Genomic DNA, 71,403 nt, shown 5'->3' with positions numbered 1-71,403 from the left:
ATCATCAAACAAATTTAAATATTAAATATTAAAGATAACACAATAAACACCAAACTTCAGTTTCGTAATAAAGGTGTTTATTAATAAGGGGAAAAAATCCAAACACTCATGGTACCATAGCAGTTCGCCATTAAAATAAATAAATAAATAAAATATTTAAAAAGAAATCTGTATAGAATATCTTTTGTATAATGTTTTATAGGGTTTTTTGTAACTCTAATTTGTAATACTATTTTTTGTAAATTTATTTTCATTCTTATCCTTTTATATGGTTTGCATGGTACGGGTGGCATTATCTTTGAGATGACGGAGGTCAAACATTTTGTTTTTCCGGCGTTTTACTGAAAAAGAAAAGACTTCGAGCCCCACAATGCTTTGCGTTTCCAACATGGCGCCTCCCATATCTGCTTGACTTATGTCAACAAGACCGAAACGCCGCTGAAGGTAAACGGGGGCTATATAAGGACACTAACTAATAATACATCGACAGGGACGATGAAAGTGTTGTTGGCTGTGTTAAAGCAAATCCACAAGCCAGCTCTTTGCACCGGTAACCCGCGCTGTCTGAGCTCCGGGGCCACCAGTGGCCTGTTACCTCTCGGGGATGAAGCTCCAATGGTGGGCTCCAGCCCGGAGCTGGTGCAGAAGCTGCGCTCGCAGGTGGAGGTGAGGACGGACTTCATCACTGAGGCAGAAGAGGCTGCTTTTCTGCGGGAGCTGGACCCAGGCCTGAAGAAGAAACGCTACGAATTTGATCACTGGGACGATGTAAGTCAGGTTCATTGTTGACTGAAACTTTAGGAAAGTTGAATGTATTGAATATTTAAAAAGGTGTAGGTGAAGGTGGTTTACTGCACTGTGATTAGAAGTGATTCTGATAGTTTGTCTAACCCAACAACGTTTATGAGGCAGGATAAAATATTAGACACACTTCTGACAGTAATGCAGTCCAACACCCCCCCTATGACCTCAGTGATAAACAACATAAAGTACAGTAGTTCGTTTTTAACTGCATCACAGAGCTATAGCTGTATTCACACCTAACACTGTCACTGATCAGTGTAGTTGAACTGTTTTCTCTTCAGAGTAACACAGGCTGTGAGACCGACTTTGTTTTTCCTGCACATTTAGGCAATCCACGGGTACAGAGAGACTGAGCGTCTGAGGTGGGGCGCGGCATGTGAGGAGATCTTGAATCGGGTCCGATCTACAGCATTTCCTGAATGTAGCCAGCTCCTCGGCCCTGTGCACGTTATAGATTTGGACAAGACTGGCTACATCAAGCCCCACATCGACAGTGTCAAGGTGGGTTTGCCAGGATTTTTGCACAGTGGCTTTCTAAAAAAAAAAAGTTGCACACATGGTGATCTTACTCTCTAACTTTTTCCAGTTCTGTGGAAGCACCATTGCAGGGTTGAGTCTGTTGTCTGACAGTATTATGCGCTTAGTGAAGGAGGACACACCCAGTGAATGGCTGGATCTGCTGCTTTCCCGACGCTCCCTCTACATACTGAGGTGCTGCATTTGCCTCATATCTGTCTTAATGTTTCCTAAATATGACGTGTTTGAGATTTTGATTAATACACAAGGCTGAATGGTTATAGTAAAGAAGCAGCTGTGGCAGTTTGCAATTAACAAAGGTTCACCCTGTCCTTTTTACACCTGTGCAGGGACCAGGCCAGATATAAGTTCACTCATGAGATCCTGAAAAATGAGGAGTCTGTGTTCAACGGGCAGAGAGTGCCTCGACAGCGACGCATTTCTGTCATCTGTCGTAACCTTCCAGGATAAGCTCCAGCTCTAATAACAGCAGCAGATCATCAAGTCCAACTTTGAGGTTTCTGCCAGTGATACTCATGGAGATATCAAGGCTAAGATCTTTCAAGTTTATTAGCGACTATAAATGTGTGTGTTTAGAATGTTTATTGGACGTGACGCTCTTCTGGTCATGCTGTTGAAAAAGACTATAAATTGATTCAATTTAAATGGCATTCTTCTAAATTTGCACTGGATCTTACCGAAGACGTCGGATTTAAACGTATCTGAATGTTGTTTTCGGTTCACCTTTAAAATGTTGTTTCAGATTTGTGTATTTATACAATAATTTCATCACTTTGTTGCGCTTTTCTAATTCTGTATAATACAGTCTCTTTGTGAAACATTTCCAATGTACCTTAGCAAATAAAATTATGATCTTGAATGTTTAAAAACTTTTAACTGAACACTGTGTGAGAACTCAAAAAATGGTTTATTAATGAATATAATTAGGAACAAATTACACAAATACGCAGCTGGACAACACTTGGAGTGAAGTGCTGTGAAACAACAGCACTTTACTCCAATTCTTTAAGTACTGACATCACTACACTAACATCTAATGTTCTAATTGAAAACAGTGTGTCCTTCTGCTCAATGGTTTGCCTAAAAATGCACTTTAATGTTTATATTGTTTATAATTTCCCCTAGGGATCAATAAAGTATTCTGATTCTGATCAACTGATCAACATGTGCTGCTGCCATCTAGTGGCAGCAGCACATCTTCTCTGATAAGGCAAATTCATTGCAGGAGGAACCGCACTCTATTCGTTGATCCTAAATGAAAGGGATCAAGACATAAAGTACTTAAACATGACTTCCTGGGCAACCCTAGTTTAGACAAATACTCCTTATGTACTTCTTTAGTCTTTTAACACAGGTAAAGAAGACTGTACTAAATTATTTATTTTATTGTAATGACTGCATATGAGTTGGGTTTCAACACACTGATGACACCACAGTCGGGGAGTCAATATAATAGTATATTGCAGAGAGGAATGGGGATTAGGTCTCATTCAAAGACATGGTGGTTACAGAACTTCTGGGCCTGGGATTAAAAGGTAAAATGCGTCTTTAAAGACGATGTCTGTGATGTGCTAATTATCATGTTTATATTTTTCAAACAGGGGCTCTAGACGCAGGCTGTGGAGGAGCTTCCCGGGATGCCCTGACCACTTCTTCCATACCCATGTGATTTTTTTTTTTGAATGCTCTGTTGCATGTTGTATCTTTTATCTATACCATCCTTCAGGTTTTATTTTGTCTTTTGTTGTTCATGGTCTTTCTTCTCTTTCCCAGCTGGCCAAGGCAGATGTTTGTTCTTCTCTGAGTGTGATTCTGTCTCACATATAAACCTAATGAAAGGGAGTTCCTTCTCTCGACTGTTGCCAAGTGCCGGTTCATAGGGTGCTTTGTGATTTTGGGGGTTCTTGCTCTGATATTGTAGAGTCTATCCTGGTTTGAGCTGGTGCAATGCAAATATATTTCAATTAAATTGTATTTATATTGTGCCAATTCACAACAACAGTCACCTCAAGGCACTTAATTTTGCAAGATACAGTATTAGAATGAAACCCTAACAATCACACAACCCTCTATGAGCAAGCACTTGGTGACTTAGGGACAAATTCAAGCACAACCAGGCTCAGGGAGGGGCAGCCATCTACTGTCACTGGGTGGGGGTGAGAGAAAAAAAGAAGAGAGCGAAGAGAAAGAGGACAAAAGGTAAACTACAGGAGTGATGGGCAGAGTTTAAGAATTGCTAATGACTAAATACAGAAGTGATGTATAAAGACTGACAAGTGAAAAGAGCAGCTTGAAGAAGAAGCACTCAATAGATCGAGGGAAGCCTCCCAGCAGCCTAGACCTATTACAACACAACTAAAGGAGGATTCAGGGGGTCACCTAATCTAGACATACCTATATGTTTTGTCAGAAATGAAAGTTTCTAAACTTCCAAACTGGGAGCTGGTCTCCCAGAAGAGAGGTCTGATAGCTGAAGGTTCTGCCTCCCATTCTATTTTCAAATGTCCTAGGGCCCACAAGTAAGCCTGCAGTCTGAGAGTGAAGTGCTCTATTGGAGTGAAATGCTACTATGAGGTCATTAAGATAAATGGAGCCAGATCACATAGGTTCATAGATAGATAAAACTGGGTATCATCTCCATAGCAAAGAAAATGTACCCAATGTTTTCTAAAAATATTACCTAATGAAAGCATGTATAATATAAAAAAGTACTGGTCCCATCACAGAACCCTGTTGAACTCCCTGAATAGCTTTTGTGTGTGAAAAGAGGCTCCTCGTTCACATGAAAAAACTATAATCTACATGTGTGATACATGTGATTCACTACAGTACTCTTGATACCAACAGTGTGTTCTAATCTCTGCCGTAACATATTTGGTCAGTGATATTGAATGCTGCAATAAGGTCTTGCAGGCCAAGCAGTTAATAGTCAAGAGGCCATAAGACTTTAACTGGTGCAGTTTCTGTGCCATTCTGCACTCTAAATCCTGACTAAAAGATTTTAAAGTAAACAATTCGTTTGAAAAATGTTCATTTAATTGTTTGACAACTACTCTTTCAAGACTTTTTGAAATAAAAGGTTTGAAATTGGTGTACAATAGAAGTGTTTTTGCTTCAAATCGCACTACAATCTATGTAAACTCACAAAGACGAGGAAGATGAGAAACCTCAGACAACACTGCACACAAATCACTTTTACATCCCTTTAACAGTATTGGCATTTTAAGTGCTGTACTTTTTCATCATTAAAATAATAAAGTTACTTGCTGCCTACCAGTTGTGTCAAAATAGTAGCTTCCTTTTACGTGATAAAGGTTATCCCAGGACAGTAAACAAAGCAGCAAACTAAGGTTTTGCAAAAGACAGTCTTAGCTTCCTGATAGTTATGCAAATGAGCTTTCAAAAATATTTGCATGCACCCTATTTCAGGGTAATCTTTGTCTTTACAGAGGGAGGACAAAATAAACAATCGATGCGTGTTCTGTGCCCAACTATACTTCATGAACAACAAGCACCCAAAGTAAGAAGTGAATGTTAGTTGCTGCCATTTCTTTTTAATGCTTTCTTTGAATTATTTTCACTCTAAGCAACACACATACATATTTAGATGTTTAATGTGAAGTGTGTTTAATAAATCTGTTTATATTAAAGTACTTTCAGGAACAAGTGATTTGATAAACTGACAAAGAAATAAAACTGCCCAGTTTTGTCCTTAAAGGACAAAAGGTTTTTTTTAACATTGAAGGAGGTACAAAAACTCAAATCCTTACATAAGAATAGTTTTATTAGAAAAAAATTTCTATGCAAGGAATTAAAAACAAACAAAAAAAAAAACAAAACAGAACTATCAGGTTTTAACTATCAGGTCAAAACAAAATTTTTCATTCAACATAATTTCATGGACAAGTCTGTTACTTAAAGGGAACCTATTGTACTATTCCTTATTTTCTGTTATATACACATTTTTTTCTTCTCTGGGATTTTTGATGTAAATGACAACCCTGTAAAACAACTTTTTTTTTTTTTTTTTTTTAGGAGGGGCAGCCAATCAAAACAAAGTTAGCTTACAAGGAAGTGGTAGGCAGCTAAAACAAAGGATAAACTGCACTACAGCAAAGTGGAAGATAAAAAAATCTACATGTATATATTTTGAACTGGAAATCTTGCAAAGCAATTTTACTGTTTTAGAGTTCAAGAATAAAAATACAGAAAAGAAAACTGACAAAATAAGTCCGCTTTAAGGTGACTTCTGCTGAAGGCGGGTCTAGCTTCCTGTGCTGTGGCATATCACAGAACAACCTGTGCAGACTATTCTTCCATGGGTTTTATTGAAAACACTATAACCTTTGAACAAAAGAGGGTCAGTTTTAGCACTTCACCACTTCTACAACCACAACATCCCTCTGTTCCTTTGGTTATTCAGTGAGGTAGAAGTGCATTTTGTCGTTTATGTTCTTGCGCTCTGGATTGAGGCGCTTAAGGATCTGTGCCAGCACGTTGACAGTCTGCTCACTGCTCAGGCCGGTGCGCTTAGTCTGGAACTTCTTCAACAAGTCTTTAGTGGTCATTGGTTTACGGATCAGGTAGCGGCGGACTGCTTCCTCTGTCAGCTGCACATCACTGTGGGGTGAATGAAAAGTAAAGAATACAGTTTAACACTCATATTTACATTATATATCTATTGGTGTATTTATGTTAGCCTTCTGAATCGTAAGACAAGCAGGAAGAAATAACTGTGTGTCTATGAAACTGTATTGAAGAAAAAAAAAAACCTGGACCTTACCTTGAGCTTGGGGTGGATTTGCCTGATTGGGGTTGAGGTGTGCTCTTCCCAGAGGGAACAGGGCTCTGGGTGCTGGGTTCCATCTTAAGCTTTTTGGCAGCAGGTGAGTCGATGCTAGGACCTTGTCTCTTACCTGGAGAGAAGAGAAGTTTGTTTGGAATGGAATAACAAAAAGAGAAGATTTGAGAGTAGAAAGCTACTTGTGAAGGTCCTGCATATATCTACGTATGTACACTATACTGTGAACGTATGAGCATTTGTGTGGGCTTTCTGAGAAATCACCTTGCTCCAGCTTGCTGGCGGCAGCACGGAGTGTGTTCGAGGTGGAGGCAGAGTCTAAGGATGGAGTTCCAGGACGGCTACCAGTCCTGGAGCTGCCTGCAGAGCCACGGCCACCAGCACGTTTAGGAGGTGTGCGTTTCTTCTGAGATAGGAAGGAAAAGACGATAATTGATGAGAATGCAAACAAAGAATGAAAAATTCCAATATAGAATAACAATCCGCACTAATATGAAATACTCCAAAGCTTCAGCATTACAAAACTGGTCGCACACTGGTCGAGCCATTGTTTTATTAAGCAACAACGGTACTGATGTTAATTATGATAATGATAGGAAAATATATTACAAACTAATTTGGCTTAAAAAGAAATAAATGTGAATTTGTTCAGTTACGCACACTAACCGCCATGAACAGAGCAGAGGCCGTCTCTCCTTCGATGTCACTGTCATCTGAGCTGTCTGATTCTCCACTGCTGTCTGTGAAGCACAAGAACATAAATCTGACTACTCATACACACACATTGCTCACATATTTTAAAATACTCCATTCAACAGTACGTGTTGTGACTTTTTTTTAAATTTTTTTTACCTTTTTTCTTCTTCTTCTCCATTTGAACTGGGGTTTTCTTCCCTTCCTCCTCCTCTTCCTCCTCTTTTGCTTCCTCATCATTCTGTTTCTCCTCCTCACTCTCTTCCTCACTTTCAGATTCTTCATCAATCCCTACAAAAGGATAAATATTCAGAAACAATCTAAATACATTGATTAGTGAAAAACTAGACACTTCTGGCAGGTATCTGGCCATAACGTTCGTCCAGATGCGGAGCTAAGTTATATGAGACCTAAGTCATTTTCAAGATTGTGTCTACTCAGGTCACCTTCCACTCACCTAACTTTTCAATGCCTAAAATAAATTTTTTGACACTGTATGCATAAAATCATATGTTTGGGGGTGCCTGTGCCGCAAAAGATAGAATGGTGCGTCTACCAATCAGCATGTTGAAACCGTGAGTCGCCTGTGATGCATCCATCAGATTGTGTTCCTTTAGGGTTTGTATGAATGTGTGTGAGACTGTGTGAACATCCAAGTACACGTCCATTTACATTTACTGTGTTTTATAGCTTCACTTTTATTGAGTATTTTTAACAATAAATTGATCTGACCTTTAGGGTGTTCCTCTGCTTTGACAGGCTTTCCCTTTTCCGGTTCTTCTTCTGAGCTAAATTTGAAACACAAAATAAATGAATAAATAAAACAACAAACAACAAAAAAAACCCAAACATTGTTGATACAGTGTGACTCTTTGTGTGCTACCGTGTAACGGATCTGACCTGCTTTCATCTGACATATAATCCACTTCTAGGCCCTCGTAGTCTCCGTCATCGCTGTCTTCCAGAGCCTCGTTGTCTTTACTCTTTTGCTTCTTTCTCTTTGCTTTTCCTTTCCCAGCATCTTTTTTTACCTTTGGCTTGCTCTCTCCATCTGTCCAACAAAGCCAAAGTGTTTGAAGGAAGAAAATCAAAAGATGAAAGCCGGAGACGTTTTACAATAGTCTCTTCTTCTTGTTGTGTCTTTCTCCTTACCGTCCCCCATACTGCTGTCACTGTCATCACTGCTCATCTCCAGCTCGTCCTCCAGGTCATGAATGCGCAGGTCACCCCCTCTTCCGCCCCCCTTCTTTTTCTTCTTCCCAGATTTTTCTCCTTCGTCTTCGTCTTCCTCACCCCGCTCCTGCTCTCGAAGACGTCTCTGAAGCATGATGCTAAAGTGATTCACCACCTTGTTCCGCCTAGAAAAACAGAGGGTGACTGTCTTAAAATCAAACAATTAACATCTAGGGTCAACTGAGTACTTATTTTTTAAGTACTCATTTTTCTTCATCACTTTTAATCCCAAACCACCCCCGTCCTTTCCCTTTCACCTGCCCCACTCCTCCTCAGCCTCCTCAGCAGTCAGAGTTCGGTGTTTGGCCTGTGGTGTAAAGTTGTACCAGCCGTGAACAGGAAAAGCCTCAAAAGCTCCATCGGGACACTGCGTGAAGATGTAGTAGGATGCATTTTCTGTAACGCCACCCTTCTTTATACCTTTGAACCTTAAAAAAAAAAAAAAAAAACATTCTTTACAGACATCAAGTCACCGAGATTTCTCTAAATAATAACTCTTATAATACATAATTTTATCTTGCATTACCAACACTTTTGGAGAGTAACTCAGAGGGAGTCTCTCTACTCACCTCTTGCCAGCTTTACCATTAACCTTGAGAATCCAGGGCTGGTCCTCCACTTTGAATTCACGCGTGACGATACCAAACTTCTTCCGACGAGCTTCCTCGCGCTGCTTTTTGCCAAACTCACTACCTGCTGCGCCTTCAGGGGTCTCTTCCTCCCCATATATCTTCCGAGCACTCATATCTCTTTCCATACGAGCCTGGGGAAAGGAGAAAGAGCAATGGAAAAGTGAAAAAAAAACAAACCCCAGCCTACTCATTCCTAAATTTATCACATCTTTCTCGCTCTTTTTTTTTGTTTAAGGCGAATAAGACTGGCTGATATTCCTTTCTCATATCAACTCTAGCTCTGTCATACTGAAAACCTAAGCTTTGTCTGTGAGGTGTAGTTAAAGTATGAAGCCCACCTGTGTCCATGTTGAACAGTTGACTCTGTCCCCTGCATTGAAAGCCATTATATTGTACTTCTTGCTAGTGTTTCTATGCAAAGAAAAAAAAAAAAAGAAGAATATAGTGAGTTATTGTGCAACATAACTGAGCTCAATTCATTTGCGTCACAATCATCTTCTAATAGTCATGCACATGCACGTCTTCAAGTGACACCTAGAATGACCAAAACACACATGAACACATGCAAAACAGTGACATAAGGCAAGTCCTGTGCACACAAATCTCTTTGGATATTTACATGTGTTACTCACTTGGGGACACGCACGATGTATTCTGTGGTTGAGGTGCTGCTGCTGCTTCCCTGTAAGAGAAAAAGTGTTCTTGTTGGAAGCCTGTCACATTTGAATAATGTGCACACCATGAAAGCCATGTCGGACCAGTACAGCTCAAAAGTCTTGAGTCTCTTCCTTTATATTTACAAGTAAAATGGAAATGCAATAACTTACTCAAACCACATATAAGGTAAAAATGGAGTTTGTACAATTGTAACAAACTTTAAAGTCAATATTTAGTATAATTTGCTTAATTCTTCAACACAGCCTGAACTCTCTTATCCAAGCTTTCTTGTCATTTCTTCCAAGATGTCTTCTGTAATAGTTCCCCAGGCTTCCAGAAGAACGTCCAAAGCTCATTTTTTGACAACAAACCTAATCAGACACTTAAAATCATTGCCAACCTGATTGGACAATGTAAAGAAGACCACAAAGGATCAAAGCATTTTCAAGGAAGACTATGGAGACAAATAAAAGCGAGAAAAGCACTGGAAAAAGTGAATATTTTTTTTGCATCTGCTGTCAATGTAGTTTTTAGAAAGAGAAAAAAGAGAGAGAAAAAAAAAAGGGAAACTGGAATTAGCCAAACTGAAATGAGCCGAACTGTAATGAGGTACAACACTGGATAATCTTTTGTGTTACCTGCCTCTTTCATGCTTGAATAATAGGTCAGTGTTAAGTGGTTGACAAACAAACCGACCAACAAAAAAACAAAAAGCAACTCCTCTGAAAATAATTAGGTGCAAGGACTGGACTGAAAATGAGTTTACGAAGCAGCCAAAGAAAACTCCGTCAGAAAGCCTGGAGAACTGTTTCCAAAGACCACTTAAAAATACAATTAATTCTGGCTACTTGGAAAAAAAACATGGAGAAATGAGGGATGGCTCAAGACTTTTGCACAACACTGTAGATTCACGGCATTAAACATAGCACAAGAGTGGATCAAATTATCAAAAGAAAATAAAGACATACTTTTGTGTTGTCAAATGAAAGCTTACCAGTGATGTCATGGTTGGTTGTCAGTCTCTGGATTTACGACACCACATCAACAGCTGCTTTAGGCGAGGTGGACACACCGTTACGAAAACAGAGTAATGATACTAATAAGATAATACATAATAATATATAATTCAGTCAGTTTGTGTTTATTTTTAACTCAGATTATCCAGCTGAGAAACAGAGAACCGAAAAGGTCTGTGAAGGTACGATATCCCTGCACGAAGACATTCAAATAATGCTTTATAAGCGTTTTCAGCAAGTTATGACAATTTTAGGATTAAAACAAACGCGGCAGAATAAAGGAAACCTATCCCCCTTCCATGACTCATTTGTAATATTACAAGAAAGACTGACTAAAGTTAAATTAGGCTAAAGTTATACGAAACGAGGTGTAACTGATGTTTATATCTTTGTACGTTAGCTTTAGCAGCACCACATTTTGCAAGCAGCTGTAGCTGCGATATGTAGCTAACTGTGAAAACAAGCAGGAACACTGTAAACTCATGAGACCTATCCATCTTCGACCAATGCAAAAAATATTGGAAATTAAAAAGACTAAATATGAAATATCGGCTCATAAATGATTATATACCGTCTTACCGCTGTGTGCACTCCAATTGCACTTGTTCCGTTTGCCTCTATGGTCAATAGGAAACATTTACTGTAGACATTGGTTCCTACCAGTCCCTTTGAAGGGTTCCGCTTGTTCCCTTGTATTCACCAGTTTATCTTGTTTAAGAGTTTCTTTCTACCACCCCACTACTCATCCACCGAGGAAAATATTTCCAGAAAGTGGCACTACCTTTAACGCAACATTTTCAAACACGTGTGTAAGATGATATCCACAATCTGCACCAATAAACTAGTAAAATGTGTGTTTTAGGGTTTTATTAGTTTTAAATATTCATTTTGTGAATAAATGCAATTTTCCTGTGTGAGAAGCAATTAAAGAGACATAAAATATCCCTCATAGTACCTGTATGTCAATAGCATTTAGTGTGTAACAGAGGATTTAGCGAGTGATTACAATGATAGCCTGCTCTGTGGAGCAGTTTAATTCAACCCTGTTTCATTTATATTAGATATACATTATACACACACACACACACACACACACACACACACACACACACACACACACACACACACACACACACACACACACGCACACACACACACACACACACACAATATTAGAGACAAAAGAAACCCAAGAATGTGTCACATGTGCTTGAATTGCAGGCTCTGACCATAACAAGAACATACCTTGACATGGGCCTTAGAACACGTGTACAAATTTGTCCTATATGACTTATCAAAACCCTCCCAGAAGTAACAAAACAAAAAGAGAAGTGTATTTTTTAAAATTTATCTTGTCAACTAGTAAAGTAGTATTGATTGTTGCCTTTACTTTCCATTATCCACATTGATTGACTCACAAAAACAGCACTGCCAAGGAAACATGACATTAAATGCTACAAACACTAATAAGAAAGAGAAAATTTGATGAACAATCTGAACTGACTAATAATAATTACTTATAGGCACTTGTTTATCCTTTATCACACATTTGACTGTTTAACTTCGACTTGTCGCTGGTCATATAATAAGGTCATATAATAAACTTGTTAGCAAGGAAGAAGACTATGGATTTGACCAAGATTAGATCGAAAAGCTATGATAAAGGGAAACAGATACACAGTGTATATATATGTATGCACGATACAGTGCATAAGATAAGCAGTGATTAAATAATGGGCTATTTTAATTGCAATCCTTGAACATGTCTGCTACAAATGGTGCACAGTGACTGTATTTTTTTTATCATCTTCAATTTGTATTTGCATTATCTCTTTGCATGTTTAAGGCAGGATTAACTTTTTTGGGAAGCAATTCAAATTTCACAGTGTGTGCTACAAGTATTCAGGACTGACGAGCAGATGTCATTGACACACGATGTTTCGTATGATGATGAATTACTTTGCTTTGTCACTTCTACTTGGTATGTAATTTTCATTCAATTCAAAATAGAACCTGAAAGCAGAAAAAAATCTAGATTTTTTTTTTTAATGAAAAAAGCTCTTTTTGATTGAAATTGTATTTTGCCTTTGATAAATGTTCTGTTGGCAGTCCTAAAGAAAAATACATCTGAACATACGCTTTTGGTAACCCTCAAAAAAATTATTATAGCAAATATTTGACCACTCTTTTGCATTTGCATGGACCCGGCTTTAAAGCGTAGTCCACATATTTTTAGTAGACTTGAGGTCAGGGCTTTGGGAAGCTCATTCCAGAAGCTTTATGGATCATTTCTCAACAACTGCAGATTCCAAGATCAAACAATTTTATGGAAGTACAAGTTATTGTGCTGTGTCATTACTTTGCCAAGTTTTGAAAGAAGACACACTGTGAACCCAAGATGAGGGGACATTGATTAGGATGTGTAGAAACAAGTGAGGAACCACCATGTATTCATGTGTGTGTATGTTACATATAAAGCAATAACACATCAACAGAATGCTTGTTTTTTTATAAATAGGTGTGAATGTGGAAATGAGGCAAGTTGTATAAAGTGCTTTAAGTTGTCAGGTAGAGTAGAAAAGCACTATATAAGACTCAGTCCATGTAGGTGGATGAGGATTGTTGTAGTTATTTTTATGACTATTTTGATTAGCATTTATTTTGTCACCTGGAGAGCATACTTAAACTTGCAAACACAGCACATCTTTCCATGCCGTGTGCACTACATTAATATATCCTTTGTCATGTTCCTTAATGTATTCTACTAAAAAAGAAAAATTATACAGTCTTGGAGGCATTCCTCAGTTTGATTCAAGTGTAAAAATGAAGTTGGTATGTGACATTATAGAGATGGTAACGTGAATGATTACTTTTCAATAGTATAACAATTTAACAGTAATTTTTAAGATTAATTAAACATTTCTATAACTTTTTATCTTCTTTGTTTCAGGTTTGCTTGTGATACCTGTTATTACTGCGTTTCCTCCTGGTATGAACAAATAAATAGCCAATATATGTGATTTAAAATCACCATAAAGTAATAAATTATGTGTGATAATTATTGTACATATTTGATTTGCATTGTGCAGGTTCTTGTGATGGATACACCAATATAACTCAGTCGTGGCGCAATCGGGGATTTGACGCTACTTATTTTGGTGCCACTCTTGTCAATGACCAGCAGCTTCTTAACAAATGGTGGCGCTTTACAGGGATTGGTGGAGACAGAGTTATTATTAATTGTGTACCCCCTTATCGTGGTGGCACATGGGGTGCTCTTTTTATTTCATCACCTTATCCAACCACTGAGTCTCTGACACCAACAACAGTGACTGCATATGGCTTCTATTCTCGGTGTACTGACATGTCCGCTGTAGTGAATATAGCTCTCTGTCCTGGAGGATTCTACGTGTATCAACCAATGAGTTACCCATATTACCAGCAAGGATATGCGACCTGTGAGTAGTAACTAATTCTTGTCACCATGCTTCTGTTCATTTTTACTTCTAAAATAGAAATCTTAGCTTGAATCCCTTTTTCAAATATTCAGAAATCATTCATTCATTCACTCATTCATTCTTCTCTTGGTAGAGGTGGATGCATCTTTCCCCCCCTCTCCCTCCCTTATCTTTCCCTGCTTGGTTTCTGTTCTTTTCTAGTCTTGTCTAACTCTAACCCTCAGAGAGTCTCTCAGTCTTGTTCTGGATTTGATCAATTAGTCCCTTAATGAAATTGACACTGCTTGATGGTCAGTTGTGTCGTGTGCCTGGCGACACTCTCAATGGGGGGCATTGAACAAGATGTGGAACAATGATAACAGAGTTCTCGCTGTTTGGAGCTGGCTCGGACCTGGCTTATCGAAGAACAAAGAAAGCGATTACAGCTGTTCAAAACCCCACAAGGCTAGCCAGCATTACTGACGATGGGCAAGCTGTGAGTACTCAGACTGTGTTTATTGAACACAATATTGATAAGATCTTGGAGAAGCTGATGGCTCCTCGATGGGAATTGAGAGACTTGATGACCAGTGATGGACATTTAGACCAACTGTGAAACTGGAATGCAGTTGTTTGTTCAAACCCAAACAACCATGTCCTTCATGCAGCTTTCCAAGGCCAAGACTGGCCAGAACAACAATTCTCCCTGATAAGAGGACTGTATTATGACTGTCTGCTCCTATCCCTTAAGGTCACCTATGTCAGGTGGAGGAATGTTGACTTTTGCTTGACCGGGAGAAAGGACTCTCGCTCTCAAGTTGAACACTCCCTCCCCCCTCCCAATGCCTCCGAACGCTTACTCCCACCCGAAGTAGACAGGCGGACCTGTCCAACACCGTACCAGGACCAGGCTGCTGTTCATATGGGCTAACTCTTGACTTTTTTCGTACCTCTCTGATCTTTCTTCCCAATGTTTTGCTTGTGTATTCTATGTATGGTCAGAAGGGGTGCACATGATGGCGCCGGATCATCTGGCAGCCTGCGAAACAATTTCCCTCAGGATAAATAAAGTACTATCAATCAATCAATATAAATTCTAAATTGCTGAAGTTAGTTATCTGCAGTGCTGAAAGTACTTTAACTGGCATGGTCTCCAGGCCTAGGATCAGTTGGCTGGTCACATGACATGCAGACTAGGAGAGAGGAGTGCACATTGCACATTACGACTGTAAAACTATGTCACTAAATATCTAAACCCTAATTTCAAAGGGCAAAACTCGCTAAATTGAAATGTTTTTTTGTTGATAGTCATTTATGTTATGATTGTGTTTCACAATTGTATATGTATTTAGATCATTATGACTGTAAGCCAGACTCTTGTGGACCATTGGCCAAGTGTATGCCAGATGGAGGCTGCAATTGTGAGGATGGTTATGAAATCCCCCAAAACCACCTTCCTACTCCGGCTTCATTTGGTTGTGTTGGTAAGTACGTGAAATTAAAAATAAGTAACTATTCTATATTTCTTGTTTATTCTTATGAAAATAATGTATAAAACAAAGTACATCATCTTTTGATCCTGATGTCTTATGCCTAAAAAAATGATCTGGGCCTTACCAGGTTAAAAAAATCATTTGATCTTTCAAAAGGACAATGCAAAAACTGCTACTCATAAATCAGAGTCCCTTTATAGATAAAACTTTCTACCCTAAGTTGGGAAAAAAGGGTTAACATTTTAAATTATGAGGGAAAAAAAGAGAATATTACGTAATAAAGATTTATTCCTTTACTCATTCCTTTTAAGACTTTAAGTGGGATCACAGGTAGGAATATTTGAAATTCTCAAAAATGTGTGGAATGTGCTGGTCAGTTTACCAGCATGCCATGCGATGAAGCAAACTAACTTCTTTAGTAACAAAGTTGACAGTGTGAGATTGCATTTGCAAACAGCAAAGACTAATCTTTCTTGTAACATCATCCCCTGGATTAGGGTCAATAAAATATGTCCTATAGTATTTGGAAAGGTTAATGAGGATTCGGCTGAGGATATGTTGTCATATCCTTATCTTCATCTTTTATAGATGAGACATCCATAGGCATAGACTTGGATGGAAAACATATTTAAATCCTTGACTTTGCTGTTCTCCCAAACGTCCTTCAAACAGCCTTCAAATTGTTTGCAAATGGTCTTATAATTCAATGCTCACATGGGCAATGACAGTGAGACCTGGAAGGGTGTAATTGGGCAGAACCGCATGCCTGATCTAAACCTGAGTGGTGTTTTGTTATTGGACTTTTGTGCCTTCCACTGTTTGTCCATAACGAACACCATGTTAGAACATAAGGATGTCCATAAGTGCACATGGCACAAAGAACACCCCAGGTCACAGGTCGATGGTCGATTTTGTAATTGTATCATTGGATCTGCAGCCGTATGTTCTGAGCACTCGGATAAAGAGACCGAGCCTTTCAATGATCACCACCTGGTCTTGAGTTGGGTTAGATGGTCGAGGAGAATACTGGACAGACCTGGTACGCGTAAATGCATATTTAGGGTGCTCTGGGAAAGTCTGGGGGAGGCCACTATCAAAGAGATCTTCAACTCCCACCTCTGGCAGAACTTTCACAGCATTACCAGGACACTGTAGGTAAGGGGGGCCATCAAGCTGATCAAAGAGCTCTGGGTAGAGACCACAAAATTTAGAATGTGGATACAAGTGGCAGAAATGAGCCTTCTCCAAAGGATGGCTGGCCTCTCTCTTGGAGATAGGAACCATGCTGAATGATAATAATACAAAGATTTACACTAATGTTTGTTCTAAATAAACTTCACAAACAAACTAAAGTAACAATAAATAACTAAAAACAAAAGAAAATAAACTTCACTAAATGTCAATACTGTTAAAGTTTGCAGCTGGTTTGTTATTATTCTTTTTGTCAGATATTGATGAGTGCCAGAGGACTACAGGGATTTGTGGTCCTAACTCAAATTGTAAGAACACCGTCGGGTCATATATATGCACCTGTTTGAATGGTTTCAGTGTAGCAGATCCAACACTGCCACCTGGAACGTCCAATGGATGCACAGGTACCAATAAAAACACAAAATAACAAAATCTATTTTTAATGCAGATTTTAACTTGGTAACTGTGGTATGTTTAGATATTGATGAATGTCTTGCCAATATCTGCGGGCAATATGGGTCCTGCACCAATACAATTGGAAGCTATGTGTGCAACTGCAATGAAGGCTTTCACATTCAATCAGATGCAACCCCTGTTTGCCAAGGTCTGTATTATTATTTATGTCATGTGTTTGGTAGGAAAATCCTTTTGTGTGTTTGAGTGAATATAGCTTGTAGCATAAAGTTCTTTGAGTGATTAACATAATTAGAAAAGCATATTAAGTGTAATTTTCAGTACACAAAGAACATAAATTGAATTTGTTTACACTGACTGTCTTCTTTTCAGATAATGATGAGTGTCTAACCTCATCTATCTGTGGCCCTGATTCTATCTGCACAAACACACCTGGAGCTTATACCTGTGGGTGTATACCAGGTCACGCACCAACTGATCAATCCAAAGAACCCAGCATGACCAACATATGCACTGGTATTTACAACATATTTACAAAGGCACTAGCTGAAAACTGTAGATATAGGCAAAGAGACTGCAGTTTAATATGAAAAAATGCAGAATATATACAAAAGAAACAGGTTCAGTCTCACAACCTGCCGTAGTATTTTTTGACCTGCAGCTTGAATTTGATTAAATGTGTGTTACAGATATTGATGAGTGTGCTGACCATGTGTTGAACATCTGTGGAGCAAACTGTAACTGCACAAATTCAATTGGATCTTACAACTGTACCTGCCTTACTGGTTATCGAGTGGACAATCCACATGTTATAGCCAGCATTGCTAACCCATGCAATGGTATGTGCTATTCCTATGCTCTTTTGTTTCCAAAAGCAAATAAATATATAATTTCCAAAAAACAAACAAGCAAGAAAAACAGCCCCTTGTGTTTCTCTCACCGCTTTAGATATAGATGAGTGCAGTGAAACCCCTGGACTGTGTGGTAACCAAACTGTGTGTACTAATGCACCAGGCACCTTCTATTGTTCCTGCCCTGATGGATTCTACCCATCAACTGGTGTAATTTGGAAGGCGGGCATCACTTTTTGTAAAAGTGAGCAAAGCTGACTTCAAAGACATTTTAGATTTTCAAAAGTGTTTAGAATTTAAATGTATTTTTTTAATTTACTGACAGGCCTTGAAGACATTCTAGATGAAATCAAACCTAATAAGGTAAGACTCGTGGTGATTTATGTTTTAGAGGCTAACTGGCTAACTTTTTAATGCATAACAAAGTTCATTAATAACCCGTTATGTTTCATGATTTTGATTGTAAGTTAGTTCTTTGATAAAGATCACTTTTTCACAGTAATACATTCGACTGTAATTAGACAGTTATACAAAACATAAATCCCCGTTTTTTAAAGATGCAATCGTGTAGCAAACATAAACTAAACCCAAACGTTAATTTCAGGATAAGACAAAAGAGAGAGCTTTCCTTGAAAACTTGGGTGAAGACCTGAAGAACAATACAGGTGTCCTTTTACCGGATGTGGTACGTAGTTAAAAACGTTAACTTGTAAATGCTACACAACAAATAGGATGTAACGTGATGCACAGAAAACCCGGCAGTTATTTTTTATCTAACGCAATTTTCTCCATTCTTGACATCTTTGCAGACAGTTGCAAACTGCTTTTCTACATCTATGGTACTAAAAAGCAGAGTCATAGCTTTATATTTCCAGTTTATTCATTTCATTTGCTTGTTTATTTGTTCATTACAATAACTCAAGTCTTCTGTAGATGGTTTCAGGTGTTGGAACACTTACCAGCACAAGCAGTGAAGGAGACGGGGAGACTGGTAGTGTTATTCTTGGCCTCTCAGAGCAGCTCGTTGTTGCAATGACTCCGTCGACTGAGACGAAAATAAAAAAGGAAATGCACACTTCAACAGTGGGTAAGACCAAGCTCAACTTTACGCTAATAGGTCAAATTTGAGTTCTTAGTAAATACAAACATAATGAATGCATATCTGTGTTCAAGATTTGAGTCTAGTGGCCATTGGTTCATTGAGCTATGATAGCAAGAGTTCATCCCTCTCTGCCAAGGAATACGAAATGAAAATCAACTTGGAGGATCTAGCTAGGGCCAACAATGGTAAGAGCTTTTTTTTAAAATGTTGACTGACACAGGTGCATCAAGATGAATGTGGTTGTTGTTGTTGGGTTTTTTTGTGATGTGACCACTTCCAGGTTCTGTATCAGCCGCCTTTCTGACGCTAGATGGGATGGAGAGCATTCTCAGTCATCAATACTTCAAAACCAAGAATTTGACAGAGATGTACTCAGATGTTTTAACTGCCATAATACCAGGAATAAACATCACCAACCTGACAGAGCCTGTCAACTTTACAATTCAACACAAGGTGTAGCATCAAGATTGTACATATAGAGTGTTGTGAAAGTGTTTGCCCCCTTCCTGTTTTCCTGGATTTTTAGTATGTTTGTCACTTAAATGTTTCAGATCATCAAACAAATATAAATAATAGACAAAGATAATGCAAGTAAACTCAAAATGCAGTGTCTAAGTGTAGGTATTTGTCATTAAGGGAAAAAAAAGTAATTGCCCCCTAACCCTAATAACTGGCTGGGTCACCCTTAACAGCAACAACTGTAGTCAAGTGTTGCAATACGTGGCAATGAGTCTTTTACAGCTCCGTGGAGGAATTTTGGCCCACTCGTCTTTGCAGAATTGTTTTCATTCAGCCACATTGGAGGGTTTTTGATCGACAGCGTCTCAATCTGATTAAGGTCAGGAATTGGACTTGGCCACTCCAAAGTCTTAATTTAGTTTTTCTTAAGCTGGAGGTGGACTTGCTGATGTGTTTTGGATAATTTTGAATCATCATCAGCATGCCTCAGAGTGAGGTCTTGAACAGATGGACGATATTCTCCTTCAGGATATTTTGGTAAACAGCAGAATTCATGGTTTTTCAGATCCTAAGGCACCACAACAACCCCAGATGTAATGGAACTCAAATCTCATTAGTACACAAAATATTTTCCAAAAAGTCTTCAAGATCATCAAAATGGGCTTTTGGCAAAGGTAAGATGAGCCTTTTGGTCAGAACTGTTTTATTTCTTGAACTCCTCTGTGGATGACATTTTTGCCGAGTCTCTTTCTTATTCTTGAAGCATGAACTCTGACCTTAACTGAGACATGAAGCTTGCAGTTCTTTAATGTTGTTCTGGGTTCTTTTGTGACGTCCTGGATGAGTTGTGAATGTGCTCTTGGAGTAATTTTGGTAGCCCAGTCACTCCAGGAGGAAGCCAGGAAGCTTTCCAGACTCATAGCTATCAGTGACTTTGTTTCTCCGTTGTTTCTTTAGATCGTGGTATGATGTCTTTCTCTCTTTGTCCAATATTAACATTTGTGTTTAATATGCAACACACCAGGAAATCAGGAAGGGGGCAAACACTTTTCACACCACTGCATGTATTGAAAAAGAATCAGACTTTTTATTCTTGCCTTTGCCTATTTTTTTTTTTTTTTTTAGGAAGTACCAGATAATGGAATGGTCACTTGTGTGTACTGGGAAGCCGGAGAAGCAGAAGGTGGACAAAATGGAGAGACGATGCGTTGGTCAGAAGAGGGTTGCTGGGTTGCATACTCTCACAAAAACTACACTGTTTGTAGCTGCTCACACCTTTCTACCTTTGCTCTCATAATGCAGATTGGGGAGGTATGTCAGTTACATGTTGGTAAGGTTGAAGTCTTATTACTTACAGGACTTAACATACTTGTACATTTTTCAGATTTGATTAAAACTCCACAATTTGACAAATGGAAACATGCAGTGTATATAAGCAGTTAAATCCCTTTTTACATTTTAAGTGGAAGAAATTTTTTTTTGTAATCATGGAAAATTCCGGAAGAACTTTAATTTGGTATTCTGTCAAACTGCTTTGTCAACAAGTATAGTACACTTTACATACCCAGTTTTAGACAGTTTATCCCACACTTCTTGGCATATGCAGAATTAGAAAGAGACACAACATTTCACTAGCAGGGACCACTCCCTTGGTAACGATGAGCAATGAGGGATGAAGGAGTGTGATTAGTGCTGCGGTTTGGGGAAGGCCTTGAAGGCCCCTGTACTAACGAGAAATAAAGGGAGGAAAGGAAGAGAGGAGAGGACAGGAGAAGAGAGGAAAGAAAAAAGGAAGGGGGGGGGGGCATGAAAATGAGAACAGCAGGTATTGGAGAAGGGGGGCTTTTATAGCCTGAGGCCAGAGGGGGCGCTCCTGAAATTCAGATGATATCTCAACAAAAATTGCTCTTAAAAAATCTCCTGGATCTTAGACATTTGTCAGCTTTAAAGCATTTCAATAAGCCAATAAGTCAAGCACAGTTATAGCCAAATTTACATCCATTTTCATCAGTATCCATGTATCTCATTTTCAGCCTGTGCCACAGAATGACTTCTTAGAGTGGCTGAACCGGATATGTGTGATTATTGGACTATTCTTCTTGGCTTTGGCCATCTTTACCTTCCTTCTGTGCAGCTGGAATCCCAAAATTAACAACACAGCCCGTCTCCACCTCTGCCTCAACCTGTTTTTTTCACAACTGCTCTTGTTGTGGAATGACAAATACACTGATAATAAGGTACAATGTGGCTAAACTCCAAGAATTATCAAAAGATTATCTATTGTGTTCCAATTGTCCATAAAGCTTAAACATATTTATCTGTCTCTACAGCTGGCCTGCACTGTCATGGCAGGGCTTCTCCACTTCTTTATTGTTGCCAGTTTTGTGTGGATGTTGCTGGAGGCACTACAGCTCCACTTGTTGGTACGGAAGCTCTCCCAGGTGAAAGTCATTCAAAGAGATGGCCTCCCCAGGCCTCTTCTCTATCTGATTGGCTATGGTGTTCCATTTGTGATTGTGGGTGTTTCGGCACTGATGTATTCTGGTGGATATGGACGTACTGAGGCTAATGTGTAAGTCAGACACAGTGCAATGCACCGATTTATGCATTAAATCCTTTTATTACTAAATGTACAAGACTGGATAATGGTCTCTGATGTGCGTTTGAATTGCAGATGCTGGCTGTCAGAAAAACGAAACTTCAAATGGGCTTTAACAGGGCCAGTGATAGCGATCCTTGCTGTGTGTCTATTTTTGTGTTAGAACTGTATTACACATTACATTTTTTTCTTATAATGATAATTTGTCTCAAAGTTAAATTACAAATCTGATTATTTTATCAGATGAATTGCTACCTGTTTGGTGCAACTTTATGGAGTCTGCGGCCCACCTTGGCTAACATAAAAAGTGATATCTCTCAGTCCAAAGATACAAAGTAAGTTTGAGGTTTGTTTAAAAAGCAAGTTCAAATTCTGAGTAATCATTAAGATTTTTGTGCAGCTTTTAAAAAAAAATGTCACTCAGTAGAGACTCCAGACTAAGTGCGATTTCCATTCTGATTCTGATTATTTGCTAAATGACAACACAGATTTTTCCCTATTTCAACTACAACTGACATTATATAGAAAGAATAATCAACTTTTTTCAATGCAAAATATTATTTGCATAATAAAAAATAAATAAATAGATAAATAAACTTTTGCTCCAAACTCAGTAAGTTACAGGATTTTCTCTTTCAAGCATGCTAATAATTGAATAGAAATGAGCTGCTGTATACCTTTATATCAGACACTTGCATCATTTTCCCGTATACTTATGAATTCCCCGGATGAGAGGACATCAACCCTTTCCCCTTTTTTCTCACCTGTCTGTAATTTTCCTTTCACAGCTCTTGCCTGACTCTCTTACTTGTGGTTGGTTCTGAGCTCTGAATAGTTTAGCTTGACTCACTTTTCATTTGTTGGCTAATTTTTAAAAAGTACAGAGTTAAGTGTTTGATCAGGTTTGTCATAACAAACATTTTCTGTGGTCGTTTACTTTGGCGAACTTTGTGTCTTCACTCGTGGTGGGGAGTTTCCATGCTGACAACTTGTTGGCATGCGCCTGTGAGTGTGCGCACAACTATTTGCATGCGTTTCCATGTGCAAGTAAATCATTTTTTATTTGTGCACTGTGAGTGTGTAGAAGTAGTAGTTTGTAACAATTTGCTCATGAAATGTATGCGCAAGACGCCGACCAGCCAGTCCCCCTTCTGGACCAGAGAAGACTGGAAATCGGGAGATACCTTTCCCTTGCCAGACAATCAGTTCATCTCTAGAGACTAAACATGTCTTCCTGTTTGACTATAAGTGCAGTTACAGTAGAGAAATGAATTCATTTAGCATACTGACTTTTTTATTTAACATCCTGCTCCAATGTTTTGTAAAGAACTGTAAAAACCTTCTGTTGTTCTGTTTGCAGGTTGATTTTGTTCAAGATACTGGCCCAGTTTGTTATACTTGGCTGTACCTGGATTCTTGGCCTGTACCAGACGAACCTGTTCTTTCAGGTTGCTTTTATAGTTCTGAACTCCCAGCAGGGTACTTTTCTCTACATTGTCCACTGTGTCCTCAACAAGGAGGTAGACTCGTTATACCAGTGTTTCTTAACACTTTTCTTACATACTGTATGTCAAACTTTTTATAATTCATTCTTTATATTATTCCTGAGTTCAATTCTACCATCAGGCCGGGGTCTTTCTGTGTGGAGTTTGCATGTTCTCCCCCTGTTTGTGTGGGTTCTCTCCAGGTACTCCGGCTTCCTCCCACCATCCAAAGACATGCACTTAGTGGGAATAGGTTAATTGAGTAATCTAAATTGCCCATAGGTGTGAATGCGGGAGTGAATGTGAGTGTGAATGGTTGTCTGTCTCTTTGTGTTAGCCCTGCGACAGCCTGCGACCTGTCCAGGGTGTACCCCTGCCTCTGGCCCTACGACAGCTGGGATAGTCTCCAGCGCACCCCGCGACCTTGAAAAGGATAAGCGGAAGCGAATAGATGTATTCTTTATAAGAGAAAAAAAATTAAGTTAAAATGTAGTTAAATAAAAGCTAATCTCTGCCCCACTAGCAATGGCTCTGTGGCTTTATGGATCTATCTATAGGGAATGCACCACATTAAACACCTGTTTAATAATGACCAGCTCTGTGATTTAACATCATCTCTAGTTAAAACATATTGGTAGTATTTTTTATGAGTTTTATAGTGAGAGTTATTTCATTTATTTTTCAAAATGTGCATTTATTTCATATTCTAGATTAGAGATGAGTATGTCAAATGGCTGACCTGTTCTTTCAACAAGACCAGAGAAGGCGGCTCAGTGGTAAGTTTTGCATAGCAGTCACTTGACCAATAAGACTTTTTAAATTTAAAAGCTAACCTGTGTTGCAAATGTGACCGCATAAAGCGTTGCTTTGCTTGTAATAAATTTAAACCTTTTGTAACAATTTTTTTAGTTTTTCTAAAGTATCTGCACTACTTTTTGACAGAGAAATGCACCATCAGTGTCCGAGGACTTGGACATCCCTCAAGAGCACAGAGGGTGATGTTGATAAATAAGTGAAGGAAAAGATGGAAATGGAAGATTTATATACTTTTCTGCTGGCAACTGTTTACTTTCTTGTCAAATATTTGAATTTGTACTGTGAATCAACCTTATAAGTTCTTTCTGTCATGAAAAATTAGTGCATTTTATGTAATACTTGTTTAAACTTATTTAGAAAGTGTTTTAAACTACTACTTGCTGATTAAATGTCCCAAGTGTTTCTCCCAAATGTTCAACTTTACTTTGAAAAGGTTATGGCCAGATATAGGTGCGCCCAAATCATACATCAGATCTTGGGTTTCACAACCAGTTATTAGGGCTAGAGGACAATAACTTTTTCCACACAGGGTCAGGAGGGTTTGGACAGCATTTTTTCTTTAATAAATCTAGTTGTTAAGAAAACATTTGCTTACTTAAGTTTTAGTTTTGCTTATTTAAAGTTGCTTAATGATGACTGATCAGCAATTGACCAATGATTGATTCAGTGGTTGGAGTCAACTATTGTACAAGTGGCTTGTAATGCCCAGTTTTACAAGACACAGTAAACTGCTGTTAATGCTTTAAAGTGGTTGGTTGTGGGATTTACATACTGCTTAATTTGACTCAATAAAGTCGCCTGACACCCAAAGTTCTGTTTTTTGTCACCATTTAAACGACTTTAAAGTAAATACATTATTTACTTTAATTTAGAATTTAGGAGGAAGAAAGTTGGTCATTAATTATCAATGTCCCATAAAAAGGTTTACTCATGGGTGCCTTTTTGGCATGAGGAAAGGAAGGAGTCTTGCCCTTTTTACAGGCCTGAAATACAGCCCCCCTGAAGCACAGTATGGCTACATTTTTCATGCAGGTGCCATGATTACTGCAGCTTGATGAGAGCAGACAGTAGGGCACTGGTGGAGGGCAGCCTGAAGGAGGAGTAGTTGGTAATGTAAAGCAAATGCAGGCACTGATCGTGTACATATGAATTAGCATACACAAAACACTGAAACGGTTCGTTTCGAAGTAGGAGTGAGCTCTGATGCAGGTTTTGACTGAAAGCTTGAAATGTTTTTTTTTGTGTGAAAGGACAAATATTCAATAGATCAGAAATACGAGATGGCCTACAGAAAAAAAAGTAGGACAAGCAGGACAGCCCCTATTTTTTTAATTTCACAAATGAAATAGCTATTTGATCAATTTTGAAGTGTGCTTTAAAAGTCCTTAGTCTCTAAATTGATTTGGTGCAGATTTTACAGGATTAGTTTTGGGAATTTTAAGTATAACTGTGTTCATTGTCTTTGAGATCTGAGAAAGGAACTAAAGAAAAGAATAAATGCTTCACAAACCTGAAAACACTTTTTCACAAACATGAAAAAGACAACATAAAAATCCTGCAGTCAACAGTGTATGTTTCTTTCCTAGGTCCTTAACATAGTCTACACAAGTTGGTGAATTTGCATTGGTTTTTGCATTCACATAATGCTTTTAAAAGCAATATTTGGGTGTTGCTCATGTTTTACAATGTGAACATTCAGAACAGATCTGGAGACTTGACTTGTCACTATGGACTGTGTCTTGTCACTTTTTCTGGGTAAGTGAATTTGACAGAGAAAATAATTTTAAAGGTATTAAATTGATGTCAGTGCTAATTTTAATGAGAAAACTAGATTATTAAGATGGAACAAATTTTTAGTTTAGATGCTGGATTCAAAGACACATATTTCTAATCAAATAATGGTAAATTATAAACAGTTACTATGACTTTAGGTAGCATTTCACAAAGATATGTGTAAATTTCAGTCAATGTTTACAATACTTTAATCGCAAAAGTTTTAGTTTTTGGTTTTAGCTGTTGAAAAATCACCTTTTAAAGCAATGAAAACTAGTTCATTCACCAGTATTTTTCCCTTTGGTAGGTTTGTTTATCATACCTGTCTCTTGTGATTTTCCTCCTGGTATGTAAGATTTTCTGCTACAGCAAATACTAAAAAACCCACAGCAAATCCTCCAAAAACGTGTAAAATAACTACTATGATTCCAATGCTTGCTTGTTATTTGCAGGTTCTTGTGATGGATACATTGAGATAAATGAACCATGGCGGAACCGAGCCTTTGCATCTACCCCTTTTACTGGTTATTCCCAAAATGATGCAGATTTTCTTGGCAAATGGTTGCGCTTTACAGGGATCGGTGGAGACACAGTTATTACATCCTGTCTAACAGTCCAAACTGGTGCTACACTTGTCCCCATTTTTATACCATTTCCGTTACCAACTAATTTGTCTCTGTATCCGACAAATGGGACTGCAAAAGGGTGTAATGAACATAGTTTTTTAGTGAGTGTGGCCCTCTGTCCAGGAGAATTCTATGTGTATAAACCAGAGGATCCCCTCCCAGCTCCCGACATGGTATATGTAACTTGTGAGTAGAGACATTTTTTGTGTGTATAATTTTAATTTGAAGTTTTATTGGTTTAAAGAATTGTGTGAAATGTACATGATGTGTTTAAATTAGTATTTTACAGGCAACATCTTACAAGCAAACGTTACTTACAAAATACACAAAATACGAAATAAAAGTTTCGAAACATCAATTCTCATTTGGACAATTAAGAAACATTTTCAAACTTTATGTAACGCCAGAACTGTCATTAGTGATATTTGATAGGAAAATAATGCAAAATGTCTTTATAATAATAATAATAATAATAATAATAATAATAATAATAATAATAATAATAATAATATAAGCCCAAAATGCATCTGAAAAGCATTAACATAATAACATTTTGATAGTGACCTGGTGTGTTAAAAAGAAAAGATTTTCTTCAGTTAGTAATCAAGTAATGTAGTGCATTACCACTAAGAAAAGTATCATCTAATATAATAGGTTTTTTTTTGAGTAACAGTAACAGTCACCTTACTGAGCTCAAAAATCATACAACAATTGTATTAAAATGTTACAGCCTCTCCACGAGAACACTGGCAAAGTTTACAGTGTTTAATGACTGAGACTATGTTTTGTTTATGTGTTGCACATTCAATGTAAAATGTGTAGACGCATAAAACCTTTATGCTATATAGATAATGTAAATATGAGCTGTATCATTCAAGACATGCTCAAGATTCTTTGAAACTATCTTTGAAATGTGAAACCTATGTGAACTTATGTTATGTGAAATGTAGTATTTTTTGTTGGAGAAGAATTTAAATAGTAAATTAATCAGTTAGATGTTTTAATTTAATATAAAATATTGTAACAACAAATTTTCTATACTTAAACTAATAGAAATGTCTTGCTGTTTTTATTTCAAAAAACAAACAAACTGTAACACGTCCTCTGGAGGAAGCTGACACTGATAACTGAGACATGTTCTGGTAGAATGACATTGAATTTGCATGATTTTCTGTGCGTGCCAAACACAGTTTAAAAGACATTATAGGATTATGTGTAAAAGTGCAAATTTCAAAGTCAGAAATGATCTTGCAAATTTGCAAACTTCATGTGTCATAATAAACTGCGCCTTTTTCTGGGTAAGAAAACTGTATTCTTTCAAATGATGTGAGACTACTTCCAAATTTATCACCTGAAGATATCAAACTAGCTCATGTGGACTTCTTTCATTTAATGTAAGTGCTGTTGATTTTAATTTGAAAATTAAGTTATTTAAATAGAAAATTGTAATTTTAGATAGACAGTGAAAATCACATTTCAAAAAATATGTATGAAATATATAAAAATACAATTTATTATTGATTATATTATTATGATTTCATTATTTTAGTAATTAATTATATAAGGAAAAAAGATCAATATGATATTATTGACTTTAAATAAAATATTTCTGTAGTGCTTTGATAGGTCTACTTGTTTTTCCCAGTCAGCTCTTAACCTGAGTATGTAAAAAATATGTTTTTAACTGATGATTTAAATTACAAACAAATGCTGTTGAAACCAGCATGGCCGTGTGTAAAAAAGTCAATGCCTCCTAAATGTAATAACTGGTTTTGCCCCCTTTGGCAGCAAGAACTGCAAGTTTTAATTCCGCTACACTGTAGATGGTTTTCAGCTAAAACCTGCTTAGGTCACCAAAAGCATCTCAGTCTGATTCTGGACTTTGATTCGCCCACTCCATTGGTTTTGGTATGTTTTGAGCCATTCAGAGGTGATTATGGTGGTGTTTTTTGGATTATTGTCCTGCTGCAACTCAAGTGAGCAAAGCAGCCCCGGACCACCACACTACCACCACTGTATTTGATTCAAACTAGGATCACATTTTCTGAATTCTGTGTTAGTTTTATGCTAGAATAAGCCTCAAACCTTACAAAACATTCAACATTTGTCTCATCAGTCAACAGAATATTTCCTCAAAGACTTCGAGGGTTAATCAAAAATGTTTTTAACAAATGTAAGACGAACCTTTCTGTTTTGCTCAGCAGTGGTTTTCTCCTTGAAACTCTTACATTTTTGCTCAGTCTCTTTCTTATTGTTGGATCATGACTGGGACCTTAACTGAAATTAAGTGTGTAGTGCAGGTCTTTAGATGTTGTTGTGTTTTCACTTGTGAACCCCACGATGAGCTGTTGATGCTCTCTTGGAGTAATTTTGGCACCCTGGATTTTTCCAGGGAAGTTTTCTAGATAATGGCTGTCACTTAAGTTCCAAAGTCTTAGAAATGTCTTTGTAAACCTTTCCAGGCTGATACATGTCAATTACATTGTTTCTTAGCTGCATGATATGTAGCTTTTAGAGAGTTTTTAGCCTATTTCACTTTGTAAGACAAGTGATTTTATGGTTCAAGAGTTTTGGCAGTAATTGGATCCGGGCATAGCTAATGGAACTGAACTTAGCTTTTACAAAAGATCCGGTTAACTGTTAATACCTGTGAATTCATGACTTAATAAAGGGAGGAAATGCTTCAAATAGGGCCAGGAAGGTTTGGATTACTTTTTTTTCTCTTAATAAATTAACTGATAATTTCAGAATTTTATATTTTATTAATCTGTGTTAAAATAAGTTTTTACTTTTATTAACTTGTTTGATGCTCCAAAAAGATTTAAGCATTTTCAAAGACTTATTCAATTACTTATTATCTTTGTCTTGTGAGTGTATGCCTTGTGTTGATGAATTTCTTCACTCACAAAAAATATTTTGTGATGGATACAACCTAAAAGAGTCTGGGAGTAAACTACATTGACAAAGTAATAGGCATCTTTCCACTGAGATGCAGTTACACAATATTTTTTAAGCAAATATAATACTGAAATAACAATAAAAAAAACAAACAAGTTACACAGAATAGAACAGAAAAATCAAATATTAGATTAAAACAGACGTATTCTTTGATGTAGGTGTTTGTATTGGTGCTGTATGGGAAAAAACATCATTTGCATTCTTAAAAAGATGGCTACACTAAACTTCATTTGATTAGGCCGCAGTATTTTGAAAACTAGTAAAGATGTGAAACAACTTGCCAGCTATGAACTGTTTTGTGCTTCGCACAAGCAAGTAACATGTCTGTTACAATATCATACTCATTCATTTTTATGAGCAATGCATGCTGCATTCATGATTTTTTTCTTAATATAAATAATATATATAATATTATTATTTATCCTAATATATAAAATAAAAAATATATTATTTATTGGGAATATTATGTTATTCATAATATTGAACATGTACCATGATTTTATATCTATTTAGATCATAGTAAGTGTACTGAAAAGTCTTGTGGACCATTGGGTAATTGCACAGCAGGTGGGGGATGCATTTGCAATGATGGATATGAAATGCCTCCAGACGACCCGCCTACTTCAACATCATATGGCTGTATTGGTAAGAAATTATAGTACATTAAAAACAAGATGTTATTTTCAAAACAGCAATATTTATATATTTTTTTTATATTACGATCAATATGAAAATACATAATTTTCAAGATCGTTACAGAAATCTAGACCTATAATGTTTACACCAGTAATTGTAAAAGCTGTTATTTATAAACAGACACTCAGAAGCAAGTGCATCATCTGGACTAATATGTTTTTAAAGTTTGCAATTTGCTAATTGTATATCATCTTACCAGATATCAATGAGTGCACAAGGACTAAAGGAATTTGTGGTTATAATACCAACTGTTACAATACAGTTGGGTCATACAGTTGTAACTGTTGGGAAGGATTTCAACTACCAAAGCCAATACCAAAACTTAAACTGACCCCTGGCTGTGAAGGTACAAATCAAACAAACAAACACAGAAATAATCCTGTTTAGTTTGTTTTATATTCACTTTTTAATTGTTCTTTGTGTAGATATTGATGAATGTCTTAGTGGTGTCTGTGGGCCATACGGGACCTGCTACAACACCATAGGAAGTTTTGTGTGCAACTGCTCTAAAGGATTTAGGGCTGATTATAAGATGTCCCCTATTTGCCAAGGTCTGTATTGCACGTTACAATATTCTATCAAGTGAACTTCATTGGACTGTTCATATTACTGTTAATTACTGAGTGTGACAACAGAATATTTGTATGCATAATATATTAAGAGTTGTATGAGTTTCTGTGAAAGGGTGGTTTGTACTTTTACAACTTTAAAATGCAGTGTGATAAGAACTAGCTGTAACTTTCTAACTTCAGATGTTGATGAGTGTTACAACTCAACGATATGTGGTCCATATTCTATCTGCAAAAACCTGCCTGGAAATTACTCCTGTAGCTGTAAGGTGGGTTTTGAACCAATGGATAAAACTAAGCAACCCAATGAGACCAACGTCTGTATTGGTATGTGAAAATTGATTTATTTATATTTGAAGTCACTTGTGTTTGCTCTCTCTCTCTGTCTCTGTGTCTCCCTGCTATTTCAAAAGTATTTATGTGACCACTACAATGTCACAAGATTGTTATACTGAGGCCTAGGCTGACAAAATACATTAAATCACAGGGTCATTGCTGTTTTAGTGTCAGAAGGATGAATTAATGATGAATTATCAAAGTGTTCAATGAAGCACTGGCAATGTCATGGCTTGGCTAAAATCATACAGACTTTTTTTTTTTTTTTTTAAAAAGGAAAGATGGAACACATTGTCACAAAATGTGGAAACTATGCAAAGATTAAATTTAATCTATTATAAATAAAACATGAAAACATACTATCCAGATTTGGCATTGCTAGCACAATTTAACTGCACAACCTGTCCTTGTTAGATTTGAAACTAACAGAATAGCCTCTTTTCCATTATTACCTAATCGGACAGACTAGCCAAGATTCCTCCAAATATGCGTTTATTGTTGTCATAGAAACATGTCCAGGCATCCGCTGATGTAATTTTTGTTTCTCAGAAAAGAATATATGGCTTCTTTTGTTGATAACATATATTTTTTTAATTCATGTACTTCAACAGATATTAATGAGTGTATCCTACCAGTGTGTCGTACATGTATAGACATCTGCGGACCAGATTGTAACTGCTCAAATTCAATTGGATCTTACTTGTGCACCTGTATCCCTGGTTATCGGATTAACAACCCAGACTTTATAGCCAGCTATGATAACCCATGCAGAGGTTTGTGCTCTTGTTTGGTGTTTTGACATATAGCAGCTCAAATATGATTAAATGCAGCAGTTTGATCAAATGATCAATTAAAAACAGATTGCCTTGCATGTGTGTGTGTGTGTGTGTGTGTGTGCTCTCTATACTGCAGATATTGACGAATGCACTGAGACACCCGGTATATGTGGTAAAATGACTGTGTGCACTAATGTACCGGGTACCTTTTACTGTTCCTGCCCCGATGGATTGTTCCCCACAACTGGAATCGTTGCCTGGATATTGAATGTCACATATTGTCAAAGTGAGTCAGTTTCAACCATAATTTTGAATTGTTTTAAGGTTATTTATTTGGTTTGAGGGAGCATTTGATGTTCACATTTTTAATTTACTGACAGGCGTTGAAGATGCTCTAAATAAAGTTCCAGTCAAAGAGGTGAGACCCATCGAAATATTTACCTTTTAAAGGTGCCTTATTTTTTTGTCACCAATGCATAACAATGTTTAAACCAATGTTTAGCTCCATTCAAATAAAGCAACAGGAAATTAAACCATGACAATTACCAGACAGTGCTTTGTAATAAATGAATACTAATACTGCACATTCAATGCAGGGTCTGACAAAAGAAATATCGTTCATCAGCAATATGCAAGATGACCTGAAAAACAATACAGGTGCCTTCATACCAGAAGCGGTATGTAGTTCAAAAGTAATGCTTGTAAGCCAGAGTGTGCTTTGTTATATATTCAGATATTTGTAACTAAAAATAATATGTTATGTGATGTACTGAGTAAACCACAGTACATTTTATCTAACGCCTTTCTCTCTTTTCTTCATAATGTGTTTGCAGACGGTAGCCAACAGCTTTGCTGCATCTATGGTACTTAATGTCCAGCCAAAGAAAACATACCATATTCCATGTCTGTATTTACATTTATGTGTTTCACTGATTAAAATGATTTACATTTTTGCAGGCCGTGTCCGGTGTTGGACCACGAGCCACACAAAGCAAGGTGAGTAGTGAAGGAGATCGGGAGACGGGCAACGCAATTCTTGACCTTTCAGAGTATATCGTTGTTGCAATGACTCCACATACCGAAAACCAAACCAAAAAGGAAGTGCACTCTTCGACAGTGGGTAAGTTAAATTCTAATATTTTGTAGCTTGACTATATTTAAAATTACTGTTGGTATGAATTGACTGATTGTTATCTATTTGTAAGATCTGAGCCTGCTGGCCATTGGTCCAGGGAGTAAGGATAACTGGAATACCTCCCTCTCTGCTAATGGAAATACCATGGACTTCAACTTGCAGGCTATAGCTCGTGCTAACAATGGTGAGAGAGTATTTTAAAAATTAAATATATTGACAAATCCAAACTGTTTTTATTTAACAAATGGTTTTCAATTTCTTTTGTGATGCGAAAACTCCCAGGATCTGCAACAGCTGCTTTTATGACACTGAATGGGATGGAGAGTCTTCTCAGTCATCAGTATTTCCAAACAGAGAAAAAGACAGATATGTGTTCGGATGTTATCACAGCCATAATACCAGTTAATAACACTAACCTCACAGAGCCTGTCAACTTTACTATCTACCATAGGAAGGTACAGCTGCAGAATCTCAACTCTACATCTATTAATGCAGAGGGATACAGACTTTTAATGTTTCTTCTTTGTGTGTGAATGGGTGGATGACTGGATATGTAAAGCGCTTTGGGGTCCTTAGGGTGAGTAAAGCGCTATATAAATACAGGCCATTTACCATTTACCATTTCTTTGCTTTTTCAGGAAGTACCAGAAACAGGAACAGTCAGTTGTGTTTACTGGAAAACCACAGAAACTGTAGAAGGAAAGTCTATGAGCTGGTCAGAGGAAGGCTGCTGGGTTGCATTCTCTAATGAAAACTATACAATCTGCAGCTGTTCTCACCTTTCTACATTCGCCCTGATCATGCAGATTGGGGAGGTATATATTTTTTTCTTCTTCTTTTTTGATGAACTTATTATTAATTTGATTTTGAGTGGTGGATGCACAGACTTTGTCTTTTCTTCACTTCATTGTGTTGTAGAAGTAATTTAATTTGATAAAATAACTCTTTTTTTCTATTAGCAAACACTGAGTGACTCAGAATGGCAATACGTAGGGAAAAATTCTTGTAAACCCAAAAACTGTTATAAAAATTTTAGAAATTGAATACGGTACTTTGTGGAAACTCCCTTGGCCACAAACAATCTCCTTAGCTAGTGTATAAAAACTTGGTACAGGTTGATTTAGCCAGTTTATAACATTCTTTCCAGAAGTAATTGTGGTCTAGTAAATCTGTGTGTCTGGGAGCTAAAGGGTTGTCAGCGGTTTGTCCCAAAGCCAACTGTGAAGGGACCTGAATAGTTACTTGCATACTAAGAAAAATATGCAGTAAGGTCATTTTAATCACAATCTTCATATGTCTCATTTTCAGCCTACACCATCAAATCCTTTTTTAGAGTGGCTGAACCGGGTATGTGTGATTATTGGACTATTCTTCTTGGCTTTGGCCATCTTTACCTTCCTTCTGTGCAGCTGGAATCCCAAAATTAACAACACAGCCCGTCTCCACCTCTGCCTCAACCTGTTTTTTTCACAACTGCTCTTGTTGTGGAATGACAAATACACTGATAATAAGGTACAATGTGGCTAAACTCCAAGAATTATCAAAAGATTATCTATTGTGTTCCAATTGTCCATAAAGCTTAAATGTATTTATCTGTCTCTACAGCTGGCCTGCACTGTCATGGCAGGGCTTCTCCACTTCTTAATTGTTGCCAGTTTTGTGTGGATGTTGCTGGAGGCACTACAGCTCCACTTGTTAGTACGGAAGCTCTCCCAGGTGCAAGTCATCCGACGAGATGGCCTCCCCAGGCCAATTCTCTACCTTGTTGGCTATGGTATTCCATTTGTAATAGTGGGTGTTTCTGCACTAATTTACTCTGATGGATATGGTGTTACCTCAAATGTGTGCGTAACACATAATTATTTTCACATTTTCCCATGTGATCAATGTTTTTCTAGAACAGGTTTGCTTGATTGATTATTTATTTACTTGTTTACATGATTCTTTTGCAGATGCTTTCTCTCTACAAAGCGGAATTTCAACTGGGCTTTAACGGGACCTATTATTGCTGTCCTAGCAGTGAGTACATTGAGTATTTGCAGCTGCGTATTGAGTGTTTAACATCCTCATGTGTATATGTATAACTACATGACTGTAGTTAGCTGTCATGTTAGGCCTTGGACATTTAACTTCTGTTGGACAAATGGTTTGTATTTGGCCCATGAAATGTAGGATTGGGTATAGGATTATATTTAAAGCACTGCCGTGCCAAATTGGATTGACAACTTATTGTAATGGAACTGAAGCAATAATCTATAATTAAAAGTCTGTGTTATCTAGTCTGTGGCAGGCTTCTTTTTACTTTGTACACCTAGCAAATATTGCTGTTTGTTTATTTTTCAAAGATCAACTGGTTATTGTTCCTTGCTACTCTCTGGAGTCTGAGACCCACTTTGGCCAACATGAAGAGTGATGTTTCTCAATCCAAAGACACCAGGTTTGAACATTCATGTACTGTTTTCACTGAGGTGACAATGAAAGTGGCACCTGCATGTAAGTGCTAATGCACAATTTGTGACTTACGTACATGTCTTTATAGTGGAACTCATTGTAATGTTAAGGTGAAGGATGGCTTTGGATAAATGAGCTGAAATAAGATGAAACACAGAAAATAAGGACATGTTTTCTGTGTATGAATGTAAACACAAATAATGGTAAAAAAATATATTGTGCTCTTTGTTTTTCAGGTTGATTATTTTCAAAATCGTGGCACAGTTTGTCATACTGGGCTGTACATGGATTCTGGGCCTGTACCAGTCAAACCTTTTCTTCCAGGTCCTCTTCATCATCCTCAACTCCCAGCAGGGCACATTCCTGTACATCGTACACTGTCTGCTAAACAAGGAGGTAGACCTTATCTTGAGCTATGCTCTTATTACATTTTGCTCTTTCACAACCTCTCATTTAAATGTTCACACTAGGCCAATAGTAACACAATGAAGGGAGCATAAAGTAAGTTTGTGGTTATTCGCTAAAAAAAAATGATCTGCTGGTTTCTCCTTTACTGTGTTTTACAAATTTTAAGAAGTACAATGTTCACAGTGTAACAATGATTATGGTTGTAAAGCTTTACATGGACTCTTCAGTATGGAGCTATTATACTGTACTGAAACTGTCTTTACCAGGTGCGAGAGGAATACATTAAATGGCTGACATGCTCTATTGGAAAAGAGGCAGCTGAGGTAAGTCTGGTGAAAAACATCGAGTCCTGTCACTTTTAATCTCAGTCAGATCAGCTCTTAGCCCAGCTGTTTCTAACAAATGAATGTATTTCAGGAAAAAGATCTGGGTTCGGTCACCGAAGATTTCGATAAGCCTGAGAACCAAAACAATGAAGGGAAGAAGGACCACTGATCCAATGAAGTGAGCAACGCTAAAACAGACAACGCTATATGTATCGAGTTATTATCCGTGCTTTTTCTTAATTCCATTTTATTGTGTCTAGAAAGTTAACGGTAGCATAGCATATTAGCTTATTAGCTTAGCATATTGATCTGTATCATTGTGTCTTTTAGGGCCCTAGCTTGCTATTTTAACTGCTAAAGAAAAATATATTTTAATTAAACCTGAATGCAGTGACTGCTAAAGTAATGCTCTTTCACAAGCAATTATTTCTAGGTGTGTTTAAGTTTTATTAGTTGTATGTTACTGTACTAGCTGTGCTATATTACAACAGTACATGTCATGTTAACACCATCAGTTAGGCCTGTTATTATTATTATGCTGTATAAATTTGAAATGTAGCTAATGTAGCTAACGTAGCTAACGTAGCGGTAGAATACCATAAGTCTGACAGCCATACTGATTTTCTCACTCACTGACTAAACAGACCATCTCTGTACCTAATTTGCTTGGGTCTGGGAGCTTTCGCAAACATCTTGCTACTCACACCCTCAGAGAGTCAGGCTTGAAAAAACAAAACCTCCTACAAATAAAAACATGTGCTTCTCAGTTTATTCTTTCTTGTGTTATTTGCATTTTATTTACGTGGCATATGAGACACTTTGACGTAGCTTAAACTTTACAAGACAAATTCGAGGGCTGTACAAAGCCAAGCATACTTTGTGATTTACATCAGCATTTAGCTTGCACACTATTTCAGAAAAAATCCCTTACAGGACAGAAACAAACTATTAAACTTGAATTAAGAAATTTAAAAAAAAAGAAATAAAAGGAGTGCAGGGATAAATCGTGTTTAATATGGTTTGCTGTAATGTCTGTCATTTATCAGAACATGCATGTAACCCTGAAAGAAAGTAACTTTTACTACCCTTCAGTTTCCTTAGGATAGATAAGGTATCACATCCTTGGTTCATCATTAGTGCTTCCTTTCTTTAGGGAGAATAACCATTAATTTGTAACATTAGGGCCATGTTACCCAGATCGTCAGTTATTTATTTGGGATTCACATTTATTGTAGATGATTGCATTTGTTGCTGTTTGCCTCTTATCATAATTGGGAAAAAATAAAGTGCTGATGATATTCCTTGCATTGGAGATTTACAACAACATACCTTACTTTTTGTGGTAAATTACAACACTCAGGATTCACTCTTGGATAATTTGGGTTCCCAGGAAATCTAATATCTGATTATACCTGCACTTGTAGACTAAAACTTTTACAGTACACAGATATCATCAAGTTTACTGTAATGCATATGCAATACAAATGTCTTCCTGAAGGCTGCAGTGTTCAACCACATTATGAGATTGCAGCTTTTGTGCTTCCTGACTCCGACCAAGAAGACATTGTTTAATTTAAATCATATGTGTAACATGAAATCCAACATTTCATTCTGAAGCATCTAATTAAAATGGTATAAAAATTAAATGATGATATGTCTAGGAGTCCATGTTAAATGATAATGATATTATTAATATAAATAAAGATAAAGCAGAAAAAAAACAAGTATCTGTGCCATTCTGACACCATCTGTTAGTCAAAGCAAAGTAGTGGTGATGATATTTTGAAAGTCTACCTTACATAGCTTAATTCTCTTAAATAAAGTAATGGCTGCTAACTAACCCTATACTAACCATAAACAGATTGGTGGTGTTTGATATGAAGGGGTTAACAGTTAATAACACTGCTGCTACCAGTGTTTTCTGTAAAGTCTTCAATGGACTGTATCAGTTACTGAAAGCTACATACTGAGCATGTGACACACTGAGTGATGCAGTTTTGTCAACTGCCACTAGATGTTACCATCTGTTACCAAGTTACTATCTATCTGTTTGTGTGTGTGCACGTGCAGATATGTTTGCTGGTATTGAGTATTAACCTGCATTGTACTAATACTAGAAAATAAACAGTGCAGTAGTAGGGAAACGGAAGGTGAGATGTGCTAGCTGTAGGTGAGCTAGGTGCTAGCTCACCTACAGCTTTCAGGCCTTTTGTGTATGATTTATCAATTTAAACTATCCACATATATTACACAGACATACAAGGTGGTTGAATGAGCATCATATTTGGGGCACAACGTAAATATACGTAGAGAAAAAAATATTTATTTTGCCTGCTGATATTCAAAATTGTTGGCGTGATGTTGTTTGCATGCTCGTTTGACTATATCATTGAAAATTTATGCATTCAAATGCCTGTTTCTGATTCCTGTTTAATGATGCATAGTGTCAGTCAGGATCAGCTGGAACTCTGCGTTCTGTCTGCTTGACTGCTGATTGGATCCCATTTGAATCTAGTGATGCTGCCCTCATCTCTGTCCAGGCACGAGGCCACTGATGACACGGCCTGCATTCACACTCTAAACCCCTCTTCCCTCTGCATAAACATTTCTATGTGATAAACACTGAATTAATGTAATATTAAATATGACAGTTTTTCCACAAGCCTGCAGCACAACTGAGAAATACAAATAGGGTTTTTTTTCTCTTTATGTTACTAAAAATATTGCAGCTCAGAGATCATCCTAGGAGGATTCAGATTCAATCACTGCGAATTATATCAAAATGGCAGACTACTATGCTTTACAAGGTTTTAAGACAATATAACTGTCATAAATGTAAGATAAGTTAGTTCCACATTTTGCAAATGCACCAAACTGCTTAAATATCTATTACTGTGACATTAGACAGGTGTTCCAATTTTAATTTTTTCTAAATTTCTGTAGCATCTAAAACTCAGTATGTCATGTTTCCTGCAGTTTTTAGACGTTCATTCCAAAAGCTTTTATTTTACGCTCCAGCTTCAGCTGGAACTCACTAACTCAGTTACTGCAAATGCTTATTAACAAATTAGTAGAAGCCTGTTTGTTTATTTATTAATTTTTTTTATGCCGCAAACGACAATCCTGCATCATGTTTAACACACAGCTGGAATAACTGACAAAATAGGGATAAATATAACAAGATATGGTTCCCAGGGTTTGCTTCATTCTCTCTCTTTCCCTGCTTCTCTTCCACTCTCTTTGCTGCTCTTCTCAATACTATACATGGTTACCATGGAAACACACTTGCAGCTCTCGAGTCGTGAGGCCAGTCAGCTGAGATACCACGTCTGGTAAACAAATCCGCAATCTGAACTGCTGGGTGTGTGTCAGAGTTTGTCAAAACATGAAGGCATCAGCCAAAGGTCATAAGTGCCAGAAAGGTGGCCGGAGCAGGGGTTCAAACTGAGACAGCTAATGTGACAGTGCTAAACTTTTCCTACTGCATGTTTTATTTAACAGACATTTGAATGGCATGTAATCCTCTTTAATCCACTATAATAGGAACATGACTGAGAGAGACACGGATTTCTAAGTGCAGCTAAAGCTCTATGTTATTTTTTTTCATTACTAAACTAATACAAATGCAAAACAAAGTAGACCCCCAAACAACAAACACATGAATTAGACAAGGAAATGTAAAATGTGAAAGAGCACATTCACAAGTGTATAAACTCTCATTCTGCCAACATATTGAACATACATGGACTATAACTGAGTTTCCTGGGTACTCTAAAAAAAGCATTTAATAGCAGAATAATATCTATAACAAGGTTTATTTCTTCTCAAAGCATTATTAGCTATGCAATGTTAAAGCTTAAAGATTACATTATTACATTGTATCAATTTTTATGACTTAAAAGCTTATTCACCATCCTTTGACTCTGGTGTCAGTTTTTGGTAAGTTCAGTTAAACCTCATTTGTATTTACACGATGCAACTATAATGGGCTATTTTGACTCAGTTACAAAAATAATAAAACTAAACACACAACGAAGCCATGTAATCACTTCGACGTATCCTGGGTCTGCCAATAGGCCTCATTTACATGCTCAAAATACCTCATCTGTTCAAACCACCTAAGTGGCAACAAGACCCCAAGATACCCGAACACCTACACTTGGGGCAGCAACTAACTGCCCCAGTGAAAGCTGGAGGTCAACAGAACCACACCATCTGAGAAAAGCAGAGACCAGATCCTGAGACCACCTAACCTGCTGCAGTACTTAGAAATGTGATGAACAAAGTCTGTGACAAAGGGCAGCCCAGACAGGGACCAGCAGCCACTGGGAACAAGTCTGACTTATTGATGGCAATGCACGCTAAACACTCTACTGTGGTTGGATGGAAACAACTAAAGCTAAATACACACTGCAGGCACTGCACAGCATTTGCCTTGTGCTGTGGCATGTGACAGAGAGAGCAAAGGTTTTGCAAGTGGATTTTCCAGCCAAGCGCTGGACAGTCACATCAGCAGGTGGAGCATTGTGATAGTGGAGCAGTATCAGCTGTTCTTTTCATGTGTTGCATAAGCAGAGCATGCCCCAGCTGTCTCAGGTATATCCACCTCCAACACTTGATGAATTCGAATTATCAGAAGTTGCCCATTCAGATGATGAATGCAGCAAAGGAGACTTTCTTCTTCTGTCCCACGCCCCTGGTATGATATATGTGATGCTTTAACTTAGGACCTATGGCAAATAATTCCATTAATAGAAATACATAGGTGGAATTGAACAAACGGACTGAGAAATTGAATATATTAAAATAATATAATCTACTGGTAAAAATTCAGAAAAAACAATGCAACAAGCAAACATGGGTATAGTTTATCATCATATGGTCATGTTATACTTGTTATTCTTCAACTCTTCTCCTGGTCCATGTTTTTTTTATTCTTGTTTTCATGCTTTCCTTTGCTTTTTGTACCATCGGTGCCCTTTTATCATTTGTTTCTTGTATACCCTCCCTCTACAGTGTATTTAATCTCACTTTTCCCTTCCCTCTGCAAGTTCATCTTTGCACAGCTGCAACAGTCTCGGCCTTGTGTTTCTTTGTGTCGTTAATAAAGGGTTTGCTTGTCTTTTTGATTCGTCTATCCCCTGTTCAGTTCTGGCCCGACTCGTCGGACCAATCACCTGGATAAAGACTCTTGCCAAATAAAGATTGTAATCCTGATCTGGTCCCTGAGCTGTAGGTTTAAATTCACTTGGTGTTGACACACTTACAGTCATGTGAGAAAATTCGGACACCCCATAAAATAATCGGCTCTGTATTAATAAATGTTCAAATATCAATATCTAATCATGTTTTCATGTATTACTGGAAAAGAAAGTGACTTAATTGCAATTAAACAAACAAAAAAAAAAAATACACATAAAAAAAAAGATATGAACAAAAATGTGTATTTTAATGGAGGAAAAAGTTAGCACACCCTACCCCTTAATAACTAGTGTTGCCCCCTTTGGCTTATATAACTTCAGTGAGACACCTTTTGTAACCTTTTACTAGTCTCTGACATCGACAGCAAGTTTGGGCCACTCCTCAATGCATAATTCTTACAGCTGTGAGATGTTTGAGGGTTTTCTTGCATGTACAGTCTGTCAAGTCACCCAACAGCATCTCAGTGGGATTAAGATCAGGGCTTTCACTTGGCCTTAATGTCTGGCCTTAATGTTTCTCTCAGAGAGCAAATATTTTCTCCTTGCACACCTCAAACTTGTGTAGTCTCTGATAGTAGAGTCATGCACTTTAACATCGACACTAGCCAGAGCCTGCTGTAGTTCCTGTGATGACATTTTAGGATTTTTGATGACTTCTTTGAGCAATTTGTGGTCTGCTCTAGGGGTGAATATGCTTGGACAGCCAGACCTGGGCGTGGTGGCAGTTGTTTTGAATGTCCACCAGTTGTAAACAATTTTCGAGATGGTGGAATGGCTGATGTCAAATTCCTTTGAGATCTTTTTGAATCTCTTACCAGACTCATAAGCAGCCACAATCTTCTTTCTGAGGGCACCAGACAGCTCTTTAGATCTCACCATGGCGCTCACTTCAACACTTCAACAGTCAGGAGCACACCAAACTAGATCTGAGGTTTAAATAGGGCAAGTCTCCTTTAAAATGCTGGGTAACAATGTACTGATCATGTGCACCTGACAAGATACAACTGTGTGTGATTTTAACCGTTTTAAGTGGGATGACATGTGGGGCTGTCCTAATTTATTCCTCACCCGAATTTGCATTCTTTTTAAATTATGTTTCACATAAAGTTTTAAAAAAGGTTTTTCTTATTTTTCAGTTGTTTAGTTATGTTATTTGGATCCCTCAGTATCATTGAAATTTATATTAAATATCCATGTGTCCAAATACATTTTAAAGTATACAGGCTTTCATAGGGTGTCCTAATTTTCTCACATCACTGTTGCTGGGTTTTTCTAAATGTGCTTTGAGACACTTTTAAAGGTCTCCACAAAGAAGGTGGTTAATCGTTTTACTGTCCAAAGAACTTTCAATATTTATTTATATAGTACAAAACCTCATGTGTCATGCCTCCTGCATACTCTGTTTGTAGAGCATGCACTGAATACCTGTAATTATATCTATCATTTCATAAATCTCGGAATAACCCTATTTATAGGCCTAGCTTTGAAATGCTGGCCTTTGTAAGTGAATGAATGACAAGGCTCCAGCAGACATCATTCAGCCCTTTTGTGGGCATTTACTGAAGCTCCTACAAAGAGTATCAAAGGAAAACTCCAACAATCCTCGTAAATAACCTTGGTTACTTCTGCTGACTTACTTGATTCTTTAAGTAGGTTTACCGAACATGTACAACACACTTTTTTAAAATTATTTTTTTTACAGATTGTATAGTTTGCTCGTATAGGTTAGAATCCACCAGGAATCTCTCCAGGTACTCTGGCTTCTTCCCAAAGCAATGCAGTTAGAGCTGTTATCCCTGGAACAGACTGGTGACCTGTTTAGGGTGTGCCCCACCACTCGCCCCTGGCAGCTCGAATTGGCCCAACTCTTGAGTTGTGTTGGGTTTTATGGCACTCCCTTTAATTTAAGAATAAGGACATAGGTGGAAAGGCCATATTACAATGTGATATACTGGCCTGATCTTCTATTTCTGTTCCATGATATGTATAGTGGGAACTACTGGCCAGTCAATCCTATGTTGCACATTAGATCTGTCATAACGACATAAAATGAAGGGCAGTCTAATGATCTTGATTGCCTATTGAGAAAACCTGATGTAATGTGTGAAAACACTATGATGTATGCACAATGAGTCACCTCATCAGCACAGAAACCTGGCATACGATTACATTCGCATCAGACCTGCCCTTAATGCCAATAAAATTATTCCATTCAGGAGGAGGTAAGTGCACGAGCCATTTATCACCCAGCAAGCACAATTACAGACAAAGCCATGGATAAATTGTAGTGTTAAACATTATCATATTGAAGGAAAAAAACAGCAGATGCTGCAAATAACCATATGAAAGAGATGATCTTCTATTTAGCATAGCAGTAAAAATAAGAAAATATACTTAAACTGAAGCTAATGCTTGCTGACAATGTTTCAAAGTTAACCATGTTGATATATAAATGATTGCTGGGAACAAAAAACACATTCAGCTGTTGACTTTCCAAAATAAAAGCCTGCAAAAATCAAGGCAACACCAAACACACATAAATAAAGCAAGCAGAAAATGGATGCACCCATCTGGAAAGATTTCAACTGATTCATTATTGGAGTAGCCAGTGTCATAATCCCAGAACCTTATTAGTGATATAATAACATCCCCATTTCTTTCCAACATAGTGATCACAAGAAGTATCAGGAATTAAAGGTCCTGACAGTAATTCGGTAATAAAAGAGGAGTCATTAATTGTTTGGCTGCTAGGAAAACGTTTGCATGCATCAAAGTGAGAGTGAATATAGGAAAGAAGTATTTATGACTAGACAGCTGGTTGAGGTTAGTTATGAATGCGAGCATGCAGGCCAGCAATTTTGGGTCCCATGAGAGCAAAAGCTCTAGCCTGAAGCTCGACATTTTCTAGTCTGACAAAATTATGCTTTTGAGAGATGACCTATCTTTTTAGCTTCATGTGAACTTTTAAATGGCTAACCAGTCTGTTCAAATATGTCTGATAGACAAACTCCTGTAGATTTTTTTTTTCATGATTACATGACGTTACTCCATAAACCGGTGACGTAAATACTTTTTAACTTAAGCAAATGACTTCATTTCGATAACTTTGTCATCAATATTGGTCAAATTTATCCTCAGTCATGGTTTTCCATCAGTTTAATTATAGTCTACGGCTCACCCAGTTTGCTCGAGGATCTTTATTGGATATGTGTAGATACAGATTAAAAAAAAAAAAACCTTAATAACCTAAGAAGGTAGGTCAACAAACACTTTTTGACTCCTGTTCTAAATTCTTGGCTAATAGTAGACCAGAACTGAACAAATGCAGGCGACAGAAGAATATTAGAGAATTTCCTTAGATACTTGTGTGGAAAAAAGGGATAAGTAAGAGAGGTCAAACACACTACAACTTAAGAAAACACCAGCAAACAGAAAAATGCTGCAAAAGCACACAGAATACACTGGAAACTGAATAAAACACAGTAGAAGTAGAAAAAATGTCACAAAAGCCTCTTAAGTTGCTCCCTGATGGGGCCGCGCCCTCGCTGACCCTGGTTCTGCTTTAGGTTTCTTCCTGTTAAAAGGGAGTTTTTCTATTCCATTGTCGTCCAAGTGCTTGCTCATAGTGATATGATAGTTGGGGTTTTGTCGTTTTCTTTCTTTACCTTCTTTACCTTGCGATGTAAAGGAAACTGTTGTTGTGATTTGGTTTTATATAAATAAAACTGAATTGAATTGAATTGAATTTCACCAGGGTCACCATATATCTGATTTATGTGTGTGGGTATTGGAAAACAAAACAAGAACAAAACAAAAACCTTTTGCATGATGATTTTTGATGCAAGAAATCCCCATTATTTTTGGAACAGGTCCATTTTAGCGTAGACAGTACAACACAGCCTATTGTGCATGCAAGCATAAACATTTAAAGAGGTCACCACATATGAAGGCAGATGCAGCGAAATTAAATTTGTTGTGCATCATGCTACGACAAACCATTGCGTTGGCTCAACAGTGGACCTACTGATATGAATAAAAATGAATAAGTCTCAATGCCACAGCACTCTCTTGAGCTAATAGTCCTCTGCTGGCAGAGAAAAAAAGACAGAGATTGAGAGTGTGTGAGTTAATAAGCTGAGGTAAACATGTGTGTTTGCATGTGTATGGGCGTGCTGCCTTCTGTGATGGAAAAAATGAAGTGTGAAATGAGGAGGGGAAGAGTGTTAATTGAGTATGATTACACCTTCAACATATTTCTTGCCGTGAAAAAAACAGAATCATCCTCCCCACTGTCCACACAGGCAGAACATCCTCAGGGGTTTCTCATACCTCTAGATTTTTCCTGCAATAGCCTGATTCACAAACTGCTGGGAAAATTCATCGCTCCCATCCTACTCCATCTTAGAGCTTCAAATGTGTTTGCGGTTAAAATGAGAGGGAAGAGAAGGAAGAGGAGGAGGAGGAACTGTCAAAAACGTAGGCTCTCATTTGAACACAACAATGCATTTTTTATTGTCCCCTCACCATAACCTAGAAAAAAAATGCTGCAAATTATTGAATTGTGCTTGGGGTCAGATGCTGCTTTTAGCATTATTGTGTTTTTGGAAGGAGTAAATAATTAACATATTTCAAGAAACTGTACTTATTAAAAGGTCTTTCATTGGTTTCTTTTTCCTTTCTTTCTTTCTTTCTTTTTTTTTGCATCTGTTCAATCAAGTTTTACGAGGGCAGTCAGATTGCTTGTGCGCCTATTCACGTCTTGAATGTGAGGTGGAAGGAATCACTGATGCAGTGACTGCATGTCTGTGTCAGCCTCCTGTGTGTGCATGCAGAGTTATGGCAATCAACGCTGGATAATCCTAGGTGTGATGACTTGAAGATTTTATGAATATTAAACACCAAACACCAGCAATTAAAAGAGGTTAAGTGGTGACCCAATCCGCAGGTAGGTTATACTGTAGTGAAAATGAAGCCAGTTGTAGATGCCCACTGCAGTTGGACTATATTAGTCTACGCAGAGGTCTAGGCTATGCATCCTCCCTCCCTCTCTATCTCTCCCCCTCTCTCTCTCTCACTTATCCACTCCCGCCGTGGTGGTGAGCCTGCGACGTTGGATGGAAAAAAAGCTCCCTTTTTGTTCCCTCGACGCACGATTTGGAGGAAAAATGAGTGAAGGTACTGTACAAAAATTGCCCCTTTTCATCTTTTATATTTTTTAATTATTTATTTATTTTAACCCAACCTGGTATGATAAAATATATGCACGCGACGGCAACGGGAGGACGCACCTGCACCACAGACTCCCAACGCTTTGCTAGGTTGAGTCCTCTTGGTGCAACAGAAGCCCCATATGGCAGATTTCATGAGGTCATGGAAGCACGCTTTTCCCTGTTTGTGGTTTGAATTATCCGCGATGAGGAGCAAAGTTAGGTTTTAGAAATATGTACGTGCAATCGGGAGAATTTTATTGCTGGGTATTAGCGCGCATTTTCTTCGGTTTTTTTTTCTTTTCTTTTTGGTACAGTTGTCGTTCATAAGGTGGTATTCCTGCGCGACTGGCTTTAGAAGTGATTAAAATCTGTGGCGGTAGATTTAGAGTGTCACATGAAGCTTGGCTGGTATTTATGCTGGATTCTGCGGAGATAGGATGGCCGGGCAGAGTACGCGCCATGGACAGATGTGCGCGAGGGGATTTAGTGTCGAGGGAGGGAATCGCTCAGGGCATAAAACTGACTGTGCGTGCGCGCGCGCGTGTGCTCTAGCTTGTGGGTTTTTCTTTTTTTCTTTTTTTTTCTTTTTGGAGGGTGAATGGATGGACCAGCTACTCTGTTGCGCTACAGACACCTCTCTGTTCTTCTACCTGCAGTCAGGGCTTTGGCTTAAGCTGCCTTTAGTTTCACTGTGCTCGCGCGTGTGTGAGTTAGCGATTGAGGGAGAGACACAGAGAGAGAGATAGTCTGCCGGCAGCAGCAACAGTGTCCGACTACTGACCGATGGACCGCACAGATTCTTTCGCCCACACATTTTTAGGCTGCTAGGCACGAGATAACAGTTAGCAAATGTGAACAACACTTATCTTTTTTGTTGTAATCACTAACTTGATTATATTAATTGTAGGGCTGCAACTAAAGATTTTTTGGGTAGTCGACTAACAAACAATTTTTCGCTCATTAGTCGATTAGTCAGGGATTATTTCAATAACTCTAATTATCTCCGTGTCCTGTGGAGAAACGTCCTGTTCTAGGCTCCAGTACCTCACCTGCTCAAGTCTGCCCACCTGCGAATATCACCCTTTTGTCTCATCCCACAGCAAATTAAAATAATGACCCAGGAAACATATGAATTAGGTATTAGGCAATACACATTATAGCGCTAGTAGTATTTAAACAAATAATAATGTGCAAATAGGAACTGGAAAAAGACTTCTGTCCCTACGTTCAAAACAAGCTTCCAATTAAATCAAAATATTTTTAGTTTCCAGTCCAAATTAACAAAGTTTCCGAAGTTTTCAGATGATTCAGTTCATGAATTCACGATTGCAGTGGACGTGCTCTGGAGTGACGCTTGCTGATAACCATGCTAAAGATGCTCTCTGTTGTGACTTCAGCCATCTGAGAGGTGCTCAAGCCTTTTTACAGGACAAACACATCTATACAATAAAATCCTGCGTCGATGAAATTTTATAGTCGACGTCATCGATTATGTCGACATATCGTTGCAGCCCTAATTAATTGACAGTGTCTGGAGACACTGATGCAGTAGTGGGTGTCCAAGCTGGTGTGCGTGTGTGTGCGTGTGTACGCGTGCATGTGTGTCTTTGAAAATGATCTGCATACATCATGTAAATAGACAGTATAACAAAGGAAGGACTTGTGTTCACTTAGATAATGAAAGAGGGAATGCATATAATCAACAAATGAGGATGCTTCCTGAAATGGTGCCATTGGTTTCTCCTTATAGTGGCAGGCTTGGACAGGTGACAAATTAAAAGAGAAAACATAAACGGTTGACCCGGCAGTGAGGAGACCCCCGTTGGCTCTGTTATGCCTGTGGGGTTATTTTGCTGATGGTTTTGGTCCACTTAGATGAATGCATTGGACCAAATTTGTGGAGGCTTGCTCTGACATCCTGTTTTTCTACATCCTGACTAGAATGGTCTCTTCCAGGATTATAGGGCCTCCATCCATAGGGCACAGTGGTTCACTAAATGGTATGATGACTATGAAAATACTATGACTCATTAACTGCTGCTTTCGCTACACCTAAATCATAATTACTTGCACATAATTAACAAATAGCCTAACGATGATGCTCGACACCATCACCAAAACACAAAGCTGGGGAATACATTATTATATTTTATTATATATGTATTACATATGAGAGGTGGGAATCATCAGATATCCCAAGATACGATTATTACCACGATACTTCACTCATGATTTTTTATTTTACATTTTGTGACAATTGCAATAACATATATTGTGAATTATCACCTTTTTCAACTGCAAATTATCCTTAAAGTTTAACTCTGTCATTATCTATAAGTCAGTAGTCATCAGTATGCCATTATATGGGGTGAAGTTCACAAATATATGCAATATATTTCTGATAATACAGCAGTTAACTGATGAATCAGTGAACATTGCGTGTTTCTGTCTACATGGACAGAAAATCACATTTAACTATTACATCTGTACTCAGCAACCTTGCCCTGTTCCATATGAATATATCCAGAATACAACCAGCTAGTAGTCAGCTAAGTCAAGTCCCCACAAGTTATGCTTATTCATAAAGACTCAGACTGATATCAATATGTTGGCAATCTGTCTGCATTTATAAATTAGATAGAACTTGCAAACCTTCTGCAGCCTCTCTATTGGCGACTGTCCAAGTCAGACTGCGACTGTTTGCAGAAAGGTTGCTTCCTATCAAGTGAGATAAGGCCTCTTGTTTCTACTATTCCCAGAGAATTTTAACTTTTTAACAAAACACACATATTTAGTGTCTCTTCATCAATATAATATTGTCTCACAAAATATCGCAATACAATACTGAATCTTTTTTCTCTCCCAACCCTATTATTTATCAGAATCAGGATCCAGAATCCTGCTATAATTTTGTTATTGTGATTATTTTCCTTTCATTTGTCACATGTCAATTTCCTAAGCAGGGGGTTCCTTCGTATGCCATATAGTAAATTAGCTTTCACTAAAGTGAAAGCCTTTACTGGCCTTTTTTACCTTGGCTCATTCAATCACTGTCATCACCTACTTGCATAAATAAAAAATACATAAGAGCTACATGTCAAACTATAGAGAGCCCCATATCTTCCCTTAATAGTATCAGTTTGCCTTCCACACATTTCTTAATTTTCTCTCTACCTGCTGCATTCATTTGTCCCATGATTCCTTTTGTTGCCCCTGGAGGAATGATGAGCAGTCTCCAATCAATTGCAATCACAGATCAGTGGTGCACCAAGGAAGAAGGGGGAGAGAAAATCAGTAGGGGAGGTGTGCCTGGGAGACCTAAATAATGACCACCTACCAACCAAAAGCCTTTGGCTTGCTGCAATATAATCTTCACTTCATCAGGATGCTATTGAACTGTGTTACTCATAAAAAATCTGTGCTGCTGACTGTTAGGTTAGATCTCAAGAGCTGACAAATATAATACTAGCAAAAACTTTGATTTCAGTTTTTATGAATGAAAACACTATAAATTGACACTGTAGAGTTCACTGTGCATAAAACGGAGGAAAGAAAGATAGGTGAGTGGAGGACTGGACTGGTGCCAGATGGGTGGGAGCTTCAGTAGTTATTGAAAAGTTAATGACTTGAGCCATTAGTGCAATTTTATGGTCTTAACCTCAGAGCACTTAGAGACCAAGATAGTTAGAGCTCAGCTAGCCTAATTTAGGCATCTTGTCCTAGGATCCAGGTCAAACGATGGTGGTTTGGTGAAGGAGTCTAGATGTAAAACACAATATTTGCTATCAGAGAGAAAGGACATTCTTTTTTCTCTTTCTATTCCATATGGCCAGTATAATAGCACAAACTAATGTGGAGATTAAATGCATAAAAAATGTTGTACATATCTGACGACATGTATAGTGTGCACTTCTGATTACTGATGGGATATAAACCCAGATGGCTGGGAGCGTGACTGACTGCTTAGCTGCCTTGCTACTAAATCACTACTGCTACATCTCACAGCCGACTTGTTGAGATGTTGCCATTTTGCAACTCTAGACTCCAAGCTGTAGATACAAATTCAGCCTTATTGATAACAGTATACAAGAAATGTAGGATTTAAAACACAGGACTGAAACCTCCTATGACAAGGAGACATATGGGACCGAGACTAATGGGCTTAAAAGTCAGTATTTTATATGATCACTAGTAGTTATCAGCCTTGTTTAAGGAAATTAGAAGCTCTTCTTTGGATACTGACTGTCTTTTGTTCATTTCAGTGTGATCATGATCCCATTCTGCTTCAGTGATGTTGAGGTCCAGGTTCTGGGGAGGCCAGTCCATGACTGATAGTTTTCCATTGTGTATTTCCCAGGTACACTTTTACTCCATTGGCAGTGTTTTTGGGATCGTTGTCATGCTGAAAAATGAAGTTGTTGCCAATTTGTACTGCATGGCGGATCAGCACCTGATGATACTTTTCTGTGGTTCATACTTCCACTGACTTTCACGAGGATCCCCAACAGTGCTGGCTCAAATGCACCAAACCATGACTCCACCATGTCTTTCAGATGGCTGTAGATAGTCACTTTGGTACCGTTCTCCTGCCCTCTTCTATACATACTGCTGATGATTTGAGTTAGAAAATAAATTAATTTGGATCCATTACTCCATCAGACCTGTTGCCCCTGATTTTCAGTCAGGTTCTTGTGTAGTTTAGCGTATCTCAGCCTTCTTTCCCTGCTTCCCTTCCTTAATAATGACTTGTTGACAGCCACTATTCCCCTGAGTTTTTGATGACACTTCAGTGAACAGTGCATGAATCAACTGAAGGGCCAGATGCACCATCTTTGGTCGTGTGTGAGGTCTTTGCAGGATTTGTTTTTATTTCTTAAAGAGATGGCTTGTCAGATACTGTTCATCTGCTGTAGATACATTTTTAGGTTTGCCTCTTTTTCTTTTATCTTTCATTTGTCCAGTTTCTTCAGTTTTTTCCCAAAGGCATTCTGAAAAATGCAAAGTTTTTGGATAATACCTCTTTGGGGATCCCCTTGGTTGGTGAAGTAATATTATTTTATCCCTGTCAAACCTTGGTATCATTGGCATTTTTATGGATTCAGCTAGTTAGTAATAAGTGCCTTAAAGATACAATTTAAAATGCATTTAAATGTTTTCTGGCATGTGTAGACACAGCAGTAATTAATCTTTTGAGTTAGGTACCTTTTCTAATCATAGGTCAGTGTTAAGTAACTTGCAGGGGACCAAACTTTGAAAGACCTTCAGAAAGCCTGGTTAACTGAAGACCATCTAAAAATTACAACAAAAGTCTGGCCTCTTGGAAGCAAAAAAGAAATGAAAAGGTGAGCTGGATCAAGACAACGGGGTCTTCAACTAGCTTTTTAACTGATAAACTATTATAATAATATAAAAATGATTTTTTTTCCTTTCCTATTCATACCTTCTCTATCTGAAGATAGAGACTATGAAAAATCTGCCACACTGTAAAATTGTAGACTTCTGTAAACCTTTACAGTAAATAAAGATGTAAATGTCAGTATCGTGCCTTCCTAAATGCAGGGTTGATTTACTAAGTTGCAGTCCATTATGGGCCAGTTCATTTTGAGCACTGTGCTCATAATGGACTTACCTAAAGTTTATATTCCTGGAAAGCAGGTTTCTCAGCTCACTGGCCCACAATTGTTACTCCCCACCAGATTTACCTCTCGTAGCGTCCCCTTTTCCCAGCCACGCCCCTCCAAATCAATGTCTGGATCCACCAGAAAAGATTATGCAAAGATCCTGAGAGGGATAACCCCAGGGAAACATCCACACTTGCTTACTCCTCCACATCAAAATTCTTGGCCACAGCACACTGTGCTCCCTTTTCAGCCTACCAGCTGTTGCGGTGCTGTGTGCAATCAATACAACAGTCATGTTTCACAACAACTGTCACTCCTTCACTGCCAAGAACCTGTGGGAGGTCCCCTTGGGCAAGAAACTGAGACACATAGTAGACAGTGAATCTGTGACGGGGTTTCAGAAATGTAACATCCAGTGACAGATTTGAGAGATTTAGAGTCAGTTTCATTAGCTGTACTTCAACTAGGCGGGAATGTGTTGATAGGGGGGAAATCTGTGTTTCCCTGTGTCGGAGGATGAGACGTGAAAGGAATACAGAGGGTTTACACAGAACGGTGCCAGGGAGTGGGAGAAATGATGGAAAGCAATGCATGTAACAGGTAGAGATGGGAAATAAGAATGTTACAGTATGAGGAGTAAGGGCAAGGAGAACGGGAAAAAACAGGGAGGAATGAGAAGCTGGTGAACCAGCTCTTCAACACCACCTAACCCGCTGAATGACAGGAACTCTCACAGGAGGGTTCAAGCACATCTCATACCTGTCAAGCTAACCATAAATTCAGGAAAGAGTTGATGGAAAATCTGCAGAAATCCTTGTCACCAAGTATTTTCAACCCAGTGCTGAGCGTAAAGTCCCACGCTGCCGAGTGGCACAGACCCGTTATGTGCTACCTGAACTCAGCTACAGTGTGACTTTAAAAACAATGCTGAAGTCATTTTAGCTGAATCAGCTAGAGGCATAGGCGTTCTTTTCTCATTACTTTCATAGCCACATGCAGATCCGCTGAAAGCCAGCGGGCTTTAAACAGTGTGGGAATTGACAAGCACTTTTAAGTAAGGACTCAGCTCCACATCTGCTCAGTAAACTCACATGAGCCTTTATTTCAGGGCCAGTCTGATTTCGGTTCTCGCATTAATAGATTTGCAACTCTGAGCTTTATGACTGTAATTGGAGTGACAAAGTGGTGCAATATGACCTGACACTGACAAAATGATTCTGACGGAGAATGGCTGTCGCACACAAAGAGGAGGATGCACTGATGCGTGTCTGTCTGATGGTAGGTGTTGGTGACAAACTCAAGCAACACGTGCGCGAGTGTTTTGATGTGTGTATGGACGGTCACGCCTCGCTTCAGAATAGAACATCACAAATTGGCTACACTGTGAGAAAATTTTTCAGCATTGCAATGGTAATGCATTTAAAGGGGCAAAGTTCAAGCAATCAGCAGAGCTGCACTGCTGCACACGCGATAAACCTTCTTCTTGACATCGTGCACCAAATGCGTGCTTCGAAACTATTCAAGCTGCAAATTTTGCCGTCTCTCCCTGCACTCTGCCAGTGCACATTTCCCCTGCTCAGCTTCAACTACCACGTCACCCACCTGCAGACCTGCAGACTGACTGGAGGTATTTTTACCCATCATTCCCCAATACCTCTACGCAAGTGTTTTCTGCCAGGAGTGATGAGGTCAGAACTCTATTCTCTGCCTTACGTAAGTACTCCAAATGTGAGTTGTCTGACTGAAATGGTCAGAGAGAGGGAAAAAAAAACATATCATCATATAAGAGTCAAGGTTCCAGATCTGTGTATTTACTGTAAGGTGGTGATCTGGACCAATAAGTCCACAGTGTTTCAAAAGTGAATGGAAATTAGTTCAACTAGTTTAAACTTTATGAAGTGTTTGGAGGCTTTCTAAATTTAATAATCTCCAGAGGATGAAGGCGTTTTGACATGACTCATCCAATATGCAGCTGTTACTGATGTGAATCATAAGAGCAATATTTTTAGAGTCTTAGAAAATGGACTTACTCATATGTTAAGCGCACACAATATGAAACTGTTTACCTTGTAAGTGTCAATCAAAATCAGTGTCAGAGAAAAAAAGTATATTGGAGCTATTTTAAATGCTGTGATTGGTGATTCTTTTTAAATTTTCCAATATATCTGCACAGACCTCAACAGAAGGTTGATGAAGCTTTTGCATGTCTGGATGGACGCTTACTATGATCCATGAATGTTATGCATGTTCTCTTTTTTTCATGGCATGAAGATGTACTGTATCTGCTTAGTGTTTAGTGTTTGTGTGTACTGTATGTGTGTTAAGTAAGGACGCCATCTGCCATCATCTTTGGTTTGTGCCAACCCCCCCCCCCCCCCCCCCTTTTTAACTCACACCCATGCTCATATATACAAAATCCCTCGGCGTTTGAGTTTCATGAAGGAGCGGGAAAAAAAACTCGCTTGCCTGCTGTGGAAGTGTGTGTGTGTGTGTGTGTGAGAAGGGGAGGCAGAAAGTAGAGTGGGAGGGATGTGTAGAGCAGTGCAATTGTTCAAGGGTGATGAATAAAAGCACAGAGATTAATCGCAAGAGAAACTTGTGGTATTTCTGCTTGATATTTAACCTCTGGTATGCTACTTTGACTTTGAATGGATGCTTAGCATATTTTCTTGTAGATTACACACACAAACACGTACACACAAATAATGAAATACAGTTACATGCACATACTTGCACACACATAGCAAGTGGATTTTGGAATAATGCCTTGTTTTTCTGAACTGCCCTAGATTCATTTGGCATCTGTGCTGCACACTCATCTCTCTCTCTCTCTCTCTGTTGTTATCACTCTGCTTTTCCTCTTACCCACAGACAGCGACACTTTCCATCGCCCCTTTTCTTGTAGCCTGCCTCTCTTGGATATCTTCCTCTTTCCCTGTCGTTATCCATCTTTCCCCCGTCTTCCCTCCTCTGTTAGTACTGACTGCTAAGATCTGGGTATAAATATTTTAGCTCTGTCACCCATTCTGCAACTGCAGTTTCACAGAGAGACTGTATCTCTAGTCAGCCTGCTTGTGTGTGTGTGTGCCTGTGTGCATGCCTAGGCACTGTTGATTTGGATGAGTATTTGGTGGCATGTTCTACTGAAGCATCTGTTTGCATTCTAATTAGTGTGATTTTTGCCTACAGAAGCTGACTGTTGCAATGTCTTGGTCACAGAGTTGGTCTAGAACCCAGTTTGTGAAATGTGTTATTTGTTTTCCTCTTACATACGCAAAAGTTAAGAGCATTCTGGTACTGAAAACAAAACGGCATCCAGAGAGCACTGAACACCTGAATACAGTGGCAATTGTTTCATCTGTTGAGCATTTTTGTTTTAAGCAATTTTCTAAAGAAAAGAGGCATTTATTGGGCTTTATGATTCACTGAAGCTGCATTTTGTTGTGGGAAAAAGGTGAAGACAGACGCTGGAGGCCTCATGGCTGATTTAATGGAAAAAGCCAAGCACTGACAAATCAGTAAGTTTGCAATGCTTTTATAAAGTTTGAAAACATGTTTAGGTCTTCTATATTTTGTCATGATTTAGACTTGATTCTTTTTGCCCTTCAGTCTAAAGACATTAAAAAAGCAAAAAGCAGTTTTTTTTAAATACAGATATGCTATAAATGTGTATGCCTTGCTGCTTCTACAAACTAATTGGAGTACACCTGTTCCTAACTGAATTCACTGAACCTTATCTGCATAAGATCTCAGTTTCATGGGCCTTGCGATCAGTAGGAGACCCTGCTGGGGAAACATCTTTTTTTGCATTAAAGATGCTGTTCTATATGCAAACATTAGAAAGGTACTTCCCGAGCAGTAGTGAAAATGTGGTCGGTGCAATGGAGACTTTCACTTTCAAAGTGAAAGCTGCATTTTTGAAACTTATTTGGTTGCAGGGTCAGGCATTCAAAGTAAAGGATGAAGATGAATTATCTCTGTTTCTGGTTTGCATTACTCTTACAACCCCTCATCTAAAAGTCTAGGGGGGACAACCCAACCAGAAATCTGGAACAAGATTATGGAACGAGCATAATATATGAAAAATTATATATAATATATATAATATATAAACTGTATAGCAAACTGTAGCAAAATGTGCAACAATATATATATATAAAATGTAGCAAGTAGACGTCAGGGTCTCTAAGACCAAGACAAGAATCATAAATCCCCACTCAGAAAAGAAAAGAAATACTTAGCTATATCTAAAAACTAAATTTCAGTTCAGCTTCCTGGATGGTCATGAAAAAAGAGGAAACCTATAAAAACACAGTGGCAGAGAACCCAATTCAAGGGCCTGAATATGAGGGCAGCAATAGAGTTCAGATACTGTACTTTTAAAGGAAAAATCCTATATGATTTAAATTTGGCTGATATCCCCTTTTAAAGTAGCATCCTTGTGTAATTATAAACTGTTCCCAGCAATTCTGCTGTGCTTTGGATTGCTGCTGTTCTTTCAGATTTCCATTTGTGACATGCACTGGATTTCCTCCACTATGTCAAAATGACAACCGTTCAAAATGAAATTTGTTTTGGGGATGAGGAAGAAATTTAAATCAACACGATCTGGCAAATAGGCAATGTTTTGAGGAACTACTATGTTGATGGATTTAAAAACAGTCTGTTAGCAGACACAATGTGGCACATGCCTTAGTTCAGGATGTTTTTGACAAATGTTCTCTAGTTCAGATGGCACAAAAGTTGCAGTAAAGCTCAGCACTGGCAGTCTGTGGAAAAACTTGAGAATGCATTTGGTCTTGCGCCTCACTTAATGCGCTTCCACTGGGCTTAGACAGAAGGGTGAATTCAGGTTTGATTATGCAGCTCCAAATCACAACAACAGTCACCTCAAAGTCCTTTCTACTGTAAGGTAAATAAGCTACAGTATTCTGGAGAGACACCCAATAATCAAAAGACCCCATATGAGCTAGCACTTTGCAACGGTGGGAAGGAGAAACTGGCTTTTAACAGGAGTAAAACTCCAGCAGAAGCGAATCCTTTCCTGGTAGTTGTTGTTAATGATAATCATTTCCATGAAGGCAGAGTCTGAGATTTTTCCTTTAAAAAAAAAAACAACATTTACATGAAAAACTTGGCTTTTGCATTTTCATTGTGGGCACTATTTGTGGATTAGTGAGAAAAACAACAAATTAAATTGATTTTCGGATGAGTCGGAAGCTGTGGAAAACTTCCAAAGTGACTGTATTTTATGAAAAAAATACTGAAACACGAAAAGCTCTGTTTGGACGGATCACCCTTTGATGATTCTGGGAAGACCACTTCTAAATTGTTCCAGCGGATTAGAGATTAGATCATCCCCCACTAACCTGCAGCCTGCAAAAACCTGTAGGTACTTGTGGCTGCTTTTAGCTTTTAGCTTACAGATTTCCAGACATGAAAAAAAAAAACAACTGTATATCTTTGTGCCTTCATTCATAAAAAAAGACTCATGTTCACATGCTTTCAGATTTACAGTTATGTTTTCTGGCTGAGAGTCTTCAGCTGTGGACTAATGCAGAAATAAGTAATCAATAGTCAAACACTACCTTTCCTTTAGTCAATAATAATATTGATTGCGGTACATCCTCAGTTAAAACAAGCCAGGGAAAGTTCCTTTGTTCTTCTTTTTCATTTTCCAGAGTCTAAAGCTGTTTTGTTTTGTTTTGCTGGTCTGTAGTCACAGAAACCCACACAGACGCACTGCAGGCCCTGAATACAAGCAGACATAGGCTGTAAAATGTGCACAAAGCTAAGCCAAATGCACATCACATAAACACAATGCATATGCATCCTCTTTGCTCTCCTAGGGTTTCAAATCATTTCACAAATGCTCACACTTAATCCAGGCTTAGGTGTGTGTGTGTGTGTGTGTGTGTGTGTGTGTGTGTGTGTGTGTGTGTGTGTGTGTGTGTGTGTGTTGTGTATGTGACACTGTACTGTGCCATGGTTTATATGCATGGCACAGTCATGTCGTTTATACAGTCTCATACTTTTCTAAACAGCTTACATAATAAAAGTTATGAAGTAGTAGGCAAACCTTCATGATTTGGATACCAAAGATCTGAAGCATAAATAGATTTTTTTCTTAAAATCTAAATGTTTTTGTTTTTATTCAGATAGAAATCCACTAGCTGCTGGAGCTGATGATGACAATGACTACATATCTGTTCCTGCAGTTTGTTATAGTTGCCTGAGAGAGTGAGTGAGTCAGTGTATATGTCTGAAAGCCTTGTCTTTTAGTATTATATTACATAATATATATCGCAACCACGCAAAATATCCATGATTGTAAAATGTCACAATTCACACTGATGCCAACCACCTTTCTTAAATTAAACTTAAGTCCAGTTTTCATCAATAAAGGATGTTTTCATGATACTTCATATGTATTTGAGTTAATAATTCTTACCTGCCTTACCTCATACTTTTCTATAATGCTGTGGACGCAGCTATTGGTAAAGTGGAAAACTATCAGTGATAACACTACAGTTACTTATCAAACAATTATGCCGTTATTTGTATCCCATACATTTTTCAGTTGTCTTTGTTTCTTCTATACTGCCATTAGCCATCAAATGCTGCTTTTCAACAACTGCCAAACATTAGTCTGCACATCAGCTATGACAGAAATGGCAAAACAAGCAAAATATGCTCAGGAGTAGACATATGCACATCACTTTGTCTGATTGTTGCATGAAAAACAAGAACATGACCAGGAATAGCTATCCTCTGTTACAAACAAAATATCAACTCAATACAAGCACTGGCCAAAGAAATATGATACATACAATTTCAGTTTGCACAGCAGAGCTGCGGTTAACACATTTTTATGTCAGGTGCTCTTTGGGCAGGTTTTCAGCAGTTTTGCTGTTGGTGGATTGTACACACTCCTTAAAAGTAGATTTGTGTTGAAATGTAGGTCATGTTAGGTGATCCTAATGCTGCAAAGTAATGTAATGAGTTGTGTGAAGAACTGATTCCTATATAAAGTAAATAGAGAAATGCACTTCTGCTTGGTTGCAACACTGCTCAATGTGTAATGAAAAATCTGATTATTCTATGCAGGTGCAAAAATGTGCTGACATTATACTACTAAGTTAGTTTAAAAAAAAAAAAAAGTTTTTCTTTCTTCTTACATTTTGCTGTAAATTGATTCCACATGCTACTGCAACTATTTATTATCAATAAGAGTAACCTCTACTACTCAAAGATGAGTAATTGTATTGTGTATATGTTTAGGGGTTTTATTGTGAATAGCTTCGGACAGAAAGAGCACATACATAGGACACATCTTGCATATTGTTGCAAAGCCTAATTGGAATTTAGAGAGATTCCAAGGGGTAGATCTAGTAGCCAATAAGGAGTATTGCTTTTTTCTGGCCCTCTTATGAGTTTTCTTAGTTTCCCAGAAAGGCAGCTATCAGGATTTGTCTAATGCTGAATATAGGTAGGAAATTCATGGGTAGCAGACTTGAGGCATTGGTGTAGCAGATTGGCAGGTGGTTGGCCTGGAGGAGGAATTGGAAAAAGCAGCAGGATAGCAGGCTAGAGGCTAGCTCAGGAAAAGGCCTAGGAAAAGGGTGAAGGCTAGTCAGGTGGATAAGTTTATTCATTCTTCCACCTTAGACAGGTTTAATGAGTGCTTTTTAAAAAAATATATAAATTGATTTATTTTTACAATAATTATAATTATGACCTCAGTATATCACAGATCAACACTCCTAATGCTTTACAGACAAACTATATGTGTACTGTATATATATATACAGTACACATATACATATAAGCTGCTGATAGACATGGATGACATACAGCATATTAGAGTTCCCAAGATTCTCAGAAGGGGAAATAAAACACTCATGCAAAATATCCAACACATCTCAATAGGTACGAAAAGTACTGAGTGTGTAATTGGCATGCAAAGAATGAAGTAGTGTGTTTTCTGATATCAAGGCTTTATTCAATCTTTTGACACAGTATGTCACTCGTTGTCATCCTTTCATCACTCTGTCTCTCCTTTCCTCTCATTTTTCTCCCCTGCCTTTAGCTCTGCAGTCAGAGGCCTCTTTGGCAGATTTTGCCCAGCAGTACTAAGGACACATGTGCCTTGAAGGAAAGACAGACAAACACGCAGATGGGTGGGACGTGAGGATAGACAGTGTTTGTTTGAAGCTTAGTTTCAGTCTTTTCTCATTCTCAGTCAGTCCCATTCGTGGTGTAGTCTAGGAAGACGTGGGAACAGTATTCATTTACTGGGCTTTTGTAGTTATGATTAAATTAAATGTTCTTTGATAATTCTGTTCTTACAGCAAAAATACTATGTGGTACTCATGCATGTTTTATTTCTCTTTTTTCTTTTTCCCCCATTTACTTTGCATTAAAACGTTGTATGTACACTGTGGGATAATTAATCTTGAAACAAGAAGGCTAAAAGTTATGCCTGACTTTCACATCATTATCTAACCATTTGTGACACATTTACCAGATGTGGCCTCCTTCACACCTTCAGCTCAGTTAGCTCACCTGCTTCCCCCAAGTTTATGACCTTTGTTGGGAGTCATTCGATGCTGAACCCAGTCTTTGTTTACAGCCTCAATTTCTTGCCTTGCAGGGTGCTTATTATCATCAAACAGCAAACGACCTAAATACTGGCAGAGTGAAGATTTTGATACTTTTAGGTCAAATAGTTGTTTTCATATTCAGCTTCCACTTCATTAGGTACACCTGTCCAACAGCTCATTAGTATAAATATGTAATCAGCCAATGACACAACAGCAGCTTAGGGTAGTGGCATGTAGACACAATCAAGATGACCTATTGAAGTTCAAACTGAGCTGGGATTTTCCCACAAAACCAGAGAATGTCAAAAAAAGAAATACTATGCTGTGAGCAGCAGTTCTTTTGCCAGAAAATGCCTGGTTGCTGCAAAAGGTCAGAGTAGAATGGCCAGACTGCTTCAAGCTGATAGGAAGGGAAAAATAATTCAAATAACCACTTATCACAACCAAGGCATGCGGAAGAGCACCTCTGAAAGCACAATGATCCTTGAAGCACATGCAGCAGCAGCAGAAGACCACATACCTCTCTCATACTGTATTTATTCTGTATAAAAATATTGTATTCTCATTTATCTGCTCGGTGGCTGTGTTACACATTTAAATGCAGCAAAGTACTTGGATGAATTTCAAGCATAATTAGACATTCTTTTATTGCTTGCAACCACCAAAAAATTACATAGATCATAATCTGGCATATCTCACATCATCAAGACGCTGTGTCAAGTTAATTAAGACATGTCTTTATGCTAAGATGGTGATAGAGAGGTCGACACTTTTGTCTGAATTTAGACAAACCAAAGTATTGTAACAGCAACATTTACAGAAATAACTCACTGTAACGGCTGACTCATAAGATTAATGAAACCTTGTCAAAGACAAAGACAGCATTAAATCCTTTGTAGAGTTCATGGATGAAACTTTATGTGAAGTCTTCGGAGCAGCTATGGTTGGTTAACACTTTACAGTTTCTTTATGCTCACGTAACAGTGACGAGCAAGTTAGACCCCAAAAATTAATTAACAAAGGATTCAAATCTATTTTAATTCAACATATTTTAAATAAAGAAGAGCAATTGAAGAGCAGACTTACAGCATAAATTCACATCAAATGTAACTGACTAATTCACTCGAAAGCTGTTTCACGGAGAGATGTGGGAAATTCTTTTGTTGTTTCTTAATTAATGAAGTGGTTAAAAGGTCTGGAGATGTCAATGGCAATTTTATTTTCATTGCAAGCAAACTCAATTGGAGATGAGTCAAAGGGTATAATTTGGAAGCAAGGAGCTCTTAATGCAAGTGAAACATACTCAGACTGCAACACAATATAAACCATCATAGAGAGAACATTGGGAACATTAAATGTGGCCAGTTCTTACATTCTGAGAAAGAAAGCACTGGTGATCTCAGGAACACAAAAGGCCTGAGTGTTCAGTGAAGAAACAGTCATAGATAATTGCAGGGTCCTTCCTGTGCACCCCAGCTGTGAAACTATATTCTTTCAACAGATGATGCAAAGATGAACCAAAATGTGGGTGTGCAGATATATGTAACATAACGGTAAGATCTGAGAAAAAAAGTGCATGGCATGCTCGGTTTCCAGTGACACTGGGCCTCTGGTATTTATAAATGATTTGAAAAGAAGAAAACTAGAACTAGGATAAATTCTACAATTTGTATGGATTCTTTCTCCTCAGGTTTAACCAATTACAGTAGATATATTTGATAGAGCTTCTCAGTATAATGCAGACAATGAGCAAAAGCATTCCATGAAAGCGCCTCAGGTGGAAATGGAAAATTCTGCATTGGATGAGTCTGACACCTGAGCTCATTCAAATGAGCGTGCAATTCAGTGGTGAAAACCAAACAAGAAACAATAAAATAAGAAATAAACAAGAAATAAATAGATAGATAAAATGATTTTCTTCTATTCCAACTTTAAAAAATAAAAACAAACCAAAAAACCAAAACACGAAAAAGTTGCTTTGACAACTGTAAGTGATTTAATTTGCCATCTCTTACACACAGAACAATTTCAAATGATCTTGACACAACAACACACCATATAATGTATTTATATTACACCGCACTTACCCAGAACAACCACACACCTTTGATCACTACTCTTCCCCCCCACCGTTCGCTACCGTTTGTGTCTCATTCTCCTAACCTCTTAACTTCTAAACTCCTTTTCCCCCCTCTTCTTATCCCCCGGCACCTCATTGGTCCTTTCCCATCATCATTGTTATACTCTTTGTCTACTTGCTGGTTAATTACTGTTAATGCAAAGAACTGAGTAACACATGGGCAAACACAGAGACATAGCCTCCCACAGATTCTGTAACCCATTTGTGTAACCCACCCATGGACCCATGAGAGGCAGTGGGAGCTATAAAAATGCTGACTGCACACAGCTATGAATATAGTTTAGTTTACATCTGTGCTTTGGACGGCTTCATTTCCAACCTTCTCAGTGTGTCAGCAGCTGCTTTTCTTTGATGTGATTATGGGTGGGAGACAAGAAGAGACACTGGTATGTAAGGAAAAGAGCCAACTCTGCAGTAATCTTAGCCAAATAGCTCCAATTCTCTTTCTGACCTTGTGTCTAGCTCGCTGAACTAGTATAAATGATATTTTTGACACAGTAATGTGTATTAAGTATTAGAGCTGGGCAATGAATTAATTAATTGTTTCATTTTTTTTGTTTTTAAAGTCATTAATACGCTGCACCCACCAAGCCACCCTGTACTTTATGTACTGTGCCTTTAAAACGCACTACCATGTTTATTGTCACATGACTATCCAATCCACATTGTGAAGGAAAACTCCAATCCTGAGGCGACTGTGCAACTCCAGCAGCTTGTAGCAAATAGAAACGCCGTGTCTGTTGTTTTGGCACATTTTTGGCTTTAGTACACACAACACAGACAAGAAAGCCGAAAACTGAACCAAAGGTAATACCACCAGTTGTTCACAACATTTGGAACGGGCTCAAATCACTAAAGAAAATATCCCAGATTTGGTGTGTAAGCATATTGACAGTACAAACCTGTTGAAGTAAATTAATAAATGAAAATACATCAAAATATATAACTGATGCTGAGAGACAAGTACATGCTTAGTTTACACTAACTCTATTACATCATTTGTTGTTCACATGAAAATAATGGATTTGGGTTAAATGTCTTTGCTTATTTTATAAGAATTTTGAACTTGAAGGCGTTAGACTTCGCCCATTCAATTATAATGGTTTAGTAACACTACCAATAGATAAACTCACTTTTACTACATTTATTGATAATTACATTTCTAATAAAAACTCCACTGTTGATCAATCACAGTACACACAGAGTTATTACCACAGGCCAAAGATGGAAAAGTCACCAGCATCACCACAAGGCCACATTTCACTGGCTGACTGAGCAGGTCGCACCACTGAGATGTGTCGCTGTGAACAGTGGTTCCCCGCTCACAGTGGTTCCCCGCTCACAGTGGTTCCCCGCTCACAGTGGTTCCCCGCTCACAGCTGAGGTGTTTCCTGGATGAAAACCAAGGGCAAGATAGTGCTATGTTTATTTGCAATTTATGCATCAAAACATGTGCAATAAACCTGATATGTTGGAAAACATTTTACAATCAGTGAAGTTCTAAACAGTGAAACCTGAAAAACATTGCATTAAGGCCAAACATATCCACTTTGGTCTCAGCTTTCCAAAGGAGCTCCAGAAGTTTTGGTTTGCTCAGATGCAACTTTGCAAACTTAATTTGTGCTGCCATGTTCTTTTTAAAGAAAACAGGCTTTCACCCGGCAACCCTTACAAACGAGCCATATTTCTTCAGTCCTTTTATAATTTTATAAAAGGACTTAAGTTAGTTGGTTTAATATGCTAACCAACTAACTAACTAACTAAGATGTAGCTCTTGGATTTTAATTTAGTTTTTGCTGTTTCTTTGACCATGGCCTGACTTTGGAGCAAATTTTCGTGGACGTTTCAAAGACCGTATTGAATCTTTTCCATTTGTGATTATCCTTTCTTGCCCTAGAATGACAAACTTAAAATTATTTGAAAATTTGTTTATTGGTTCCAAGATTACAAGCAGCGTTTGCTTCTCTAAGACCACTGATGCCCTAAGTCTAAGTCCTTATGTCTTTCTTTCTTGGCATTGTGCTAAAACACAGCTCAGTGCTCCTGCTAAGCCTTCTGCTTTTATATAGGTGCTCACAGTTGCTCATGATCAATTATTCAATCCATTTGATTAGCAGCGCCTGGTTGCCGCTCACGCTCTTAATTGCTATGGAAGCAGTAAGGGTAGATTTACTTGTTTACAGTATTGCATTGAGTCCTGTGGAAACTTTCTTTTTTCTGTAAGTGTCTTTACTTTACTTCATGCTTTGCTTTGTGGTTAACAGTTAAAGTTGTTACTGACTGCAACATGGAAAGCTGTTCAATGAAAGCACAACTGAAAAGTGTTATTCTCTGGGGGGGGGGGGAAGAAACATTGTAAACATCTACCAATTTCTGCCTCTACAAACATAGAGACAAACTCAGAGTTTCAGGCATTTATGGCTATTAGTCTCTGACAACTTGGACAGTAACCTGAAAGTCTCACTAGAGGGCGTTTCACTAGAAAAAGTTGTCGTTTATAAAACAGAAGTGGTTTAGTACATATGGATAATATTTGACATGAAAGCAGAAATCTGGCGTGCCACTTGGAAAATGTTGTAATCTGTGTTTTAGTATTGCAAACAGAACATGACATTTCCAGTGTGTTTTTTGGGCCTTATTTTTTTAGCACATCAAATAAATAACACTTTTCATAGAAATGCTACTTAGTGACAGACAAATCAGAATCTGATAACGTGGGTCTATATACTGTTGCAGCATCTCAAAACATAATCTGTGAAACAGAAGGAGATCACTTACTTTCATAATATTTGTCACTCTTTTTGTGCTTACTTTAGTTTAGATAAATGAAGATAATGAAAAAATGATGAAGGAATTGAATTGACTCCATACTCTGCACACAAACAGAGTAACTAACAATAAAATACTACTAAGTTTAAAGGTTTGCATCACTGAGCTGCTTAATTAACATAGCTTTTTCTTTCCAGTCCAGCTCATTATCTTCTGTAAAGTCTTTGACACACCATAGTTTAGGAATTCCTTGTTAATTAAATAATGATAATTTCTGTCCTCAATCATTCCTGACTTGCTCTTCAGAAATTTGCACCAGTTGTTAAAGTCAAAATGTTGTCCGTGTGTTTATGTGTTTGTTGCTCTGTGACTGCACTCATGCCCCTTGCAAGTATATCATGTGCAGAGTGAGAGCTAATAGGATGTGTTGTCCTCAGCATGCATGCATTTTCATGAGGCATGAGCTCCTGCCTTATCTCATGCCCATCCCTACTTACTGTGCCCAGTAATGTTCATGTCTAATCTGGTGATATTTCTCCATTCAAGTTGAAACGGAGAAACAGGATCAGTCGAGTATTATTGCTAAAAATGAGATGCCCTGCTCTGCTCACTGTGGGGCAGCTAGCACAGACTCTCCCTAACTGATTTAGACTGTCTGTGTGGATGTCTGTGCTTGTGTTTGTCAGGGAAAGGGTGACAGTGCCGAAGGGAGAGAGAGAGAGAGTGAAGGAGAGAGAGATAAAGAAAGGCACAGAAGCAAAGAGAGAGGCCTCGGAGAGAGGAAAAGAAGTATGTCAGTTTCTCTGACAGTTATTTGCACAAATTGTTCATAGATAGGTGTTGTGTATTGATGACTGGAGGTATGTTGTGACAGGTGTCCTGCACTGTGACTGAAACAGAAGATAGGTAGCATCTCATTATATATATATAGTAATACTTACAGATGGAGCCATCTGCCACCTTGTAGCCATCAGCTATTATTGCCATCATTATTGTCACTCCAGTTGTCTGCCCTGGTGATGCTAATTAGAGTAAACCACAGCAGCTGAAATAGTAAGCAAAGGTCAATAGGAGAGAAAGAGGGAGAGGAAGACAAATAGTGAAAGAATGAGAGTGCGATAGAGCAGTGACATAGATTCCTCCTCTTTTTCCATAGCCTCATGATGGAAGGGTTTGTGTGCTTGAGTGATCCCAGGAGCTACTATTTTGTTCATGACATTTTGCCCCTGGGAAGATCTCCCAAGGCAAACTTATCATGAGTGAAGAGCCAGACTAAGACGGCAAGACTAGGGGACTAAGTTACCAGGGTTAACAGGGCTCACACCCTTGACTCATACCTGGGGTAGGGGCTTGAGAGCAGGCACTTGACGCCTAGGACTTAGCCGTGCTCAGCAGTGCATAGTCTTCCAATGGGCCCACCATATGTCATAGGGGTTTGAGCAATGTGAAATGAGCAACTGTCTGGCGTTCTAATCCTTGGATGTAAAAACTGGCTCCTGCTATATGGAATGCCACCTCTCTGGCTAGATATAGTCTGGCTCACTTCAACACATGGCTTATGTTCTGGAACAAGTCTCCTAGAAAGAGGCTGGACTCTACTGCAATCTGGGATTGCCCCTAGCTCTGTTTCTGTATGTTGGGGATTTCCCTGGACGATCAGAATTTTAATTTTTTTTTTCCCATGTGCCTTTGGATTTGGGAACTGGTCCTGTATGTTGTTTGAGTCTATGCAACGAAATGAGCACCACACAGCCACACCTTCTTGCCATTGTCCTGCCAGGGGACATCTATATGCACTTGGACAATAACAGTGAAACCTGAGGGTTGTGGAACACTGGACCAGTTCTTTATCATCTCAAGGATATTTGAGGGAGTTTGGGAATTTGCCCAAGTACATGTACAAGGGTAGCAGGTACACATCTCTGCTATGTGTAGATGTGATTCTGTTGGCTTCATTTTTCCACCTAGTGTGAATCAACTGGGATGAGAATTATCCTCTCCAAGTCTGAGGAAATGGTTTTCAGCTGGAAAATGGGGGCCCTACTGCTGCAAATTTAGGAGTTTATGCAACTTGTTCACAAGTAAGGGCAGAGTGAGAAGTGAAATTGAGAGATATGTTGTGGTGAATAGAAAGTGCAGCATAAAAGTGAAGATGTTTGTTTACTGGTCAGTCTGCATTCCTACCCTCACCTTGGACACCCACCTCAGGTTTGGGTAGTGACTAAAAGAATAAGATCGTGGATGAACTTTCTATAAATGGTGATGTGCTTTTGGCATATCATGGGCAAACCCAGGACACACTGTCTTGGGCTACGTCCACACGTACACGGGTATTTTTGAAAACGGAGATTTTCCGTTTTCGTTTTAAAAATTAATCCCATCCACACGTAAAGGCAGAAATGAAGGAAAACGCTGCTAGGAACTTGCCAAAGCAACAGGTGGCGATATATATTCCTAACTGTGCAGAAATGTTGGCCAATCAGAAGTCTAGAAGCCTCGGTGGGAAAAAGTAAACAAAGCTGGGGCATAGAAGCAGAACTGAGTGGTATGTGTGGAGGGACAGTAACTGTGTGTTTATATGTAAGCATTTAAACACTGCAGAGAGTAGAATTAACAGTAACAGTATTGTAGAAATTCATTTCACCGAAACAATAACGTGGCGCACAGTGTGACGTCAAAAAATGCGCACACCTTTGAGGCTGCGTTTTCTGCGTTTTTCTCGTCCACACCTAAATGCAAAGATGGAGTTTTCAAAAATATCCACCCTGGCCGGAGTTTTTAAAAATCTCCGTTTTCAGTGACCAAAAACGCCGTTTACGTGTGGACGAAAGGTGCAAACGCATAGAAAAATCTGCGTTTTCAAAAATACCCGGGTACGTGTGGACGTAGCCTTGGTCTAGTGTGATCAGGTCGAGGGCGGTCTGCTGACATCACAAACCACACCCAGATACATGGTGGAAAATGGATGGATGGATAGATGACCTTATTCTATCTGTCTCACTTGAGTTTCACATTAAGTCTAATCATCATAGTTGCCAACCCCTTTCTTTTAAAATGTATTTTAAAATCCATCAGTGCTGAGTGATCCAGTGTTTATGTATATTTTTCCAATCTTTCTTTTTAAGGATGGATATAGTTTACCAGAAGATATTTCTTTATAACGCCATTTCAATCTGTTTAATCCTGTGCAGTTTATTGCGATTCATATCAGCATTCATCTTTACTTAGCATAATGAATAAATTGTAATAAACATCATTAGTAAATTAATGAAGTAGTGACAGTGCACAATGAATTTAATGAAGTAACAGCAATGCACTCTGCTTTTAATTCACCTGTTAAGGAGCGTGATGTAAAAATGGCTATAAAAAGGTAAAGAATTTTGCAATAAGAGGTTTTTTTATTGTAAAATGCTGTTAGAGATGATAGTCGTGTTTAACCCCAGTTTTTTTATTTGTATTTCTTTTGAATGCAGCTCCAGGTCAAGAGTCTTCACTAGAAAAATCCTGGCAGAACTGCTGAGGATCCGCAGAACGAAGAGCAAAGCGCGTAAGAAGATCTTCATAAATGCAAATCAAGAAGAGGAGCTTTCCATCTTTGTGTTGAAATAAACACTTAAAGAGTGGACAACACATACTGGAAACAGGTAGGTGATAAAAATCTATCTTAAGCATAGTGTGTTCAGGCAGAGAAAGACATCATAAAGATGACGTTGCTTTTCATTTTTCAAACCATTTGTCACATGTATATGAAAATATGCCTACATAGTGAATTACATGCTGCAATCTTAAGAAATAAAACCAACCTGTCACAAGCTTCTGCCCAGTTGTGTGTTTCTGTGCGTGTGTGTGTGTTTGTGTGTGGCATACAACTTGGCATTATGGCGAAAGCATTCTTTAGTGTTTTAACAAGCATATATTATGCCATCTTTTTCCACTTTTATTGCACTTATTTTACTGGCAACACTGTAATTAACGTTGGCAGTGTTTCACTTACCACAGTTATTATATTCTGCATGTGCATACGTGAGTGTACTGTCAAAGTCAAAGAAGTAATTGTTGTAATTATTTCTTTTCCGATCACCCCTTCCCGACTGTGTTAATGTTAGTGAAATTCCTGAGACTCTTGAGACAGATGTAATGCAGAGTAACGGCGCTCAGTTCAACCACCTTTCTATTCACGAAGTGACATATCCGCGCCATTTTATGGTGCTCATATGTCATTAAGTTAATTACTATTGTCAGGAAGAGACTCGGCGCTTCTGACAACAGTGCCGCAAAAAGAAAAGAAAAGAAAAGACAAAAGAAAACAGCAGTTATACATCATTGTTAAAAGATTTGAGTTTTTGTTTTTGGAAGCAAACCAAAGAAAATCAAATCAAACAATGTTTTCACATGTGTAATTATGAGAGGCGACAATTTCTGCTCAAAGTGTGCGCGTAGATGTCGCGTACCTTCTTCTAAGCTTCAAGTAGTTAAAAAGTGAGCTGAGTGTATGCTCCTGGAAATCAGCCAGAAATGCAGTGTTTGTTCTTTCAACAATTTCTGGAACAGCTTCAGTGTATGGTCACACTTTCTGGGCTTTTTTTGCCAAAATGTTATTTCTCATGAGCAACGGGGGATTAGAGGAGGGATGTGTTTCCTTATAACAAGATATATGTAAATACAGGCCGTTCAGTTCTGTTTTATTTGTGACTGTCTGATGCTAACAGACTGCATCCCACAAAGCATCTGTAAAATAAAGAATTGAAACCTGAGCATTTCAACACAATTAATGTCCTTCAGTTTGACTTTAGTCTTCCTCATAATGACTGCCAGATGTTTAGGATTGATCTTTCTTTTTTCTTCCTTTCTTCGCTGCTTAAAGTCCTTATAGCTTGGCAATGGCAGATGGATGAGCGTCTGAACCTCTTAGATCAGGTTTTAGTTTCAGCCATTACCAATGAATGCAGAGTAAAGTGCCTTGGATAGACCTACGACTAATCAGAGCTAAGTGATGGAATAATGTAGACTGACCATGGCGAGCAGAGATGTAGTTATTGGATGTTATCTTTCTCTTATTGCATAAACACTGATTGGCCATGCAGGAGCAAGGATGTGAGGAAATACACCTGAAACGTAGCTCTCTCTTTTAGAATTATGTGCTATGTGAAGTTTTGACTGTTGTTATTAGCTGCGATATGCTTACCTTATACAACAGTGATTTAAGACCTCAACTTTTATGTGAAACCAAAAGTGCTGTGTGATTTGTCCTGACTGTGATAGAGAAGGGGAGGTTTGTAGTTACAGTTGTGAACCTGCCAGTTCCCCTTAGAGCTACAGCCTCATCATATGTAGTGGGTTTAACATAAAAATGAGACTTTGGATCCATAAAACAACGGAAGATAAAATCAGATCATAACAATAATGTGTGTGTGGGCCACATACTGTAAGTATTAAATTATAAGACAGAGTAGGTTCTCTGTCTTTATTGGGTCTTTTTTTTACCAGCCCAACAGTGTTTGTCACCAGTTGCATAATCACTGCTAAAAATGAATGCCTTGAGGCTTTTGTTCTCCTTCTAACTTTCTTAGTATGACCTTTGTGTTT

The 71,403-nt window shown here is 38.2% G+C and overlaps 4 protein-coding genes across 8 annotated transcripts; 3 read left to right on the top strand and 1 right to left on the bottom strand.

The window, feature by feature from the left end:
- Positions 1-343: 343 nt before the first annotated feature.
- alkbh7 (alkB homolog 7, RNA demethylase) lies at positions 344-2,210 on the top strand. The gene is made up of 4 exons (XM_026165271.2): positions 344-768; positions 1,132-1,305; positions 1,391-1,515; positions 1,671-2,210. The coding sequence occupies exons 1-4, from the start codon at positions 496-498 to the stop codon at positions 1,789-1,791; spliced, it is 693 nt and encodes a 230-aa protein (XP_026021056.2). The 5' UTR covers positions 344-495; the 3' UTR covers positions 1,792-2,210.
- Positions 2,211-5,107: 2,897 nt separating this feature from the next.
- gtf2f1 (general transcription factor IIF, polypeptide 1) lies at positions 5,108-11,046 on the bottom strand. 5 transcript variants are annotated; one of them, XM_026165267.2, is made up of 14 exons: positions 10,953-11,046; positions 10,352-10,405; positions 9,333-9,382; positions 9,039-9,111; positions 8,638-8,831; positions 8,326-8,496; positions 7,988-8,193; positions 7,736-7,886; positions 7,568-7,623; positions 6,995-7,126; positions 6,803-6,882; positions 6,407-6,548; positions 6,125-6,257; positions 5,108-5,961 (listed from the first exon to the last, which is right to left on the bottom strand). In XM_026165267.2, exons 2-14 carry the CDS (start codon positions 10,361-10,363, stop codon positions 5,757-5,759), a joined length of 1,605 nt encoding a protein of 534 aa, XP_026021052.1. In that variant the 5' UTR covers positions 10,364-10,405; positions 10,953-11,046; the 3' UTR covers positions 5,108-5,756. The 5 variants fall into 5 exon arrangements, with proteins under 5 accessions (XP_026021052.1, XP_026021055.1, XP_026021053.1 ...); XM_026165270.2 differs by having other exon boundaries at positions 6,809-6,882; XM_026165268.2 differs by having other exon boundaries at positions 10,352-10,408; positions 10,953-11,009.
- A 7,321-nt stretch (positions 11,047-18,367) lies between these two features.
- LOC113021544 (adhesion G protein-coupled receptor E1-like) lies at positions 18,368-25,029 on the top strand. Its single transcript, XM_026166301.2, has 13 exons — positions 18,368-18,444; positions 18,569-18,598; positions 18,693-18,846; positions 18,933-19,046; positions 19,142-19,314; positions 20,446-20,631; positions 21,354-21,557; positions 21,651-21,892; positions 21,995-22,061; positions 22,163-22,254; positions 23,280-23,439; positions 24,114-24,179; positions 24,346-25,029. Exons 2-13 carry the CDS (start codon positions 18,596-18,598, stop codon positions 24,400-24,402), a joined length of 1,518 nt encoding a protein of 505 aa, XP_026022086.2. The 5' UTR covers positions 18,368-18,444; positions 18,569-18,595; the 3' UTR covers positions 24,403-25,029.
- Positions 25,030-25,890: 861 nt separating this feature from the next.
- Positions 25,891-37,044, top strand: LOC113021543 (adhesion G protein-coupled receptor E3-like). The gene is made up of 23 exons (XM_080300930.1): positions 25,891-25,974; positions 26,300-26,338; positions 26,445-26,804; positions 30,090-30,221; positions 30,472-30,618; positions 30,698-30,823; positions 31,025-31,168; positions 31,789-31,950; positions 32,090-32,239; positions 32,334-32,371; positions 32,550-32,630; positions 32,787-32,816; positions 32,911-33,073; positions 33,159-33,272; positions 33,371-33,543; positions 33,727-33,903; positions 34,397-34,600; positions 34,694-34,932; positions 35,041-35,107; positions 35,434-35,525; positions 35,776-35,935; positions 36,214-36,270; positions 36,365-37,044. The coding sequence occupies exons 1-23, from the start codon at positions 25,947-25,949 to the stop codon at positions 36,440-36,442; spliced, it is 2,961 nt and encodes a 986-aa protein (XP_080157056.1). The 5' UTR covers positions 25,891-25,946; the 3' UTR covers positions 36,443-37,044.
- The last annotated feature ends 34,359 nt before the right edge of the window (positions 37,045-71,403 follow it).

This window comes from Astatotilapia calliptera, chromosome 4 (assembly GCF_964374335.1).
Source record: "Astatotilapia calliptera chromosome 4, fAstCal68.1, whole genome shotgun sequence".
In the NCBI taxonomy this organism is placed as follows: Eukaryota; Metazoa; Chordata; class Actinopteri; order Cichliformes; family Cichlidae; genus Astatotilapia; species Astatotilapia calliptera.
This window is presented reverse-complemented; position numbering and strand designations above follow the sequence as displayed.

What these genes read in the sequence shown, in the direction of transcription:
- gtf2f1 (XM_026165267.2), bottom strand. An exon ending in AGCAGAGGAACACCCTAAAG is followed by an intron (nt 7,127 to 7,567) that starts GTCAGATCAATT and finishes ATCCTTTTGTAG; the next exon opens with GGATTGATGAAGAATCTGAA. An exon ending in CGCCAGCAAGCTGGAGCAAG is followed by an intron (nt 6,258 to 6,406) that starts GTGATTTCTCAG and finishes TCTTCTCTCCAG; the next exon opens with GTAAGAGACAAGGTCCTAGC.
- LOC113021544 (XM_026166301.2), top strand. An exon ending in ACTGTGTCCTCAACAAGGAG is followed by an intron (nt 23,440 to 24,113) that starts GTAGACTCGTTA and finishes TTCATATTCTAG; the next exon opens with ATTAGAGATGAGTATGTCAA. An exon ending in CCAGAGAAGGCGGCTCAGTG is followed by an intron (nt 24,180 to 24,345) that starts GTAAGTTTTGCA and finishes ACTTTTTGACAG; the next exon opens with AGAAATGCACCATCAGTGTC.
- alkbh7 (XM_026165271.2), top strand. Translation starts at nt 496, where the DNA reads ATGAAAGTGTTGTTGGCTGTGTTAAAGCAAATCCACAAGCCAGCTCTT. An exon ending in AATTTGATCACTGGGACGAT is followed by an intron (nt 769 to 1,131) that starts GTAAGTCAGGTT and finishes CTGCACATTTAG; the next exon opens with GCAATCCACGGGTACAGAGA. An exon ending in CGCTCCCTCTACATACTGAG is followed by an intron (nt 1,516 to 1,670) that starts GTGCTGCATTTG and finishes ACACCTGTGCAG; the next exon opens with GGACCAGGCCAGATATAAGT.
- LOC113021543 (XM_080300930.1), top strand. Translation starts at nt 25,947, where the DNA reads ATGGACTGTGTCTTGTCACTTTTTCTGG. An exon ending in ACTGACCCCTGGCTGTGAAG is followed by an intron (nt 30,619 to 30,697) that starts GTACAAATCAAA and finishes TTCTTTGTGTAG; the next exon opens with ATATTGATGAATGTCTTAGT. An exon ending in GAATGTCACATATTGTCAAA is followed by an intron (nt 32,240 to 32,333) that starts GTGAGTCAGTTT and finishes ATTTACTGACAG; the next exon opens with GCGTTGAAGATGCTCTAAAT.